At 37.3% G+C, this 72,089-nt stretch overlaps 1 protein-coding gene across 1 annotated transcript; it reads right to left on the bottom strand.

Moving 5' to 3' along the window:
* Nucleotides 1–28,968: 28,968 nt before the first annotated feature.
* On the bottom strand, nt 28,969–62,632 carry LOC113360432 (uncharacterized mitochondrial protein AtMg00810-like). The gene is made up of 3 exons (XM_026603940.1): nt 62,221–62,632; nt 29,578–29,618; nt 28,969–29,079 (listed from the first exon to the last, which is right to left on the bottom strand). Exons 1-3 carry the CDS (start codon nt 62,630–62,632, stop codon nt 28,969–28,971), a joined length of 564 nt encoding a protein of 187 aa, XP_026459725.1.
* Between the last annotated feature and the right edge of the window lie 9,457 nt (nt 62,633–72,089).

Genomic DNA, 72,089 nt, shown 5'->3' with positions numbered 1-72,089 from the left:
CAAACTTCAATATTTATAGACCAAGGAAGTTTGGACACCAAGGAATTTCTAAAACCGAAAATATTCTCAAGATATGCAATATATTTCCAAATTATGTTTCCATAATTCCTGGAAATGCTCTGTCCAAATATTGACCGAAATCTCAGTAGAAAATCTCCAATTAGTAAATGCATATTACCAATTTTTATTTTCTAAAGATATGCATTTAATTGCTGGAAATTAAAAGCATATAAAACTAAAAACCTTAATTAAAAGATTCTCAATTTATTTCGATCCGGGATTCTCCTTTAGTTATTAAGGAATATCTTTGAACAATAAAAGATAAGAATTACTGCACATGTTCAAAGTATGTCGACATCTTTACTTTGTAAATCTTTTTTCATATTTACAATCTTGGAAACGATTTGCCACACTTCCAAACGAGTTTAGAATTGGTTCATCTAACTTCCAAGAACTATGTGATTGATTATCCTATCAAATCACCATTAATGGGTTTCACGGTTCTACCAAAACACAAGGCTTCGGTTCCACCTCTATGTGGGTACTAGGATTGGTCACACTAGATTTCCAAAAATTGGTTGACTAGGTACTAGGATCGGTTACCACATAGTTATGGTATTTAACTTGTAATCGGTTGTACAAGTCATAGGGTCGGTTACCAATTACTAAGACTTGTTGTACCTCTTACAAGGATCCATTCCACATGCTTGTGATCTGTTGCACCTCTTGGAAAGACAAGGGTACCCAAATATACCTCAATCTAAAACTTTTCCACGTATAAGTCCTTTCTCCGAAAGTGATTGTTTATGGAATGAGTCGAGACAACACAACTAATCGGTTCACACTTCGTGTGATCTTCTATGGATACGAGATCGAGACAATACGAGAATAAGATAACTTGTGTGATTGACTATGGATACAAGATCGAGACAATACAACAACGAAGTATGTTTACTTGACAATAGGTTCAGACTTAACCAAACAATTGCTATCAAGTAAATAGGAATTAACGTTTGTGTATTTTACTTGTAATTATAATAAAACAATTATCATTGCGGAAACAGAAAAGTAAAAAACACAGCAAGATTTTGTTAACGAGGAAACTGCAAATGCAGAAAAACCCCGGGACCTTGTCCAGAATTGAATACTCTCAGGATTAAGCCGCTATTCAAAATCTAAACCAACTTCGTATAGTTGAGACCAAGCAACTAAACCTATATTTCACCTAATTCCTTATGTATCCGTGCGCCTCCAACTTGCAATAAGTCACGCACTTGGAACAATTCCTTTGATTCGTATTCCAAACAGTTGAGGAAAAAGAAATCTGTTCGGTAACAACTCTTTTCAAACAAGTGATATGAGTTTGACAAAAGGCTCTTCCGTTTATCTCAAATAAACTCCTTTGTCAGGTCCTTAGATCTATCTTTTCAACAACTACCAAAGTAATTGTTAAGATTATGCAATTAACACTTTTAATCACAAAGAAATGTATTGATGCCGATCTACTCAACTAATCAATCCAATCTATCACAAATATAATCCGATTATAGTTGAATCCCTTTCCAGCCGAAACAAGTTTTGTGCACACTAAATATTATGAACCCAAATATCTTCTTTGTCTTCAAATCTTCTTTGTCTTCAAATCTTCTTTGATCTTCAATAAACACCTGCACACAATCAACTTGAATCTCTTGTGATCAAACACACACAATCAACAAAGTCTGTTAACAATGGATTATCACAAGACGTCTTTAGATCTACAAACAGTCTAAAGATCCCCGTCGACACTTCGATCTAGTTTGAGTGAATCTTATATCAGAAGAGAAGATTCTCAAGCATAAACAAACTAGGTGCAATCAAAGTTCAACAACCGTTAGTCAATCAAATCAATCGAAAACTAATAATAAACTGCAATTATCTACTTTCCCTCCAACGGTACTCGTAGAGCTTCCCAATCTCAAAGAAGTCTTTAAAATGAGCGGCCGTAAGAGATTTCGCCTAATTAGGTTACTTTCCTCTCTGAATAGACGGCTCCACCAGTAACAACACAACTAGGTAGTTTTGCTGGCTTTGAGGATTAGTTTGCTTGAAATGCAAACTTCAGTATTTATAGAAAGGAAGTTTGGACACCAAGGAATTTCCAAAACCGAAAATATTCTCAAGATATGCAGTATATTTCCAATTCGGTTTTTATAATTCCTGGAAATGCTCTGTCCAAATATTGACCGAAATCTCAGTAGAAATCTCCAACTAGTATATGCACATTAGTAATTTTTATTTTCTAAAGATATGCATTTTAATTGCTGGAAATTAAAAGCATATAAAACTAAAAACTAAAAGATTCTCAATTTATTTCGATCCGGGATTCTCCTTTAGCTATTAAGGAATATCTTTGAACAATAAAAGATAAGAGTTACTGCACATGTTCAAAGTATGTCGACATCTTTACTTTGTAAACCCTTTTTCAAATTTACAATCTTGGAACCGATTTTCCACACTTCCAAACAAGTTTAGAATTGGTTCATCTGACTTCCAAGAACTATGTGATTGATTATCCTATCAAATCACCATTAATGGGTTTCACGGTTCTACCTCAACATAAAGTTTCGGTTCTACCTCCAAGTGGGTACTTGGATCGGTTACACTAGTTACCATAAAATGGCTAACTAAGTACTAGGATCGGTTACTACTTTTTATGGTAAAACTTGTGATCGGTTGACCAAGTTATAGGATCAGTTACACAAACTTACTAAAACTTGTTAAACCTCTTACAAGGATTAATTACACTCTCTCCTGTGATCGGTCACACCTCTTACTATGATCGGTTACCCAATGACTAGTATTTAGTCATACCAATTTCAAGATATCGATCTTACCATCTTAGGTGATTAATTAAGATCGGTTCACTAATAAAAGTCATACCAATACAAAAGTCAGGCCTTGTGAATAGTTTTACCAATATACACAAACAAGTTATGAACCGTTATACTAAACACACATATTGGTAATTCAAAAGATTTGTAATGAATAACAATACCAATAAGCATAGCGATTTCCCTTTCGATTCACAAAACAAGTTTATGAATTTACTTCCTTTGAACGAATGTGAAACATTGTTTCCTAGGACGAAATCTTCGTCCATACCTATACATAATCACAATATAATTAATACGATTATGTCAATTTCTTATATACGAAGTTCAAAAGATAGACGTTATACTTCGTATTGTAATTCCTTAATACTATGTCTAACTAGAGTATAATATTCACAGCTTCGCAGTTATGTTTTCAATATGCACGACTTGAAAGATACGTTAAGGAATGAAACAGTTCAAGTCAAATATTACTAACCTCAAGTGCAAGGATGATGTCGTCGTTTTAGTTCCTTACTTCTTCACATTCTTCAAGTCTTCACGTAGTACTTGTAATGTCTCATATCCTAATACTTTCAAGCTAACTTATACGAAGTTGACTCTAGTAAATAATCAAACGACTCTTTAAATAAGTTTTGGTTCACTAAAATATGACAACCAAACTTGACATACCAACGCTTGGTGGGTTCAACCGAGCTATGCTCTAACAGCCTCCCCCTTAGTCAATTTTAGTGACAAAACTCTTACATCATGTGGATAAACAAATTACAAGAATTCATTACTCATACGCTTGATTCCAAGTTTTAACAACACAATAACCTGTATACATTCAATCCGTTAAACGGCGTTGTTGACATTATAATAACAAAACTAATACTCCCCCTAAAGGTAAGATAGATACATTTTCAATCCACACGTCTTTGTTATTTCCTTTGTAGTCCATATAACTATAAGTATCAATATGATATGCTACTCCCCCTTAGTCTATGCTATACTCTTTCGTTAGATATAACGTTTAAGCACCATTGTCCTTTCCTTAGTGATACCAAATCAATACAAATCAATATCAATATCACTTGTTTACTCCATATATTTCTCCCCATTTTTTTCACAAAATGACAAAGGTACGAGCAAATAAAGGACAAACCGAAAGGATCTTACAAATCTTACAAAGAGAGTTGCAATCTATAAGAGTTAAGCACGAGGGTTCCACACACCATTTTTGATAACCAATATCAAAACCGAAACTACTAAGTAATTTTGTTTTGATATGTTACCAAGGAAACAATTGACCGAAACAATTTTCTCTAATAGTTTAGCAAACCAAAAATTGACTAAGCACCTTAGTTCCTTTGCTAATCCGATTGAAAAAATACAATCGCTTGTTCGTTAAGACCAAAATAAAGATCTAACTCTATTTTTCTCATCGGTTTCTAATTATTCAAATAATAACTTAGACCTTTCACTTTTAAACAAGACAAGTACTAGGTTAGTTAACTAGCATTTGTTGTTAAAGCATTCGATTAGACTTGAATAACCGAAACCTCCACTTTGATAAGTCTAACTAAGATCAGAATTAACTTAGTTTCTCTTATTCGGAATCGAATTGGACTAACAATTCATCCCGAAAACCTTTTCTTTTGTTAAGCCATAAACAATTCATACAAACCAAATAAATCAAATTGCATAATTATTTACCTCAACCGGAAGCAATTGAAACAACATAGACATTAAAGTACTGCAATTGCACCGAAATTTTGTAATCCTAAACAATTGATACCAAACAATAAAGCAAGATAATAACAATTTTTCTGAACCGGAAACAATTGAATCACAGACACATCCATACACAAATAATGGAATAAACATCAATTGTACCGATTTTTTTTTTAGCAAAAGCAATAAATATATGCAATAAAATATGTCTTTTCTTAAACAGGAAAACGATTAACTAAAAAATTCGTTACCTCAAGTTCCGTATCCTCTTCTCCTTTTTCTTCATATCTTTTCGGGGCGGATATTATCATGTTGTCATCCTCTCGCAAGAACAAAAGAACAACAACAACCAACCTTTACCAGAGAAAGGTTGAAAACCGGTTTTAACTAATGTAATGCAAAAGTTGAAACCCCGAAACACATATGCTTTTATGCTAAACAAAAGGATTCAACATATTGTGACTTTTTCACATATTATTTCAATTAGAACCCCTCATGATCCTTTGATAAAGCCTACCACATGGGCTAGAACTCAATCCCGCTAAATCAAAAAGTTACCCAAACCATAAGGGTTCACACCATATGAGATCGAATATTAAGGTCAAGAAAACCGAAATCAAGCATCCCATAAACATACATAGCAATAATATAAAGAATTCAAGTACATGCTATGTAATCAAAAACTATCACAAGAAAAGTCATAAAATAATAATTTTATTCATAAATAAGATAGTTTTATTCATAGTAGACTAATTTTAAATAAGAATTTAGTCTTATTCCTGCTCTGCATGCCTTACTGGAGAATTCCTTTGGAAGTAACTCGGTTTCGGTTAGATCCCTTTTACAGTATTCTAAATTTCTTTTAAATTCTCCAAGGTTTTCTGGCCATCTATGATTAGCAATAGATTGTTCATACCCAGAGATACTCATCTTTGCTGCAACAATATCATCTTCAAGAAGATCTTTTCTTGCAATAAGTTCCATTTTTCCCTCTAACATATTTTGAGCAAGAATGGTTGAGAGAGATATCTTGATAGGAAAGGAACAATATTCGGAACATAGTCCATATTTTTTTTCCGCATAATATGTGGAACTAGACTCAAGAGTTCTTTCAATCTTTTCCACAGAAAAGTTACAAACAACATCATTATATTCTTTTTCTTTCATAATGAAAGGAATCATATGTATACTTTTCGATCGAGGAAAGAAGCTACATGAATTAATTATCTTCAAAATTTCTTTTGTTAAGTCTTCCTTACTATCTTCATATGGAGAAAGAATTGTATCACAATATTGGGATATCGCAAGAGTATAATCGGTCCTTTTTATAGTCCATTCTTTTCTTTTTCCAAGACTGCAACTCAATTAGGAAAGTTTTCCTAAACAAATACCGAAACAAAAACTTACCCAAAACATTCAAGGAAATATCGTAATTTTTGAGAAGTCATAGAGTACTAGTTAACTCCCTTTTTGTTTTTCTACAGTGTAGCAGACAACGAAAGATGTTTGCACATTGATATCGTTGGATATCTTAGATACTTTTTGAGTCTAAGCAGTAGACATTCGTAGTCATCTTTGTCTAAGATTACAACATGATTGTTTTTCTTAGAATTTTTTTAGATGACTTCATTTTGGATACGTTTTCGGATTTTGGTATCCACTTGTAGGTGGACTTTGAATAAAGGTTCTTCATCTCTAGCGACATTGCATCTTTCCACTTTGAAACATCAGATCTCATATCCCCATTGATAAAGGTGCTACCCTTTATTTTGTTTTTCCTTTTAAAAATGTTTCTTTTAGGATATGATTTTGAATTCTTGTAATAATTCGTTTGTCTCACAGGACAATGATGATCTGAGAGGTTTTTGGAGATGAACCTGTTCAACTCTTTAGATACAAATGATAGAGCGTTTTGCATCTTTCGAATTTTACAATCCCTTTGCATATGACCTTTATCTCTACAATAATAACAATACTTATTGAAAGGAGTAAAGTTTTTAGTTTTACCTTTATGATACGTTCAGTTACTATGTTGATCCTTAGTTGGAGTCTTTCTCTGATTGCTTTCGGAGATGTTTTCTGTCAGAATCTCATTTGAGCACTTGGGTGACTCAGGCGTACAAGCTTGATTGGGTGGATTTTCTGGAGTGGAAGAGCCAACAACCTTTATGAGTTTTACTTCATTGTTAATTGACGAAGTAACAATTCCATCATATCCTAATCCACGTTTGTCTCCATGCCTTCTCCCTGCATCCAACATGGAAGATAAGTTGATTGTGCTGTCATTGAGTCTTCTTAGCCTTACAGCTTCCTATTTTAAGACCTTGATTCTTTAAAATGCTTCAGATAATTTATCCTCAAGAGTATTTTTCTTGTTGGAATCAGACTCATTTTGTCCCTTACTCGTTACTTGTTGAGAATTAATCATTGCTTCTGTCTCAACAACTTTTTTATTCAACAAGAAATGTTTCCTGTTGAGATTCTCGAACTCAAGGGTTTTTGAGTGTAGACTGTCTTTGTAGTCTTTAAGAAGATATATGGAATTATGATATCCATAGAAGAACCCCGAGAAAATTTTTCATAGTTTCTTATTTTCTCTACAGAAAGGAGCAATGAGCTCAATCACATCTGAGGTAGAAAGTTTTCTTGTAGAAATAACACTTAATATAAAAGTGAATTTTGACATATCTTCTTCTACATCTTGATCGATTTCTGAGTCACCATCTTCAGAAATTTCATCAAGTTGTTTTTCAAGGCAGGTTTGCCAATCACCAGAATCTACATTATAGGTGTCAGCCTGTTCAGTAGATTCACAGAAGATGTTATCCTCAAGTGATGATTTTTTATCTTGACTCGTTAACTGAATCACTCATTAGATTCATTTTCTTATAGGTTGGATCGCACCAAACATAGATTGTTAGATATTTTCGTGTTTGCCTACTCTGATACCAATTGAAAAGACGAGGGTACCCAAATATACCTCAATCTAAAACTTTTCCACCTATAAGTCCTTTCTACGAAAGTGATTGCCTATGGACTAAGTCGAGACAATACAACTAATCGGTTCACACTTCGTGTGATCGTCTATGGATACGAGATCGAGACAATACGACAACAAGATAACTTGTGTGATTGACTATGGATACAAGATCGAGACAATACAATAACGAAGTATGTTTACATGATAATAGGTTCAGACTTAACCAAACACAATAGGATTGGTATCAAGTAAATAGGAATTAACATTTGTGTCTTTTACTTCTAATTATAATAAAACAATTATAATTGCGGAAATACAAAAGTAAAGACACAACAATATTTTGTTAACGAGGGAACCGCAAATGCAGAAAAACCCCGGGACCTTGTCCAGAATTGAATACTCTCAGGATTAAGACGCTATACAAAATCTAAACCAACTTCGTATAGATGAGACCAAGCAACTAAACCAATAGTTCACCTAGTTCCGTCTGTATCCCTGCGCCTCCAACTTGCAATAGGTCACGCACTTGGAACAATTCCTTTGGTTCATATTCCAAACAGTAAAGGAACAACAAATATGTTTGGTAACAACTCCTTTTCAAACAAGTGATATGAGTTTGACAAAACGCTCTTCCGTTTATCCCAATAAACTCCTTTGTCAGGTCCTTAGATCTATCTTTTCAACTACTACCAAAGCAATTGTTAAGATTATGCAATCAATACTTTTAATCACAAAGAAAAGTATTGATGCCAATCTACTCAACTAATCAATCCAATCTATCACAAAGATAAACCGATTATAGTTGGATCCCTTTCCAGCCGAAACAAGTTTTATGCAGACCAAAGATTATGAGCCCAAATATCTTCTTTGTCTTCAAATCTTCTTTGATCTTCAATAAACAAATGCACACAATCAACTTAAATCTCTTGTGATCAATCACACACAGAATGGAGTCTGTTAACAATGGATTATCACAAGACGTATTTAGATCTATAAACAGTCTAAAGATCTCTGTCAATACTTCGATCTAGTTTGAGTGAATCTTATATCAGAAGAGAAGATTCTCAAGCATAAAAAAACTAGGTGCAAACAAAGTTCAACAACCGTTAGTCAATCAAATCAATCGAAAACTAATAATAAAATGCAATTATCTAGTTTCGCACCAGCGGTACTCGTAGAGCTTCCCAATCTCAAAGAAGGTTGGACACCAAGGAATTTCCAAAACCGAAAATATTCTCAAGATATGCAGTATATTTCCAAATTCGGTTTTTATAATTCCTGGAAATTCTCTATCCAAATATTGACCGAAATCTCAGTAGAAATCTCCAACTAGTATATGTACATTACTAATTTTTATTTTCTAAAGATATGCATTTTAATTGCTGGAACTTAAAAGCATATAAAACTAAAAACCTTAAATGAAAGATTCTCAATTTATTTCGATCCGGGATTCTCCTTTAGATATTCAGGAATATCTTTGAACAATAAAAGATAAGAGTTACTGCACATGTTCAAAGTATGTCGACATCTTTACTTTGTAAATCCTTTTTCAAATTTACAATCTTGGAACCGATTTGCCACACTTCCAAACAAGTTTAGAATTGGTTCATCTGACTTCCAAGAACTATGTGATTGATTATCCTATTAAATCACCATTAATGGGTGTTTTGGGGTAAAAACTGATTCTGCTATTTTTGGTAAATTTGGGTGTGTTGATGAGAAACGAATTCAAACCCTGAACAAATGTACTGCACATGAGTACTTTTAGATTCGAGAGATCAATCTGTAAGACTCTGGCCTAAACCAAGAAATAGGCGTTCCATATTCAATTCGGTCACAAAGTGAAGGAGAAGGGTTGATCTTAGGGAGGGAAGCGAAGAAGGTGTTTGAGATCAAAATGTTGAATTATGAAGGTATAAATGTTTATGACTTGTATCAGAATATGGTTTCTGGCTACTTGTGTTGATAACACTTGTGTTGTTTTGAAATAGGTTGAAATCCTATTGATATAAGTCATGTTTGAGCACACCCTGATCTCGTAGGAAGTGGAGGTGATTAAGTAGTGGGGTTGTGTAAAAAGTGGTGATCACCACGTTTCCATTACGAGGGAAAACTGGTCACACTTTAACCCGCTACTCTCATTGCAGTTAACCGTCCGCCCTTTCCTGACAGTTTCTCATAATGGGCGCGTTGCACGCCGCACACTGTAAACCGCCAGACCAATATCCAGTGAGCATCCCCGAGTTTGTGACATGTATGATGTCTCGAGTAAATGAGTCAAGTCGTGAGACTCGCCGCTAAAAGCAGCACATAGTGCTTTTAGATCAAATAATAAAATTATTTGTGAAATCAATATTTATAAAACATTGCTTATAATCGATATATATAAAGCACCGCTTTTAAACAAGGAGCTGAAAATAATCGATGTGCAGGAAATATCGTTGTTTTAGAGCTCGTTCAAATTAGTCGCGAATTGAACGTCTTAAAAAGTAGCATGATTGGCCATCTTTGGGTGATCATTTGAGAACCCTATGAGTGAGCTACCACTTGGTCGATCGCTCCTTGTTGAGGAGGGGTGGCCGGTGATCACAACGTTACCCTGTTGGCCTCCTCAAAATAAATCTAAACCATCCGACTAGGCTAGCGAAGTTGGATGGACGAGATGATTTGCGGCAGTTTCCTACTGCCGTTGATTTAAATTAAGGTTTAGAAGCCGTGTGGCCAACCCTATTTTGGCTGATCGATTGAAAGCGCTGGGCGCTAGTTTGAGCAAGCCGATCGGCCATGTGCAAAGGTGGGTTGCCAGTGAGCACACTAATATCTTCGGGGCCGCCTGAAATTGAATCTAAGCCACTTGATTTGGCCGGAGAAGATGGACGGTTTTGATCAATTTGCGACAGTTGCACGTTGCCGCATCACAAACTAAGGCTTCCAAAACAGCGCGTTCACCCTACTTGGGGCAAACGGTTTGGTGTCCTCTTGAATCGTCGCGGGTAGGTCGATCGACCATGGATAGAGTTGAGTTGCTGGTGAACACGTTAGCACTTCTGTAATTATTCGTAGGAATATCTAAGTCGTCCAACTAGGCTAGATAAGTTGGGCGGCTGTGATGTTTTTTGAGACCGTTTTTGCCGGTCTTAGCTCGTTTGAGCTCATTTTTTAATAGCATGATCACCCATGCTCTGGCTAACGTTTGAGGGTGTTGCGGTTGAACTAAATGGATTCCGACCGACTGGGATGTTAGTGGGCCCGCCGGTGGTGATCATGATGATGTCCTAGCTTCGCTAGGAGTAGGCTAGGCTTGTTGAATCGCGTGGCTGAATCGTGTGGCCTTGATCGTTTTTAAGACTTACATGGGAAGTCTAGATTGTCCTTAAGGAATTTAAGCGTGTCGATTGTGCTAACTTCCAATTAAAAGTGCATTGACACGAAAATCTCTTTATCAGAGAGTGGTGTAGCCTACGTGAGCGTTTTCATGCAAGTCTCAATACTGACACTTCGGGAGATTCATGTTACTCCGCTGCAAGTGAACATTAATCGTCATGTCATGCCAATATTGAGAGTTCGACTGGGAACATAGCATAGGAAAATACTAGGCAAGTCATGCATTAGTGAATAATACCGGTGAAGAATAAAATTCATAGAATATTTGGGATCATTGCTATATGCACCATTCTTAGTGAATTTTATATATCCAAATATATTGAATTGCTCAATACATCCGTGAGCGAAGAGATTTTTTGCATTCATCACTTTCAGATGGATTTTGTTCCTTTGCGGGATGACAGCGTATTAAATACATGGTTTTACAATTGTGACCCTGAACTGAAAACCATCATCAACATTAAGTCCCCTGCCTAGCACGTAACAGTGGCATTGTTCCGGGGTAGGCACTAGGTGGTGACAATCAAGGAAATTCACGAGAAAAGTTCAGCGTACATTACCAGGATAGAGGCTAGCTTTCTCTTTGAGCAGTTTTCTTTTAGTATACGTCAGTTATCTTCAGGTAAATTAGTGTCTACTCGATCATTATCCCGCATCTGAACCTTTATACACGGTAAGTAGAGACTCCGTTTCTTCTTGGGACCTTGATGATTTGTGGAATATAAAGAGAGGCGTTTGAACCTTCCTTCACACACCGATCATCACAGAATTACATTCTTCTTCGTCCCTGGTACTGCTCCATATGTCTCATGTAATTTGATTTTGATGATTTTTTTTACGTCGATTGTTGATGTAATCATGATGCCTCTTTGCAGTATATGATGGGAACTGCTGGTGATGATTATTCTTCAACTTTTCCAGAGAAAAGCTTTGAAGTCGACAAACCCAGGGTTTCTGAATTCGAGGAGGTATTAGCTAAGATAGAACCTCCGTTTCATGAAGCTGGTCGCTCCATACAGGGTATGTCTCTCGCACATTTGCATATCGTTCAAGAGCGTGTTTAAGCTTTCCTGACTTTGGTTAGCATGGAGGAAAAGTGGAGACGTGATGAAGCGTCTCAGCGTGATGAAACGTCTCATCCACCTAGTGCCAGGGATGAAATATTCGCGACTCGATTGAAGCAGCGGAAGATTGAGCATAAGCAATCTCCAGGTGGGAACAAGTATGATTACCCTATTCATAACGGGATCATAATTCTCGACTCTGATGTGGACGAACCGGAGCATCCTCAAAAAGCTGTTGGGGCAGTTTCTGAAAAGGATGTCGGCGCAGCTTCCAAGGAAAACGATGAAGTAGCTTCTGTATAGGATATCGAAGCGACTGCTGGAGGGAATGCAGAAGCGGCTTCTGAGGAGAACATGGAAGCGACATCTGGAGAAGATGTTGAAGCAACTTCGAAGGAATATGTTGGAGCGTCTCCTGGAAGGAATATTGAAGCAGCTGCTGAGACAGGTGTTGAAGCGGTGTCCGAAAGGGAAGTCGAGGCGGCTTCTAGAGAGGATGTGGGGGAGCCTTGTGAAAAAGATGTTGAAGCAGCTTCCAATGAAGACTCCAGTGAAGGAGACATTGATCCCTGTGTTAATACTGACAACTAGATTTCCCACTTTGTTATTTTTTTTCAGCACCTTTTCGTAGCTTGTAGACGTTTTGGTATTCAATGCTTTTCTGTTTATATGACTGGAGCCTGAACCTTATCAAATAATAGTTCTTCTATTCATGTTATCTTGAGACTCTAGTTTTATAGCTCTCCAGTAGGGTTTCGATAGAATCTCCCCATTCTAGCGAGGCGCGGCCGATGGAAATGAGACACACATAAGCCTTGATGTGTTTTCCTTTTAAGTGACCGGATACCGCCTCGATGATAAGTATATGTAACCTAATAATAATAACTTGAGGTAGGAGATGCAACGATGAAAATTAAGGATTGGTCACGAACTTGTAACTTCCCTTTAACATTTTCTTCGTACATCACATGTATTGTGCTTCAGTGAACAAGAAACTCAGGTGTCATCCGCGTGGTGATTGATAGACCGTTTTATCATTGAGGAAAGCTGCACTTCAGGGTATAAAAGACGCTTGCCCTAAAAAATCACATACTGGTCGCTTGACCATTTCCTTGCCCCTTCTCTTCCTCTATGTATTCCCTTCTTCAGTGCTTTTTGAAATACATGAGATGTTTCTTTCATGGTTTTGTTTTTCTCTGGTTTGAATCGATGGGTAATGATGAAGGTTCGGGTTTTTTTGAGACTTTGCCTCACAATTCAGGAGTAAAGAGATTTCTTAAAAGGAAATGATATTTTGATTAACTGACAAACTGAAAACCTAATTATGAATGCAAGCAGTACAATCATTTTGGAGGAATTACAAATATTGCATGAAAAGGGAGATGGCTAGGGAAAACATCAAAGGGAATGCTGGAGGAAAGAGGTAGCACATCGTTTTAGGTGTTGAAAGGTTTGAGCCATCGTCAGTGTATTACCACGCCTTATGTTTTTTCGGCGTTGATGAGCTTGCAGTAACCTCCTAAAATAACTTCTGCCACTAGGTATAGCTCATCTTTCCCTTCCGCAGGTGGAGCAGGCTGAGAAACAACTTTCACCACCGTATCTCCAACTTGAAATGGGTTTGGGTGTTGCACATCTACTTGATTCTTAGACTCGTTGTCTTTGAAAGAGACAACTTCTAAATATTTGATAAAGTATTTGAAAGGACCAACATCCCATTCACATCTCCTAGTGACGGATGGGTTGATGATCGGATCGAGTCCCCAAGCCCTGGCGAAAGGAGGAGTGACTGGTTGTAAAAAGGGTTGTTCAATAAGACTTACTTGGGTTCAGAATCTTCCAATGTACATCAATGAGATCTATCCAAGTAGTTGTATCACATTGGCAAGTTGTTGATACGACAACAAATGATCTTTGGGGTTGGACGGCTTGTTGGAAATCCTTTCAGGTATATACACTGGAAAAGGACGCACTCCTAGCTTTGCTTTGTTGTCATGCACCCACGAACGGCCCAGAATCATATCATAACTCGGTCATTCTTTAACAATATGAAACTTTCCGCGTGTTTTAAACAACCAGCTGAAAATAATCGATGTGCATGAAACATCGTTGTTTCAGAGCTCGTTCAAATTAATCGCGAATTGAACGTCTTAAAAAGTATCATGACCGGCCATCTTTGGGAGATCGTTTGAGAACCCTATGGGTGAGCTACCACTTGGTCGATCGTCCCCTGTGGAGGAGAGGTGGCCGGTGATCACAATATTACCCTGTTGGCGTCATGAAAATAAATCTAAACCATCCGGCTAGGCTAGCGAAGTTGGATGGACGAGATGATTTGCGGTAGTTGCCTACTGCCGCTGATTTAAATTAGGGATTAGAAGCCGTGTGGACAACCCTATTTTGGTTGATCTATTGAAAGTGTTGGGCGCTAGTTTAAGCAAGCCGATCGGCAATGTGCAAAAGTTGGTTGCCAGTGAGCACACTGATATCTTCGGGGCCGCCTGAAATTGAATCTAAGCCACTCGATTTGGCCGGCGAAGATGGATGGTTGTGATCAATTTGCGACAGTAGCACATTGCCGCAGCACAAACTAGGGCTTCCAAAACAGCACGTTCACCCTACTTTGGAGCAAACGGTTTGGTGTCCTCTTGACTTGCCGCGGGTAGGTCGATCGACCATGGATAGAGTTGAGTCGCCGGTGAACACGTTATCACTTCTTTAATTATTAGAAAGAATATCTAAGCCGTCCAACTAGGCTAGCTAAGTTGAGCGGTCGTGATGTTTTTTGAGACTGTTTTTGCCGGTCTTAGCCTGTTTGAGCTCATTTTTCAACAGCGCGATCACCCATGCTCTGGCTAACGTTTGAGGGTGTTGTGGTTGAACTAAATGGATTCCGACCGGCTGGGATGTTAGTGGGCCGTCGGTGGTCATCATGATGATCGCCTAGCTTCGCTAGGAGTAGCTAGGCTTGTTGAATCGCGTAGCCAAATCATGTGGTCGTGATCGTTTTTAAGACTGACATGGGCAGTCTAGATTTTCCTTAAGGAATTTAAGTGCGTCGATTGTGCTAACTTCCAATTAAAAGCGCATTGAAACGAAAATCTCTTTATCAGAGAGTGTTGTAGCCTACGTGAGTATTTTCATGCAAGTCTCAATACTGACAATTCAGGAGATTCATGCTACTCCGCCGCGAGTGAACATTAATCGTCATGTCATGCCAATATTGAGAGTTCGGCTGGGAACATAGCATAGAAAAATACTAGGCAGGTCATGCATTAGTAAATAATGCCGGTGGAGAATACTTGGGATCATTGTTATATGCACCTATATTGAATTACTCAATACATCCGTGAGCGAAGATATTTTTGCACTCATCACTTTCAGATGGCTTTTGTTCCTTTGCAGGATGACAACGTATTAAATACATGGTTTTACAATTTTGAACCTAAACTGAAAACCACCATCAACAATGGGTTTCACGGTTCTACCTCAACATAAAGTTTCGGTTCTACCTCCAAGTGGGTACTAGGATTGGTTACACTAGTTACCATAAAATGGCTAACTAAGTACTAGGATCGGTTACAACTTCTTATGGTAAAACTTGTGATCGGTTGACCAAGTTATAGGATCGGTTACACCAACTTACTAAAACTTGTTAAACCTCTTACAAGTTTCTATTACACTCTCTCTTGTGATCAGTCACACCTCTTACTAGGATCGACCCAATAACTAGTATTTAGTCACACCAATTTCAAGATATCGATCTTAACATCTTAGGTGATTAATTAAGATCGGTTTCACTAATAAAAGTCATACCAATACAAAAATCAGGCCTTGTGAATAGTTTTACCAAGATACATAAACAATTTATGAGCCGTTATACTAAACACACATATTGGTGATTCAAAAGATTTGCAATGAATAACAATACCAATAAGCTTAGCGATTTATCTTTCGATTCACAAAACAAGTTTATGAATTTACTTCCTTTAAAAGAATGTAAAACATTGTTTCCTCGGACGAAATCTTCACCCAAACCCATACATAATCACAATAGAATTTATACGATTATGTTGATGTCTTATATACGAAGTTCAAAAGATAGACGTTATACTTCATATTGTAATTCCTTAATACTGTGTCTAACTAGAGTATAATATTCACAGCTTCGCAGTTATGTTTGCAATATGCACGACTTGAAAAAGACGTTAGGGAATGAAACAGTTCAAGTCAAATATTACTAACCTCAAGTGAAAGGATAATGTCGTTGTTGTAGCTCCTTACTTCTTCACATTCTTCAAGTCTTCATGTAATACTTGTAACGTCTCATATCCTAATACTTTCAAGCTAACCTATACGAAGTTGACTCTAGTAAATAATCAAGCGACTTGTTGAGTGCATATTTTGCATATATTTAGTGTCGAATCCATTCTAGTAATTGCTATTTTCTTGTAAATTATTTGTATATTACGTTCGTTTTGTTTTATTTGTGTTTTAGTAGGTGAATCATCCAAAAGAAGTGAATTTGCACTTTATTGTGCAACAAAAGAAGTTAGCTACAAGTGGATAAGAGCCAAAGACCAAGTGGAACTCGTTCGAATCTAGGAGTTCTTACTATCACCTTGAAGAGGATGAAAAGGCGAAGCCAACGACGAAATAATGGAGTTATTCTGACATCGTATGAAGAAATTACAAGCAACTGAAGCGAGTTAAAGTTGCAAAAGGTGTCGACTACACAAAATTTATAAAGGCATCCACCTGAGTTACTCAAGGGAGCTACCTGCTATAAATTATTTAGCGGCAGACTTCAGAACTACCCTATCGTAAGTTTGGGTGCCTTAATATATCTTTATCTTCAACAACATGCATTCTCGGTGATTGGAATCTGTAATGAGCAGAAACGAGATCGATGGAGTTGATCGGGATGGATCACTTGGAGCTGTGAATTCAGGTCGATATGATCAACAACAGAGAAGATGATGGAGTTGGTTCGATTTCTTTCAGTGAAGTTGTGGCTGGTGATGATCATCATCGGTGGAATGAAAATGAATGAGTTTCGATCAAAACAGGGAGACGAGAACATGAAGGAGTTTGAAGCTGTTGTTGTTGGGTTGCAGCTAACGAAGGTGGATTGTTGGCTGGGAATGGAAGATTACTGCTGCTGATGGCAGTGAAGATGGAGAGAAGACATGGAATTATGATGTAGTTACGGTGGAGCTATAAACAGAGAGATGATGGTGATGTGGTGCTCGAGTTGGAGGATAGGGTCTCTGCCAGTTCGAGATGGACTTAGTCGTAGAAGCAGTAGATAATGAAGAAGTTACAGGAGAAGTTTCGTATGAAAAACCCAAACGTTATGGAAAAGAAGAATTTTAAGAAAAACATCCAGGACAAGTATCGTATGGGAAGTCCCAGCCGTAGTTGAAAATAAGAATTGTGAGAAAAGCTCCAGGAGAGTTTGCGTATGGAAAATCCAGCCGTGTTTGAAAAGAAGATTCTGAGGAAAAGTTACTGGAAAACTTACGTATGGAAAATCCTGTCAGTAATAGAGAATAAAGATACACTGTCAGTTCCAGCCAACTGACATGCCAATTTCAGTTTAAAAAAAGACATTTAGGCTGGGCATGTTACCTGCGCGAGCCCGTTTGAGCTGATTTCTCACGGCCAAACTTTGGCAGAGGTTTATATTTGGAATTTTGACGAGATTTTGGCAACTGATTTCGACCGGAATTCGAGCACGGGCTCACCTGCAACTTGGGTACTATATAAGAGGCTCTTGTAATGTTTTTGGGAAATATCTTTTAATCTTTTATCAAGATTTTGGGGAGAAGAACACAAGAGGAGAAACCTAGGGTTTTGGAGCTATTTTCATCACCGTAATTATTTCTCTTACTTTTATCATATGTATCTCATGGGTTTCACTAATCCCATGAGTAGCTAAACTTCTTAGTGATTGGGGATGAATTTCGAGTTCTAATATATGATTCAATTTAGCATATAAATCTATTTTAACTCTTCACATGATTATTGTTTGTTTTTACAATAATTAATTTTATGTCTGATTGATAAATTATTTAGGTGGCCAACTGAACTAGTTTATTAGTTAACCTAATGCTAGTAGAGAATTAGGATATCCATAACTGTTGAATAATTCTATACACGAATAGAAATTGTGAAACCTTGCAAAGGGATTTTGTGGATCAATCGCAAGTAGAAACAACACTACAAAGTGAACCTTGCGCTAAGAGTTCAACTACTAGGATTGACCTAAATTCACAAATAAAGCATTCGACCAAATTACACTTAGAGTGCGCTACTTCTAGGTGGTTTATATAATAAAATCTGGCATTCGAGTGCTTTGGTGTCCAGTGACTTAGGGAATTTTGAGGATAGCACTGTGCTAGCTGCTTTCCTACGGTTGATATTAATCTGTGAATGATAAAGAATAAATGAATATGCTACTTTGATATTTCTCCCTATTACTAATATGCTAATTTTGATATTAGTAACGAAGAAGGATTCCCTGATCATATTTCTCCCTATTGCTTGCAACTCAATTCAATTGCTTTATTTACTTTGTTTACAATCTAAAAACAGAACCCCCCAATTGTGAACTTTTTGACAACTAAACTCCATGCTCTTCATGGGAACGATCCTTGCTTCCATTATATTACCAGTTAATTGTGTGGAAATAAGTGATTTAACTTGATTGTACTCACGACACGCATCAAATTTTGGCGCCGCTGCCGGGGAGCAGTCGGTAGTTTTAGTTGTTTTTTTTTAGTTTAGTTTTGTTTTCAAATTTTGTTTTTAGTTTTTTACTGATTTTGATCAGACTTCTGTTGACTTTGTTGAAACATGGATATGCGCATGTCAATCTTAGATTCTTCAGCTGAAGGTTTTTGTTGTGGTTGGAATTGTTGTTGGAAACCACCTTGTCTCGCATATGGATTAGGAGCAGCAACTTGCTTATTCGCATAACTAAAATTGGGATGATCTTTCCAACCAGGATTATAAGTATTAGAATAGGGATCATACCTTGGCCTCTGATTAGGAAATATAACATTTACCTCGACATCCTCTTCATATGAAGGAACAACTGCAGATGTTATACATTGTACCATTTTTTCCACATTACTCATTTGTTTCTCCATGTGTGAAGAATCTCCTATCTCACTAACTCTTCTAACCACCGATGAATCTCTAGTATAAAATTGTTGCGTATTTGCAGCCATGCTCTCAATAAAACTAGTAACCTCCTCGATAGTTTTATTAGCCGTATCAATCAAGTGTCTCTCATGCGGTAGTAACCCCTCATAGAAGTGTATAATGATAATTTGTGGTGGTATCTGATGGTGTGGGAAACTCGCCAACAATATCTTGTACCTCTCCCAATAGTCGTACAAAGATTCTCCAGTAATCTGCATAATTCCACTGATTTCCTTACGAATAGTTGCAGCTTTAGAAGCAGGAAAATACTTCTCTTAAAATAGCTTTTTCATTCCGGTCCATGTGGTAATACTTCCGGAAGGGAGATAATATAACCATGATTCTTCTTGGTCCGTTAATGAAAACGGAAAAACTTGTAGAAAAGCTGTATCATCTTCATTATCGCTATTTTTCATACTTCTTACTGTATTCTGAAACTGCTGCAGGTGTCGATTAGGATCTTCACCCGGTAGTCCCTTGAACTTTGGAACCTAATGAACAAGATTTGACTTTGTTAGAGCATAGCTCGGTCAACCTCGCATGCGTTGCTATCTCAAGCATGTTTGTCAATGTTAGTGATCAAAACTATAAGTCTTGATTTCTAGCCTACATAGCTAAGTCTCGGACTAGGATAGAAAAGTGTACTTGAGCTCAAGGACTTCATGGCGATTCATCAAACAATGACGAAGATCTATACAAGGAACCGCGGAACTTCATCAACAAAAAGGTATGTGGAGACTTGAACTTATCTATCACTCAAAAGTCTATCTTTTCTATCCCCTACTTTTTATGAGACAAAAGTCGTATGCTATATATACTAGATCATACACATTTGACATTTCGAGCTGAGCATTCATTGCTTATCTTTTATCTCGAAATCGTGTGTTGGTAAAGCGTTTCGCTTTGATCAAGTTTATCTTCACCAAGTGACGAAAGTCATGAAAAGTTTCAATCACTTTGGGAATTTCTATGACGTGAACCGGTCTGTGAATAACGGCTACATAGCGTCCTCTGAGAATGTCTCAATGATTGAAATGAAAGTTTAGATTACATAACCACGTATTCCTTGAACCGAAGTTTTCGAACTTTATTGATCAAGAGAAATCGGGAGGATTGTGGAATTGGCTTGCCAAGTCCGCGAACTGTCGGAAATTCTCGACCGAGAATTTCTGCTGGGATTTTCCAAATACTCGTTTGTGTGAATAGTCCATGAACTCAGTCCGCGAACCCAGTCTGCGAACTAGCGGAAGTTCTCTTTCCGAGAATTTCTGCTGAGTTTGGAAAACATTAAATTGTTTGTGAACTTAAGAGGTTATGATCTAAAAATGTGCTCTGAACATGAAACATTAAATTACTTAGGAATGCTTTATGCAAACCGTGGATATAATGTTCATGAGCCGATTCAATCGAATCGAATCATCTTTGTTTCAATTGTGTCTTGTGTAGTTACATAAGATCTCATAGAAATTGAACAACTGTGTAACTAGTTCATTTGAGTCAATTAAACTAGTTATGGTGAAGAAGAACAAGGTTAATATGAAATGCTCATATGGTTAACCTTTTGGGTTACTATGTTGAACCAACATACACGTACACGTTTGGGCTTGGTTTTCACGAACTCAGTAAACGTCTACCCAAGTGTGTGTGACAAGCTAAGTTTTCGATCTAACGGTTGAGAAATATTAGCTTGAATCTAAATCAGGTTTTCATCTAACGGTAAATAAGGATTGCTTTGTAACTAAGGCAAAACCCTGATTTGAAGGCTATATAAAGGAGACATCTAGCATTGTGCAAAACTAATCCCCACACGTCTGCGTGCTACTAGTGCGCCCGGTAGAGTCGATATCCATTAACCTTTGATTTTCTTCTCTAAAATCAGGTTAACGACTTAAAGACTTCATTGGGATTGTGAAGCCAGACCGATACTACTTTATTGTAGTTGTGTGATTTGATCTTGCATCTTCTATCGTACGAGTACAATCGATTGATTGGCTTGAGATCGTGATAGTTCTCCGATACGAAAGATAAAGAAGTCAAAAACATCTTCGTCTCCCTGTTTGTGATTCCTCGACAATCCGCTTGTGTAGTCAGGAAGGATTGTAGAGAGGTGATTGATTAATGTAGGTTGTTCTTAGGGAATATAAGACCGGATTATCAATTGGTTCCTGTTACCTTGATTTTATATCTAAAGACGGAACAAAACCTAGGGTTTATCTGTGGGAGACAGATTTATCCTTTTATAGACTTTTCTGTGTGAGACTGATCTGTTTATTATCAAGTATGTGATTTTGGGTTACAACAACTCTTGGTTGTGGGTGAGATCAGCTAAGGAAATCAAGTGCGTAGTATCCTGCTGGGATCAGAGGCGTAAGAGTACAATTGTACCTTGGATCGGTGGGAGACTGATTGGGGTTCAACTATAGTCCAGTCCGAAGTTAGTTTGCAGTAGGCTAGTGTTTGTAGCGGCTTAATACAATGTGTATTCAATCTGGACTAGGTCCCGGGGTTTTTCTGCATTTGCGGTTTCCTCGTTAACAAAATTTCGGGTCTTGTGTTATTTATTTTCCGAATTATATTTTATATAATTGAAATAATACAGGTTGTGCGTTCGTGATCATCAATTGGAAATCCAACCTTTGGTTGTTGATTGATATTGATTGATCCTTGGACATTGGTCTTTAGTACCTTCCAAGTATTCCTTGTATTTGATAAAGACTCTCTATTGTTTTTAGCTTGAGTAAAAATCAAATCAAGAGAGAGATATTAACTCCTTGAGATACTTTTATCTAAATTGAGTCTGACTGTCTAGTTGATTCTCTAGCAAACTATTTCGGAGTTAGTCCATACAGATTGCTAATCGAAAAAGTGTTGACGCCTGTACGAGCATGAAATCTCGCACATTGGAGGACTACTGAAGGAAAATCCGAACCGAAGATATTCATGGCCACGACGATCATGCCTAAGACGTTCTCTTAAGGGATCTGATGCTTTTACCCTCAAGCATCTGAAGTTTGAAGCAAGATTTTCTTAATTTACTCGTGTTTTGATCAATATTTCCAAAACATATGCAATACTTGCATTCAGTAATTGAATCTCTTTCAGCAATCAATATCAGTCTATTTAAATGAAAATCTTTATCAAACCAAAAGAAAATCCCTACCACTGTCAATCACCTACTTTTCCAAGGACAACTGAAAATCAAAAACCGCTCATCTCTCTGTGCCTTATTCTTAGAAGCCTTCAAATTGTACTCCCAGTCAAAGAGTACACCTCCTATAACGGCGCATCTAGCTTCAACACAAATATCTCGACGATGACACACTGATTCAACACCAGCGCAATCAAAGTGTAACTAAATTACAATCGCTAATTCTTCATTATCCCATGATAAGACTTCTGAAGCAGATGCGACATCATTCATCCATTGATGGCACAAACTCCTTCAACATACACTGGGGACTTGATCTTATCGGAATTTGCAATCTGATGTGATTCCGTGAAACTTCATCAACGGAACCTCTCTACATCACAAGCCTTGCACGACCAAGGAACTTTTTCTCCTCACATCCAGAATGGAGACTGCCGTTGTTATCTGCCACAACATCATCGATTCCCTGGCGAAGCCACTGTGGAGAATTTGGGTTGAAATCCTAGTACACCTTCATCTTAGGAATGCTCAACTCACCAATCAGTTCGTGCATATAAAGGAGGATCAAATACTATGTCGATAATCTAACCTTTTCGGTATCTGGAGCAGCTTCAACCATAGTATCGACATCAACAAGGATATGTGGGGGAACTCCATTCATAGTCTCAGCATCAACAATAACATCTGGAGAAAATTCAGTCGTGATCTCAGCTTCAACAACGGTCTCAGGAGCAACATCCTCATGACAGGGCTTCATCAACTAACCATTCTCTGAAGTATTACACATGAAGCGGACTTCTCCAAGAACTAATGATTCATATAAAGATGTGTAGACATGATAACATGTTCACATGAAAGTCTTCCCAAATCTTACACGACTGGCGGGTACAATCCAAAGTCTTCTACAAGATGTTCTCATAATCTCTACAAATGAGATACAACAAATTTCAGGCTATGGGTTTACAAAAACGTACCAATGGGTGAGGAATGGGACAATTCTTCCTCAACGAAATATGTTCGTCTATATCTCTTCTACAACATACCAAAAGGGCGCATCAATCGGACATACAAGCTGAAAGATATGGCATTTACCGTCAGGTCTATGAAATCTGAAAAATTTGTACGGGATTACAAATTACAAATGTGCACACTTCATTGGCTGACCTCTACAACTCCAAATTGAGTGATTCTTGTCTCATGAGATAAATCAGTCTCTTATCTTCAAAATTTGGGGTCAAGCATCGAATTCCGACGTCGTATGAGGTTCCTACAGCTTCCAGAGCATACAACCTGCAAGCAGCAATTCTTAGAAGGGATTCATAACTTCCACAGTCGATCGGTGTCCACCAGGTCTTTCCACTAAGTCCTTCATCAAGGTACCTTCAACTTCGATCACCTAGGTCTTTACATCAATTTTCTGCCTGGGTCCTCTATCCAAGTCTTGCCAGAAGAAGAGAAAACGAAAAGAAGAGATTTAACAAAATATTGGGGACTGACGGTCCACTGATCATGATGATCAGTTTCACAGTCCAAGACCCGTGGCACCAGACTCTTATGTGCTAATCATTCATCATAAAATTAATGCTACCACCAATACATGCAACCATGGTCATTACATCATCCCCTCTTGAGAGCAACTTCAGTTATGGTCCCGTGACCAAGGTTTCAGAAGTAATGTTTCTACGGCTGACAGAAACAAGATGGCACTACAAGCACCATGCTCACGTATCAATCAAGGAGTCATGATCCCAAATGAATTAATAACATTAAAATCCTTCTCCAATCTTTGAAGACACAAGCGAATGGTCTAAAGACACAACGGGAGTGTTTTACAATAAGCTCGTCTAAGATGATTTTACATTGTCCTGCACAAAGCAGAAAATTGGGATAAATTGGTGAAGAATCTAGGGATCGGTCATATACCATTCTCTTCGTATGGATGTCATCTACAACATATCCAAAATTCACATCAATTGGAGAAACGAGCTAATAGATGTGGCCAAAACATTAGACTACATGCCAGCTGAAAATTTCCTGAAAACTTCCTGCAAGTTTACTGTTTCGTCAATTTCGGGCCTTAAACATGCTCAAAAGCCGAAAATATTCTTCTCTAAAGCTTGGAAATTTTCTGAGGATGAAGAAACATGGGTAGATCTTCAAGAACGGACATCGTATAAAGATTCTACAGCATTTTCAATGAAGACCTAATTTCTGAATTTTCTGATGAAGAAATTATTCATTCATCCACATTGGATCAGGAGCTACACCATCAACGCAAATCCTGACTTCATCTTCAGCCGATAGTCTCATTTGCTGAAGTCGGCGGTTCTTCTACTGATAAGGGACGACTCCTAGATGATCGAGAGACATACAAAGTACCAGCTTTCCAGCGTCTCTGTAAAGTTGACTCACCTCATCTGCAGAAGTCTTCATCTTTGACTTAGATATTTCTGGAGCGTTCGCCGGAAGAGCCAGAAGGGTGGTTGTAACCAGAAGTCACCACTATCTGAGGCGAAAGACATGGAATCATGGATATACCGATAACAAACACGCAACAAAAATGGTAACAATCCAAATCTTACCTATTTGCAATTTCACTAGTTGTAGTGATTATAACGTCAGAATTTCGAAAACTTGCTCGTTCGTTCAAACCTGCAAAGACGAGCAAAATTCATTATTCAAAATCATGACTTGATTTTCATAAAACCGTGAACAACCCACGTGAATTTTAATATCCACTGGTTTTTCAAAAATTGGACAAACGTCCATTCTACAATTGTGAAAACTTACATACAAACATTATTTCACCATGTATAATTGTCTACTTTCAACAGTTGTACAAAATCAAAACATTGGTTTTACAAAAATATATATATTTAACGTGAAACTCACGTAAGTTTGAAAAATAACATATATATATAGTTTTGCTCCCTCGCGCGAGCATCTGTCCTTGAAGCGAAAATATATTTTCAAAGATTTCTGAAAGCTCGAAGATAAAAAATTTCATGAAAGCTCATAAACAAAATTTTATTACTAACAGACGCAAGTCTTTTCAAAAATTTTTTTTCTCGTACGAGCATCCACCTTTTAAACGAGAGTTTATTCCACTTTCTGAAATCTCACGTATTTTAAAAATAAAATTTTGTTTTTCGTGAAAGCTCATAGACAAAATTTTTATCATTAGACTCAGGTCTATTTTGTTTGTTTCTTAAACTAACGAACGAACGTCCACGCTAAAACGGATTCCTTTATTGGGCCCGGATCCGTGAATCCTAAACCGACCAAGGTTCCATCACCAAATCAGCGGCGCTACACCACTTTACGCTCATTAGGCAATGCTCTATCGTGCCACTGGGATCTTCGTTCAAGCCATGGTTCGCTCGTACAATCGAAAATCCGGTAACATCTTATCTAACGACTAAGTTCAGTTACTTATTTCGTTTATGACTAGAAAATCACCATCCAGTGCTGACTGAGGAACATGACTGTCCCTCACTAAGCAGGGGACTTAATGTAGATGGTGGATTTTTGACAAAGGCTAAAATCGTAAAATCATAATTGTACATACTCCTGATCTAGCAATCAGCTGAGTATTGAGGCTCATGTCTCTCATTGAAGCATGAAAGTTCATGCCGCAAGAACCTCTGACCGAGAATACTGTCTCTTATAGCATATGCAGATGTGCAGTCTCTCAACTGAGACAATGGCATATCTCATGAATACTAAACAATTTCAGTAATCACTTTTATATAGAATCGAACGATTGGACGGCTCCTAGACAACTTGCCTGCTAGTATAGAGCGATAACGTCTTCAGGATGTAACAATGTTTTCCCTGACTATATAAAAGACATGTGTATAGAATCATTATGATTGGATGGCTCCTAGACAGCTTTCCTGCTAGTATAGAAGGATAGCGTCTTCAAGATGCAACAACGTGTTTTCCCTGACTATACTATACATAATAAATATGACGCTTCAACAAGCTCATATCGCTCAATCTTGAATAATTAATGCTCCTAGATAGCATGCCTGCTAGTATAGAGCTATCAATTAATTATCTCTAATCGTTAACTGAATATTCAGCAATATTCTACGATTCTTCGTAATATTTCGTCACTTCAATTTGTGGTTCTTCCCAGCAGAATTCCACGGGTTAGTGATAAATATTCAACGTGCGGGCATCTGAGCCGCTATCGAGTAAGCCCCGACCAAAATGGTGCAAGTGTACTCAGAAATAATGCACAAACAAGCACCTAAATGCACGAACGAGCATTCCAAAACACGAAGGAACGATGAACCTATGCAAAATAGGAAGAAAATAATAAATAATAAAATATTAATTGAGGTGCCAGGGGACTGGGCCCACCGGCCGGCCGGTCGTGCCATGGCCAGTCCCACGACCAATTTTATATTTTATCATATTTTTATTATTTTCCTTGATCTCATGAAAATCTCTTCATTTGAGCAAATATCATTCGTTTCATGAAAACTCCTTAAATTCATGAAATTTCCTTCAAGTCATGAAAAATAATATAAAATTAGGAAAACTCGTGAGACCGGGCCTTAGCCGGCCGGTCATGCCCTAGTCGGTCCCACACGCCCCTTACTTTATTATTAGTATTATTTTTTATGTTTCCCTCATCTCATAGAGACTCCATGATTTCAACAAATTCCTTGGTTTCAACAAACCTCTTGATTTTATGATGTTTCCCTGAAATCATGAAAATATTATTAAATTAGGAAAAATGCCTTGGGACGGGCTCTTTGACCGGCCGGCCATGCCTTGGCCATATCCAGTCCCACACTTCATTACTCCTTATTTTATTATTATTATTACAAGGGATGGGCATGCCCGTGCAAATGCACGGGCTAGTATCGTAATATAGCTCCCAGTTTTTTTTTGTATATTAAGAAGAAGAAAACTGGATCGATAAAAGAAAGAGATTATGTAGCCTTAATTAAGTCAGAGTTAAGACAGAATTATGATATATGGTTTACATAGTGTCCATGGTACCCTCATCATGGGTTATGGGATTATTTGGTGTTCGAGCAGTAAGTTTTTGTCTCTTGCTTCTTACAGCTCCTTCAATCGCGTGAGACTAAAAAAAAATATCACCATCATATTCCACCAAATCTTGTTTAAACCCTCATTTCTAGTCACGGAAGAAATCATGTGATCTTAACATATTTAAACAGGTACTTCACCGATGTTGTTCTTCTGCATAGGTCGAGACAAATTAGTGCTTCATATTTAAGAACCAATTCCCTGTTAGGTGGAACCACCCAAGTTTTGTCCAAAGCAACTCCATGAACCTTTTTTGTGTGGTAAAACATCTCTTCTAAAACCCTTCTCATCAATAGTTTTTTTCATTGGTGACCGTTTATGATAGTGCTTGGAACATTTATTTCTATCCATGCACTGTGAATCTGGATTTACAGTTCTGCACGGTTTGTGAATCATGTATTTGGCCAACAATCTCGAATTCCCATAAGATCTGTAACTCTGCTGTCAACTTGAAAGACCATGTTAGATCGTTTTCCTTCATGGATTTTAGTGTGAAATATCGATAGTTGGATGACGTAGCGCGTCCAGGATTGTAGGAAATTGTCATGCCTTTGTATCTTCCATGTCTGCGTCGGTACTTCCCTAATCATTACAGAAAAAACATTCGACAACACAACCATTTAATACAAAAATATATAATCTATGTTATGATTTACGATTTATTTTGAAGGGGTTCTCAAATTTTCTGCCTAGTATTTCTTTTGTTTATGTTCATCATTCTTTCATTTCCAGTTTTTATTTTCTTCGTTTTTATCTCTATTTGGATTACCGCCCCCTTTCATCACTCTCTTAACATGACATGCATCTTTCTCATTATTTTTAGTCATGGAGTTTGTCTTCCTCATCCCCATCACGATGGAATTAGATGTCGCTTTGATAGTATGAGGACATAGACCTGACTTATATTATCCCGTAAAGGATTTATCTTACTTTCGTATCCCTGTAAAACAAACAATAAAAAGAATCCCGCATCAGTTCGTTCTCTTTTTTTCAAATGCCAGTAGCATAAACGATAAACATTCAAATAGCAAATGAATGAAAAGGGTTAGTAATTAGGAATGCCGACAGACACTAATGTGCAACCGAAATAGTGAGAACATCATTTGCTAACCTAATGAGTTTTTACAAACAGGAACCGAAATCAAACGTTCACTTGGAAAACTATAGCATCGGCTACGTCTATATTTGCATAAATTCAGAAGTCCAAACAAAAAAATGGATTTGAAGATAGAGTTTTTGATTTACATACCTGTATTGTATTCGTACGTACTTGAGTATTTTTTTTCCCGATCCAGAAGTGTCACTAGAATATATATACTTGAACTTCATCTATACAAAAAATGCGTAGATTACGTATTTCCCCCAAAAATCTGTAATATAACAATGGAGTATCATTGCCAATGTACCGATAGAGATGCTTAAAGAAGTTATATCGTCAGAGAGAGATTAGCAAACATATACCGTGCAGCCTCCAAGATCCTATATGGGATGATCATCCATCTCAGTAAAAGAAGTTTCCCGAACAAACTATACTGTGCTTCTGGTGCAACCATTTCCATAGTAACTGTAACTATATGGGATCTTTACATTTTCCAGTCCCAAATGATTTTTATCCATTTGGCTTTGGAACACCTGAACCTGCATATACAAAGCAAAATCAAGAGAAAATCTTCATTAAATCAAATCTGAATTTGTTATTATTAGAAGGTGAGGGGACTGATTATCGTTTTACCTATTTATGATTGAACAGAAAATTATGATTGACTCTGGCCTCGACCGGATGTTATAGACTATGTCTATCCATGCAAGCTTATCGTAGTATGGCAACTTTCGTTCAGGTTGGACCATGTAACGTGAACATGGCTGGGGAATACCTTTTCTACGCATGTCGTTTCGCTGTGGCATGGAACGGGGACTGCTAGGTGAGTGCATCTATTGCAAGCCTTTTCTTGAATCTCGCCTCGACCGGATGAATGTAAGACGATTCTTCAGACCCAAAACAAACCGTACAGGAAGATAATTGTATCTCAATTATAATCTTACATGATCATTTGAAACTAATCAGAGTGCAAGTCGAGACTCTGAGAAAATATATTTGCAGTTTCAAACAGTCATGTCTTTTTATTTGAGACGTACCTGTTGGCCAGAAACTGTCCATCTCTTTCCAAAAGACACACCTGTTGGTGAATAAAAGAAGTTCCAAATGTTGAGATAAGAATCTCAAACGAAAAGACGCGTCTATTTTATTAGGTGAAAAACGATCCAGAACAATATCTGGTTCTTTTCGTACAGCATGTTAGGTGACACTGACAACTTTAGGCACAACCAAAAGACGTCTCTTGTGTCGAAAAAGGTTTTCTTAAATTTCTATGTGCCACGTGGCACTCTATTATTGTACCATTTGTGAAAATGAATGTAAGGACGCCAAATCAGCAAAATCATTCTCCTTTATATTATATTAAGAAGAATTGATTTCCATAATCTCATGGAAATTCCTTAACTTCATGAAATTCCTCAATTTCATGATATTTCCCTCACATCAGGGAAAACACATAAAATTGGGAAAGGTGATGCGGGACCGAGCTTGCTAGCTGGCCGACCATGCCCTAGCCGTGGCCGGTCCCACATCTTGCAATCTCCTATTTTATTAATTATTTTTCATCATCTCTTGAAGATTCCCTAGTTTCAGCGAAACCCTGAATCCTTCATATTTTCTCAAAATGTTGCTCAAACGCATATCAGAAAATATCGAAACTCTCAGGACTGAGACACGAACACTTTGGTGACGCGAGCATACTACCTTGACCGACCAAGGTTGGCTCTTTGGCTGGCAAGAGGCCGGTCCCACATATTTTCATCATTTGACCTAATTTATTCATATTAGCTTCAAACTCTTCCAAACAATTTGGAACTTCATAAAATGATCGTCAGTCGATCCCATGACCACCCAGGGTTGGTTTCATGACCTCTTGTCGGTTCCTCATCTCTTCATAATTTATTAGGTTTTATCACCTAAGGTTCAGACGAACATTGTTTGAATAAATGATTAAATCAGTATTTAATCATCTTTTCACCAACTGGTCTTCAAGAGACTTTGGTATTTTGTTCACTCGAGCATCTGAGAGCTACATGGTCGATCCATCATCCCATATAGCCGGTCCCTCCTTCACTCCATGGTTGATTTTCAATAAATCATCAATTGATCAGCAATTGATCAAAATTAGGATTTCAAATCCAAAGCTCTGCAAAAACATAATTCTGAGCATATTCAAACACTAATAATTTTACGATGATCCCATGATCAACATTTTATTAATTATACTCGGTTCAGTTGCCAGTATCTTAAAATAATATTTTATCTGGTCATGCTACCAATAATTCATCAAACGAGCAACACTTGCTCAAATGAGCAATATTTGCTCAGACTAAGGAGTATTGGTTCAACTATCAATATTCAATGATCCATGAGAAATATTTTCTCACCATAACTATCAACATTTATTCGACAATTATACTTCTGTCTCAACAAACACGTTCAATTCATGAGTCTCAGAACATTTTCAAATCACGTTCGACTCAGGACTCATCGTCCCATAAAGTCAGCAACTGACTAACTAAATATACGTCTGCCTTGCAGACTCCACAATCACGAGACATGAATCGTGTTACATGGGGGGATATTAACTAGGGTTTTGGTCTGGCGGTCTACGGAACGTGTGTTCATACACACGATGAGAATGTGAGCAAGTCGTGTAATCAGTTGAAGGAGTTAACAAAGTAGTGGGTAGAAAATTAACCAAGTCTCCGCACGATGAGCAACTGGTTTTAACACTATTTTCACTTCCCCACTCTTTGATTCCAGCAACTGTCACACTTCATGGGATCAAGGTGTTTACAATTCTAGCAATATAAATAAGTCTCTGAATCATGATTGAAAACATGACAATCTTACGTAAAAGCAGACAACACGAGATCAACAACTCAACGTCTGAGCAATTACTCTCAATAAAGCAAAATTCAATCATTCAGAACTTATCTTATTTTCAGAATACACAACACACCTACAATCTTCGATTACCATTGATCTCACACATTTTTCAGCTTTCCTCCTACAGATCGACCCATCCTCTCTTGTGACCGAATTTGCTCTGGAACGACCATTGTATTGGTTTAGGCCGGAGTACTACAGATTGATCTCTCGAATTCAAAGCACTCCCTTCTTGCAGTGCATATATATGAGGTTTAACAGTTCGCTCGGTTCAAGGAGTTTCCTCTGCACGGTCGTCTCCTCAATTCCTTCAAAACCAGTAACTCGTTTTTCCCCATCTACAGAGTTATTTTGGGTCAAAGAGTGGAAAAGCTGTCCCATGTGATTTATTATGCATCTAGGATCCTAAACGATGCTCAAATTAACTATTCTACCACCGAGAAAGAGTTGTTGGCTATAACTTTTGTACTAGAAAAATTTAGATCGTATTTGGTGGGTGCAAAAGTGGTTGTGTATTCCGATCATGCATCACTTAGGTACCTACTTAAGAAGAAAGAAGCTAAGCCGAGACTTATACGGTGGATATTGTTATTGCAAGAATTTGATTATGAAATCAAGGATAAGAGAGGTGTTGAGAATACTGTTGCGGATCATCTTAGTAGACTTGTTATATCTGAAGAAGAACTTCCTTTACACGATCGTTTTCCCGACGAACAACTTTTCTCAATTGAAGATTCAACACCTTGGTACGCTGATATAGTGAACTACTTGGTTACAAGGCAAGTACCTAGTACAATGTCTAATTTTCAAAAGCTTAAGCTTAAGAAGATAGCCAAGCAGTATGTTTGGGACGAGCCCTACTTTTGGAAATATGGTTCCGATCAAATAATCCGCAGGTGCGTACCTAACTCTGAATTCCAATCCATCCTTAATTTTTGCCATACTTATGCATGTGGTGGTCATTTTGGTTCTAAACGTAATGCTCTCAAAGTCCTTGACAGTGGATTTTATTGGCCCACTTTATTTGAGGATGCATACATTTTTTGTAAAGCTTGTGATAAATGTCAAGGAACGGGCAATCTAGGTGTTTGAAATCAAATGACACTCACACCAATTATTTCTGTGGAAGTATTTGATGTGTGTGGAATTGATTTTATCGGTCCTTTTGTCGATTCGGATGGAAAATTTTATATACTTCTTGCTGTGGATTATGTTTCAAAATGGGTGGAATGCTAATGATTCTCAAGTTGTTTATGAGTTTGGGAAGGAATATATTTTTTCTAGACATGGTACACCAAGAGTGGTTGATGGAGGTTCGCACTTCAAGAAATCCTTCCACGCTCTTCTCAAGAAGTACAACATAAATCACAAGGTCGGTACGCCATATCACCCACAAACTAGTGGGCAAGATGAAATTTCAAATCATGAGATTAAGTCCATATTAGAGAAAACCGTTAACACAACACGGAAAGATTGGAGTTATAGACTCAACGATGCACTTTGGGCATATAAAACACCGATTGGTATGTCTCCATATCGGTTGGTGTATGGAAAAGCTTGTCATCTTCCGGTTGAACTTGAACTTAAGGATTATAAGGCGATAAAGATGTGCAACATGGATTACGACAATGCGGGGAAACATAGAAAGTTACAACTTAATGAGCTAGAGGAGATACGTAATGATGCTTACGAGAGTGCTCGAACTTACAAAGAAAAGTCTAAACTTTTTCATGACAAGATGATTTCTAGAAAGAGTTTTGTTGTGGGCCAAAAGGTTCTTCTATTTAATTCTCGTCTTAAGTTGTTTCCCGGTAAGATAAGGTCACCTTGGAGTGGACCTTTTGTTGTTACTAATGTTTTTCCTTATGGTGCAGTTGAAGTTACTAGTCTCACGAAAGTGAAGATATTCAAAGTAAAGTGGACGTGATTGAGCTTCGTGATGTACTCCCTCTGGAGGAGTAGTTTGGAGAATGCCAAGTCGGGCTGAGGACGTAAAACTAAGCGCTAAATGGGAGGCAACCCATACGTTTTGTATCTTAATCCATTTTATTTTTGTTTTTATCGTTTTCATATCATATTTTCATCCCCATGTTTAATTTCATTGAGTCCGGAATCTATTTTAGAAGAAAATTATGACGAATACCTTTTCGTCAGAAAAATTCAGACTACGCGTAGTTCAGTCCAGAGACCATAACTATCATACCGTTTATCGAAACATTGTTCCCTTTTGACATTTTGTAAAAAACACATATATGAACAACTTTTGTGAAATGTAGTTTTTCCAAATTCCTTACCAATTTCTATAGTTCTTGCGTTTTATCTGTTGTTATGTAAGAATTCAGAACTTTCGATTTTACACATTGAGGACATTCTAAAGTTTAAGTGTGGGGGAGTGTTTGGATATTTTGCATATAGAGTTTTTCAAAATTTTTGCATAAAACCTCCAACTTGTAGAGATTTTAGAGTCACTAGCGTACTTCTAGGTATGTTTACATAGAGAATTCTGACCGACATAATTGAACTTAGAAGTGTTAGGGAACTACGTTGGATTTCTTGGTTGTTAGAGTGTTAAATAATGGATTTAATCATGCCGGTGATGCAAATGAGGAGCAGGGAGAAATGAAATATTAGAGTTGATGATCAATCATTAGTGGAGACTACCTATTTTCAATCAACAGAGGCACCAGACTGAATTTCCTTTGTAGCTGACTAAAGAGGTTTCTTTTGAGTGTGTGACACCGTATATTAATTCCGGGTAGAATGGTGAGCTACCCAACCTCCCACCAATAGAATCACTACTCTTTGATCTGTCGAGTGCTAATTTTGTCAATCATGAGGGTGGCGCCTATAGATGAAAACCACCTTCTTGTAGTTTGATTTGCAGTTAACATCATTCTCTCTGTCGCAAACAACAGATCCATAAAAACACCATCATCATCATCAACAAGTGGAGCAACATCAGAATCTACAAGGAAAGTTGAAGACGTTTAAGGTTTACAAGCAACAATTCATGGAAGAGCGAAATTTCATATTCAATTAAAGCAACATATACATGAGAAAAATTTTATATACATGTTGAAGACTTACATATAAGGAGAGGAATTTTATATCAAAGTATGAAGACTTATTTACAAGAGTGAAGAAAATCAAAAGATAAGAATTATTAAAGTTTATGATACGGAGACAATACAAGTTGTGAAGATGAAAGCGGTAAAATACTTCTTTCATGGCCATGTTAATTTTATTTCATTTTTATCGTTTTAGTTGCAATCTCTTTAAAAAAAAGCATAAAAAAAATTGAAAATAAAAAAAAATAATAATAATAATAATAAATTTGCATTTAGGTTGTTATTTGTTCAATAAGGCCATGGGATATATATATATATATATATATATATAAAGAAGTTCCAAGCAACAAGGAACTTGAGTGAAAGAGTACAAATTGTCGAAGTTCTACAAGACCAAGAGTTTATCATCAACAGTTGAAGACCGAGAAGATGAAGAAGACGAGCTGAAGACTACGTTTCTATTGGATGTTGTGAGAGTGGTGCTTTCGTCACTGCCGATCGGATGTGAAGGTGGTAAGTACTCTCACCCTTGCTATAATGGTTGATTTCCTTCCTTAGAGATCATCAGAAAAATATCTTTATTTCCCACGATCTTGTGGGGTCTCCAGAAATAATTCGGAAGGTTTCCTTCCCACCATTCAACGTGTGTAGGATTCTCTCTTTATTCCTACTTGCACACATGTGGTACACATAAAAAAGTCGTCTTATTGAGTGCAACTATCATAAAATCCTTTTAAGTGAGGCAGAAGTCGAGGCGAAATGCTTATTGATCGCTCTAAAACACGTGTTCTCTCATTATGGTGTAGTTATTTCTCACTCAACATTTAAGAATGAGAATATATTCTTTGGTAGTTCTAACTTCTTATTACTAGCATGCAGAAACTTTATGCCCTCATAGTTCTTTGGATGCTTAGGAAGCTGGAACGCTTTGAAGTTGGAGTAGGTTTTGTGGGTATATTTCTGATAAGCCCTCATGAGACTATAACTCGTCCACTAGGTACACCTAGGGGTTCAAAGTCCTATTGCACATGCTAAGTGCAACCATGTCCTCTACGACAAGGAGTTGTTGTATTTAAGTTAGATAGTTTGCTCGAGGACTAGCAATAGCCAAGTATGGGGGAATTTGTTGACTGCATATTTTGCATATATTTAGTGTCGAATCCATGTTAGTAATTGCTATTTTCTTGTAAATTATTTGTATATTACGTTCGTTTTGTTTTATTTGTGTTTTAGTAGGTGAGTCATCCAAAAGAAGTGAATTTGCAATTTATTGTGCAACAAAAGAAGTTAGCTACAAGCGGAGAAGGGCCAAAGACCAAGTGAAACTCGTTCGAATCTAGGAGTTCTTACTATCACCTTGAAGAGGACGAAAAGGCGAAGCCAACGGCGAAAGAATGGAGCTATGCCGACATTGTATGAAGAAATTACAAGCAATTGAAGCGAGTTAAAGTTGCAAAAGGTGTCGACTACACAGAATTTATAAAGGCATCCACCTGAGTTACTCAAGGGAGATACCTGCTAGAAACTATTTAGGGGCAGACTTCAGAACTGCCCTATCGTAAGTTCGGGTGCCTTAATATATCTTCATCTTCAACAACATGCATGCTCGGTGATTGGAATTTGTAATGAGCAGAGACGAGATCAATGGAGTTGATCGGGATGGATCACTTGGAGCTGTGAGTTCAGGTCGATATGATCAGCAACAGAGAAGATGATGGAGTTGGTTCGATTGCTTCCAGTGAAGTTGTGGCTGGTGATGATCATCATCGGTAGAATGAGAATGAATGAGTTTCGATCAAAACAGGGAGACGAGAACATGAAGGAGTTTTAATCTGTTGTTGTTGGGTTGCAGCTAACGAAGGTGGATTGTTGGCTGGGAATGGAAGATTACTGCTGCTGATGGCAGTGAAGATGGAGAGAAGACATGGAATTATGATGTAGTTACGGTGGAGCTATAAACAGAGAGATGATGGTGATGTGGTGCTCGAGTTGGAGGATAGGGTCTCTGCCAGTTCGAGATGGACTTAGTCGTAGAAGCAGTAGATAATGAAGAAGTTACAGGAGAAGTTTCGTATGAAAAACCCAAACGTTATGGAAAAGAAGAATTTTAAGAAAAACATCCAGGACAAGTATCGTATGGGAAGTCCCAGCCGTAGTTGAAAATAAGAATTGTGAGAAAAGCTCCAGGAGAGTTTGCGTATGGAAAATCCAGCCGTGTTTGAAAAGAAGATTCTGAGGAAAAGTTACTGGAAAACTTACGTATGGAAAATCCTGTCAGTAATAGAGAATAAAGATACACTGTCAGTTCCAGCCAACTGACATGCCAATTTCAGTTTAAAAAAAGACATTTAGGCTGGGCATGTTACCTGCGCGAGCCCGTTTGAGCTGATTTCTCACGGCCAAACTTTGGCAGAGGTTTATATTTGGAATTTTGACGAGATTTTGGCAACTGATTTCGACCGGAATTCGAGCACGGGCTCACCTGCAACTTGGGTACTATATAAGAGGCTCTTGTAATGTTTTTGGGAAATATCTTTTAATCTTTTATAAGATTTTGGGGAGAAGAACACAAGAGGAGAAACCTAGGGTTTTGGAGCTATTTTCATCACCGTAATTATTTCTCTTACTTTTATCACATGTATCTCATGGGTTTCACTAATCCCATGAGTAGCTAAACTTCTTAGTGATTGGGGATGAATTTTAAGTTCTAATATATGATTCAATTTAGCATATAAATCTATTTTAACTCTTCACATGATTATTGTTTGTTTTTACAATAATTAGTTTTATGTTTGATTGATAAATTGTTTAGGTGGCCAACTGAACTAGTTTATTAGTTAACTTAATGCTAGTAGAGAATTAGGATATCCGTAATTGTTGAATAATTCTCTACACGAGTAGAAATTGTGAAACCTTGAAGAGGGATTCTGTGGAGCCATCTCAAGTAGAAACAACACTAGAAAGTGAACCTTACGCAAAGAGTTCAACTACTAGGATTGACCTAAATTCACAAAATATAAAGCAATCAACCAAATTACACTTAGAGTGCGCTACTTCTAGGTGGTTTATAGAATAGAATCTGGCATTCGAGCGCTTCAGTGTCCAGTGACTTAAGGAATTTTGAGGATAGCACTGCGCTAGATGCTTTCCCACGGTTGATAATAATCTGTGAATGATATACAATACATGAATATGCTACTTTGATGACTATTTAGTAACGAAGAAGGATTCCCTGATCATATTTGTCCTTATTGCTTGCAACTCAATTCAATTGCTTTACTTACTTTGTTTATAATCTAAAAACAGAACCCCCCAATTGTGGCCTTTTTGCTAACTAAACTCCCTGCTCTTCGTGGGAACGATCTTTGCTTCCTTTATATTACCAGTTAATTGTGTGGAAATAAGTGATTTAATTTGATTGCACTCACGACATGCATCACGACTCTTTAAATGAGTTTTGGTTCACTAAAATATGACAACCAAACTTGACATACCAACGCTTGGTGGGTTCAACCGAGCTATACTTTAACACCTCTTACTAGGATCGGTTCCCCAATGTCTAGAGTTGGTCATACCAATTACAAAATATCGATCACACCATCTTAGGTGATTTCTTAAGATCGATTTCTAATTAAATTCATATCAATACAAAAGACAGGCATTTTGAATAGTTTTACCAAGTGTTGATGGTGGATTTTAGTTCAGGGCTAAAATTGTAAAGCCAGTATTTAATGCGCTGACATCCTGCAAAGGGTAAAGCCGTTTGATAAGTGATGAGCGCAGAAAACCTCTTCACTTTATTTATTCGAAGCAATTCAATAAATACACAAAAATTCACCCAGAATGGTGCATGCGACAGCAATCCCAAATATTCTGTGAATTCTTTAGCATTATTAATTAATGCATGATTTTCCTAGTATTTCCTGTGTTGTTACTAGCCGAACTCTCATTATTAGCATGACATGACGACTGAGTGTTCACTCTCAGCAGAGTAACATGAATCTCCAAGTGCCAGTTTTGAGATATGCACGAAATACCCGTACATGCTGCATCACTCTCTGACAAAGATAATTTCGAATCGACGCGAAACAGCTCGATCGAATGTATTTAATTTCCTTAAGGAATGGATTGTCCATATCAGTCTCAGAAACAATCACGGCCATGCAAGTTGACCGCATGATTTAACCAGCCTAGCCCAACCCTAGCAGGAGTAGGCGATCACTGTGATGACCACCGGCGGGCCCGCTTATTCCCTAGACGGTCGAACACAACACTACACTCCCAACGCCCGTCAAGATGATTAATTTAGTTCAAAAATGCTCAACATATAGCATCTCATGGAACAACCAACAAGGCCAATATTAATCGACATAGTTGTAAGGTGCTCAACATAAGATACACAATGGAGCCTTCACGGTAAAACATAACAAAATGGATCAATGAAGATCAATACCGTGGATAACATACAAGGATCTATTCTATTTCCCATCACTATATGCATAACGACATAATAGACTTTATCCTTGTCTTACAAAAGATTTCATCCTATTTTCCATCAAATAAATGACTGCATTGGGATAACTCTTGTATTTGTCAAAAGTCCATTCGTCCTTTCATCAATACGAATATCAATATTTGAACGACTTTACTTTTGACAACATATAGGACCTTCAAGTTCACGGACGCAAACAATACATATCCCATAAAATATTACAATACTTCAGAATCAAACAAATTAATACTGCAATGATATCATCCTTCAAATATTTTTAGAATTTAAAAACCAATAAACCTAAAAAAACATGAAGATGAAAAAAGTTGGACATAGCTATGTGTAATCACAATAATGGCTATTCCAAACTCTAGTAATCCTTCTCAAAAACAAGAATAAATTCTCATAAGAAGTTTCCTAGGCATCATGACAAACTCGTAATGCACATATAAGATGATTTGTCCTTAGAGGGTAGAATCATCTTTTTCGCCATGATTTACACCAAGAATAGCTACCAAAGGCGTATAAAAATATTTTCACAAAGAAGAACATACAAAGTCACGAACAACCATGCACCACAGTTCACAAAGGATGATTGTGAACATTCAAGAATTCCATAACAATGCGTACTAATTTCCATTCTTGAACTTCCATTTTTGTGATTCACCAAAAACATTCTAGTAAAAGCTACAAATTAGCTTAGAAGAGTATTACTCCAAGAATCCAAGTTCCCAAGTCCAAGAGAAGTGGAACAAGTGCGACGAAATGGAGCAAAACACTCAAAAACAAGAGACAGGACAAATACCAATCTTAACTCATCCAAAATCAATAATTCTCATCTCCATTTTGAAGAGAATTCAAAGAGGAAGAGAATTCAAAAAGAATGAGTTTATTCCGAGTTCGGACGAATAAGTTACGACCAAGACAAGTTTACTGAATATCGACGTCAAGTATGCAGACGGGTTTGCAGACGAATTTTCATGAGAAAAAAAAGTTTGCAGACTGGGTTTGCGAACTTAAACCCCTGGATTTTGATTTTAAATGATGGTATGCATCCCTGAAATGTGTACCATGAAGTCCAAACATCCCGAACAACTATTTTCAAACCTAAACATATAAGAACCTTAAACACGGATCAAGTTAGGTAGAAATGAACGATAAGCAAGGTACATGGATCATAATAAGTACTTAAGCAAGTAAAAACACAAACATTTCTCAAGTTTATAGACATAACTTTTTATAAGAATTCAATCGAATTCTACAGCCTTACTGAACACAATCTGTGTGCCCCAGTTCTCGTGCTTCTTTTACCGTAACAGGGAATTCCTTGGTGAGGGTGCACTTTCAACACAAACAAGTTGTGTTGAGATGAAAATTGTCTTGCTCACCATGGCACCAAGAGAGAGTTTCTTTCCAGCAACTCTTACATCTTGTAGTGTTGAGAAACACCCAAGGAACTGTTTTTATAAGTCTATCAAAGAAGTTCAAGAGAACCCAAAAGGATTTTTGTTTCTGATTTCTTGTTTTCCAACTTATAAAAAACAGTTTCTGCAGATAGTTTTTAGTACAGCGAGGGGAAACTCTTTTGATAAACAGAGACATCCTTGCTTCTTCATAAAAGAAGGCAATACTACTATCTTGATATGAAGTATCAGGAATTGAGCAACGAATCAATTGATGCTTTGAGGTGATACACTCAGATGACTGAGATTTAAACTCCTCTTGTAATTCGTTTAGTTTGTTACAACTAATTGGATTACGCAGAGGAGGAGCATTGCTTTCACTGATTAGTAAATCAATATCAACCTCAACATAAATATTATTCATCATAACTTGATTTAGCCTGTTGATAGACGCATTTATGTGTCTATTTTGATCTCTTTTATGTATTTTATTAGTACCCATTTGTTCTCATTATGGTGTTTTTTATGTTTGTTTAGGTGTTTTTGGAGAAAATACCCTTGTATGGAAAGAGTTGATCAAAAAGTGATGATTTACACCCCGGAGAAATGTCCTGGAGGCGCCCCAGAAATGTACCGGAAACGTCCCAGAAATGTCCCGGAGGAAACCAGAAAAATTACTATTTCAACCCAAGAATTACTATTTCAGCCCAAATTGCTAAAGGGACACCCGTACAGGATTAGGGGGAGGACATTTTGTTCTCAAAAAAATTCAAATTTTGAGAAATGGCGGGAAACCAAGAACATGTTCTGGCAGATTTTTGTTTCAATTTTTGAACGATCTACAAAGAGATTCAATGGCTGAAACTTGGTGGGATTGTTCCTGGGACATGTATAAATCTATTGGTTGCGCTCTGGTCGATCGAATTTGGCTAGGATTATCTAGGGAAGTCACGGGCAGAAAACAGAGTTGCACGTGCAGGAAAGGGATAATCGTGAGTTCTGGGAGGATCAATGTGTGTTCTGATGATGTGTGAGGGTTCGAGCAACATCTTGGGTGATGACTAGATGATTTGTAACGTACTGGGTGATATCTAACGCGTGAAGAATCTAATTCAGGAAACTTTTGCTCAAGAAAATAAAATAAAATATTCCGAGTTATGAAGATTTATACGAGTTAATGAGAGGGATTAAAGGCTTATGGAGGGTATAAAAGGACCCCTTGGGTCGAGTAGAAGGCTGTCGAGAGTTGGGAGGAGAGAAGGAACGCTGCAGAATCGAGAACCATGATTTCTCTCTGCTGCTGCTGCTGCCATTGATGAAGATGAAGAACACGAAGAACGGACTCGCAGAAGCAGTCGTTTATCAACAGTGTCTAAGACGCACACTCGTGGGTCGTAGTTCTTCGTACAACAGCAGTTATCATTTATCGTTCTTCTTGTAACAGCTGAACAGCGCCTTTGCAACAGTTATTTCTGTTGCGATTTTTCTGTTCAATTGTTTTACACCTTTTCATCATTTGTAAACCACTTTTTGAGCAATAAATAATTATTTTGAGAGCATTTTTACTATGATGAGCTAAAACCCAACACTGGGACGACGGAGGAGGCCAAACTTCATACTTGGGGTAATTTCATTAATTCTTTTTAAGACTTTTGCATAAATTTAAAATTGAAATATGATTTGAATTAATTGGTTGTTATTTAATTTGATGATGTATGCTTGGCTTAGGTGTTTTGATACATCATGCTTAGGACTTACAATCAATGTTTTGAAAATCTACTTTGGAAAAATAAGAGTCCATATAATTTATGTTTTGAGTGATTTTTGTTGAGAATAAATCATTGAGCCCTATGTTATGAAAATTGGCCGAATCATTAGTCCCAGTACCTCTCGCCCATTGTGACAAATATTGTGTACATATTTTTATTTTTAAATCTTTACAAGTCCGAGCAACGAACTTTTACTACCACTTTCAAAACTACAACAAAATGGCGCCGCCGACGCGGTCTTGTATATAGATTGATTTTTTTTTATTATTATTAGGTTTATTATTTTTTTTAGAATTGTTTGTTCCTTTTTACGTTTCTTTTTGTCTTTATTTTGCAGGTTCAAAGTGAAAACTAAGGACTTGGAGAGGAAAAAGCTTAAAGCGAAAAGCGAAAAGAGAAGAAAAAAAAGGACAATTTTAGGATTTAATTTTTAATTTTAATTTTTTTTAGAGTGTGTGAGGAAAACTGTAATTTTTTTATTTATTTATTTTGGACTTTGGACTTTAAACAATTGGACTTTATTTTTTTAACCCTACGGAAGGGTATTATTAAAAAAATATATATATATTATATAAACTGTGTGCAGGGCAGGACGACGATTACTATATCGTCTCGGCCGCTCGGGTTCGCACACGGCATAGGAGTCGTGGCCCGAGTCGACGACAACGGTTCATCGCCCGTCTGGTACGGGAGGTAAGTCCAATCGAAACACCCGCGAATCTCCTTCAAGCGGGTTACTGTCTGCCTTAAGGTGATAATTGTTTGAGGACGAACCGGACTGTCTTTATTTTCCTAGTAAAGGGCAAGGCCTGGCCTAAACAAGATAAGGGTTCGGATTTCATCACCGTTCCCTTCTTGCCCGCCTTAGGAAAACGAAACCTAACGCGAACCCAAGCTTAAAATTTGGAATAGAACAAGACCGATAGGGTAACGAGATTAATAGGAAACTTGTTCGAAAAATATTGGTTTCTCTTTAAGCACACTCCAAAGTTCATGATGGTTTCTGTGAGTTGAATGCGTGACTGCGCCGCCTTGTGATAGCGGTGAGGCCTTGGGTATCAAAGCTCCACTGAGCTTTCCTCGCCTCAATTCAACTTACTTTGACTCGGATTGATTCCAGAGGGGTTTGCTCAAATTGCAACGAATTCCCTTTCGAAAGATAGAAGCTGGTTTAGAAACAATCTAAGTGGAGCCATCATGCTTTTTGTTTGCTAGAAATCTTTAGGTTTGTTTTGGTGGAGTCGAGTCGGCCTTGTTTGTGGTTGTGTAGAATTCCCTTGCAATTAAGAATGTCGAGCTGGTATGATAGAAGCCAATACAATAAATATCGACCTGAATTTGAATATGGACATCATCCTTTTTATGACCATGTTGGGAATAGTGGTTGGGAACGCCATCCTTTGGAAGGATATGGGTCATACCCTGGTGAGCCCAATTACTATCCACACATGCATCAGTCTTACGAGCAAGAAGATTATAGTACTAGTTCTTCGTCTCTAGAGGAGACAATCAAACTATTGAAAACTAGTCCCTATTATGATCCTTCTGAACCTGTTCTTCCTCTAGAAGAGTCTCTCAAACAATTAACTGAGAATACAAATAGGTTTGTGTTAGAAATGAATAAACAAAATGCACCCATGAGTGAACCTTTTATATACAATACCATAAGGAAGCCATGTGAGTCGATTCAAAAGCTTTTATTAGAGGCCCAGAACAGAACTGCTCAAGATAGTCTTAATTTACAATATAGTGTTTCCAATAGTACCCTTGAAAATGAGGATAGTTGTTTGCCTAATTTAGAGGACGAGGTTAGAATTGGTAACACTACTTGTTTTGATAAGGTTCAATATTTTTCATGTTATTATAGTGATGATTATGATGAGGATAGTATTGATGAAGAACATGAAATATGTAGGCATAGTGATCAGGAATTTGTTACTCCGATTAAGCTTTATAATGATAGTGTTGTTTCTAATAAAAATCCAAATAATTTTAATAGTTATTCACCTATTCAAAAGGACGAGGATTTAACTAGGGATACCAGCGTTTTAGACGATGTAGTTCATGATCCTTTAGCCTGCAGTATGTTGGATAATCCATTATTTGATGTGCCTGTTAGTGAATCGGAGGAGGTAACTATGATTAAAACCTTAGTTTATGAGCCTTTCGCTGATAATCCTTTATATGATTGTGATGATGGTTTAGAGGAAAGAGTTTACCCTGAGAATACTGTTTTAGAATCTAGCGATTTAGAAACACTAGTCTTAGAAGATGATAAACTCGTAGAAATGAGCGAGGATGAACCCAACTTAGAAGAATCTATTGACCATTTCCAGGAATCTGATGACCTAGAAATTAGGGAAGTTGTGACTAATCTTTCTAGAGACACAGAAAACTCTAAGTTTGGGGGTGATTATCATTCTCCGTATGTTTTAACTCTTAGTAAGTACCCTCCTGTAGGACTTGACATTTTTGCCTCAACCATCTTACAAGATTATCTTCATACACGTTTTCCGAACCTAATGATGTCCAGAAAGAAGCTCAGTTGTTAGAAACCCATCCTCTGGTTGATGTGGTTAACCCAGGCTATGATACCAAGATTGACTTTGTTTTCCCACCAAAAACTTTTCAACCAATTATGGGAACTTTTGATTTTAAGATGTGTCGGTTATTAAGTTTTGAGACTAAACCTAATCACTTTAGGATATTAGGGTCGACACATTTTCTTCAGGAAGACCACCTCTTTCATTGTGATCAGCTGTGTGAGTCAAATATGATTGACTTAGAGGATCCCCAGTTATTCAGGTTGTTGTCATGTGCTTATAAGTTCTTAGTTGAGTTTTTCCAGACTCTAATACCTGAACCGGATCTTAGCTTTGAGGAAATCCAATCGATGAAAACCTGTTATCTAGACCCAGTTATAGAACCTGAACCTGAGCCACAACTAGATGTAGTTGTCTTAAACAAGGGTATGTTCGGCATCTTTTTGGTATGTTGCAGTTTCCTCTTCTTGTGGGTAATACTTTTTGATCCAGATGACCCACAGTTATTCCGACTACTTCTAAATGATTCTATGAGGTGACTAATTCCTTCCGATGTCTGGCTGAAGACTTTAAACTTAGCACTTCTTGGGAGGTAACCCAATCTCATGCAACCCGGTAATATCCTTCCTTCACTCTTTTGCTTCAAATAGTAACTGTCTCTCCTGGTTCATGCTTTTAATTTCATCTTTAGAACATTGAGGACAATGTTAATTTTAAGTTTGGGGGTATGGGAGAAACTTTTTAGTTGCAATAAATAAACTCCAGAGCCTAGAAATTTACGCCTATTAAGGATAGCACTAACCAATCTAAGTGGATGGAAACATTTTTGTTTTAGGAGTTGAGGAACCAATCTGACTAGATGGAAACATCTATAGAGTCTATTCATAAAAGCACAGAGCTCAGGTGTTAGAAATAACATGATTTTTTCGCCATATCTTGTCGAGTCCTTTTCACTTTCTATTTTTAGTTTTCTTTTGTTTCAAGTGATTTGGTGGGGCACACGATTCAAGTTGTTACCTTTGCTAGGGTGAAATAGAGTGACTGAGTTACCTTTTCCAAAAAAAAAAAAAAAAAAAAATATAATAATACCGGATCAGTTAGACCAATCGGAATAAGTATTAACACTTGGATAGAATATGCGTGTGTTCTCCTGTTTCCGTCGCCTAAGCAAGCGTAGAATGCAGGACCCGTGGGAACTATCGTGTAATCTGCTGACAAGAAGCATGCGCTTGGATCAAAAGATCTATTCATGCCGTTAAGTTAAAAAAAAAAATGGTTATTGTTATGTGTAGTCAACTGCTGGTTCCCTTGTATTTGCCAGTTTGTTGATCTAGATTTAAGTTATTGACCACTGGTTCCCTTGTATATGCCAGTGTGTTAATATTAGTCAGACCGGTATCTCAGTCATTTAGGTTAGGTTCATCTTGGCAGAGGCCTTCAGACAGATATGGGAAACACCGTTCGCTTTTCAACCATCTACATTTTTCTTTTTCTATCTTCTTAATCTTTTCATGTGATTAGTCTGACTCCGAGTATGATGTCCATCGTGAAACTATCTTAGTAGAGCTCTGTCACTTATATGAATTTTAGTATGCTTGAGTGCAAACTCGTATACAACAATTGGAATTTCGCATCAGGGTTCTTCCTCTTAGAGTCAATAATTGTATGCCAACCAAGGAGGTTCTTTAGTGCTTACCAAGGTTCTGCGTAGATAGCTAGGGTCTGGAGTATTGGTTTTTTGTGGGTACACCTCTGATAAACCCACCCGAGATTAACTCGGTCTCTTTTCAAGAATAAATTTTGCTCGAGGACTAGCAAATAATAAGTTTGGGGGTATTTGATAGACGCATTTATGTGTCTATTTTGATCTCTTTTATGTATTTTATTAGTACCCATTTGTTCTCATTATGGTGTTTTTTATGTTTGTTTAGGTGTTTTTGGAGAAAATACCCTTGTATGGAAAGAGTTGCTCAAAAAGTGATGATTTACACCCCGGAGAAATGTTCTGGAGGCGCCCCAGAAATGTACCGGAAACGTCCCAGAAATGTCCCGGAGGAAACCAGAAAAATTACTATTTCAACCCAAGAATTACTATTTCAGCCCAAATTGCTAAAGGGACACCCGTACAGGATTAGGGGGAGGACATTTTGTTCTCAAAAAAATTCAAATTTTGAGAAATGGCGGGAAACCAAGAACAGGTTCTGGCAGATTTTTGTTTCAATTTTTGAACGATCTACAAAGAGATTCAATGGCTGAAACTTGGTGGGATTGTTCCTGGGACATGTATAAATCTATTGGTTGCGCTCTGGTCGATCGAATTTGGCTAGGATTAGTTAGGGAAGTCACGGGCATAAAACAAAGCTGCACGTGCAGGAAAGGGATAATTGTGAGTTCTGGGAGGATCAATGTGTGTTCTGATGATGTGTGAGGGTTCGAGCAACATCTTGGGTGATGACTAGATGATTTGGAACGTACTGGGTGATATCTAACGCGTGAAGAATCTAATTCAGGAAACTTTTGCTCAAGAAAATAAAATAAAATATTCCGAGTTATGAAGATTTATACGAGTTAATGAGAGGGATTAAAGGCTTATGGAGGGTATAAAAGGACCCCTTGGGTCGAGTAGAAGGCTGTCGAGAGTTGGGAGGAGAGAAGGAACGTTGCAGAATCGAGAACCATGATTTCTCTCTGCTGCTGCTGCTGCCATTGATGAAGATGAAGAACACGAAGAACGGACTCGCAGAAGCAGTCGTTTATCAACAGTGTCTAAGACGCACACTCGTGGGTCGTAGTTCGTCGTACAACAGCAGTTATCATTTATCGTTCTTCTTGTAACAGCTGAACAGCGCCTTTGCAACAGTTATTTCTGTTGCGATTTTTCTGTTCAATTGTTTTACACCTTTTCATCATTTGTAAACCACTTTTTGAGCAATAAATAATTATTTTGAGAGCATTTTTACTATGATGAGCTAAAACCAAACACTGGGACGACGGAGGAGGCCAAACTTCATACTTGGGGTAATTTCATTAATTCTTTTTAAGACTTTTGCATTAATTTAAAATTGAAATATGATTTGAATTAATTGGTTGTTATTTAATTTGATGATGTATGCTTGGCTTAGGTGTTTTGATACATCATGCTTAGGACTTACAATCAATGTTTTGAAAATCTACTTTGGCAAAATAAGAGTCCATATAATTTATGTTTTGAGCGATTTTTGTTGAGAATAAATCATTGAGCCCTATGTTATGAAAATTGGCCGAATCATTAGTCCCAGTACCTCTCGCCCATTGTGACAAATATTGTTAACATATTTTTATTTTTAAATCTTTACCAGTCCGAGCAACGAACTTTTACTACCACTTTCAAAACTACAACAAAATGAAATTGGCGGAATCCTAGTCCCAATACCTCTCGCCCATTGTGACAAATATTGTGTATATATTTTTATTTTTAAATCTTTACGATTCCGAGCAACGAACTTTTACTACCACTTTCAAATCTATAACACCTGTCAAGAGATTCTTGCTCTTTCTGGAGGTATAACTCAACATAAAGATATAAGCTCTCAAGCTTCTTTTCAAACCCTGAAACAGTTCAAGGGATTTTAGACCTGGTGGAGGTTTAAATAGAATTTCTTCTACAGATTTAATTAAATCATTCATGAAGAGAATTCTGAAATCCCTGGATTTGGTGGTGCATTTATTGAGATAGCACTACTGTCCATTGAGTCAGATCGCTTACAAACACAGACTTATAAGGTCTTTAATGTGTTTTCCTGCTCTGATACCAATTGAAACAGCGGGGGTCTAACAACACCACCCAATAATTCGATTAGCAATCTGTATGGACTAACTCCGAAATACTTTGCTAGAGAATCAACTAGACATTCAGACTCAATCTTGATTAAAGTATCTCAAGGAGTTAATATCTCTCACTTGTTTTGATTTACTCAAGCTAAAACAATAGCGAGTCTTTAATCAAACACAAGGAATAACTTGGACGGTACCAAAGACCAATGTCCAAGAAAAATCAATATCAGTCAACAACCAAAGGTTGGATTTACAATTGATGATCTTAACGCACAACCTGTATTATTTCTATTATATAAAAAATATGATGCCGGAAAAGAAATAACACAGACACCAGAAGTTTTGTTAACGAGGAAACCGCAAATGCAGAAAAACCTCGGGACCTAGTCCAGATTGAATACACAATGTTTTAAGCCACTACAGACACTAGCCTACTGCAAACTAACTTCGGACTGGACTATAGTTGAACCCCAATCAGTCTCCCACCAATTAAAGGTACAGTTGTACTCCTACGCCTCTGATCTCAGCAGGATACTGCGCACTTGATTCCCTTAGCTGATCTCACCCACAACCAAGAGTTGCTGCAACCTAAAATCGCAGACTTGATAATAAACAAATCTGTCTCACACAGAAAAGTCTATCAAAGGATAAATTTGTCTCCCACAGAAAAACCCTAGTTTTGTTCCGTCTTTTGATAAATCAAGGTGAACAAGAACCAATTGATAATCCGGTGTCATATTCCCGAAGAACATCCTAGATTAATCAATCACCTCTCTACAATCCTTCCTGAGTACACAAGTGGATTGTCGAGGAATCACAAACAGTGAGACGAAGATGTTTGTGACTTCTTTATCTTGCCTATCGGAGAACTCTCACGATCTCAAGTCAATCAATCGATTGTACTCGGAAGATAGAAGATGCAAGATCAGATCACACAACTACGATAAAGTAGTATCGGTATGGCTTCACAATCCCAATGAAGTCTTTAAATCGCTAACCTGATTTTAGAGAAAAAAAACAAAGGTTAATGGAGATCGACTCTAGCGGGTGCACTAGTAGCACACAGACGTGTGGGGATTAGTTTTGCACAATGCTAGATGTCTCCTTTATATAGCCTTCAAATCAGGGTTTTGCCTTAGTTACAAAGCAATCCTTATTCACCGTTAGATGAAAACCTTATTTAGATTCAAGCTAATATTTCTTAACCGTTAGATCGAAAAACCTAGCTTGTCACACACATTTTGGTAAACGTTTACTGGGTTCGTGAAAACCATGCCCAAACGTGTACTTGTATGTTGGTTCAACATAGTAGAAAAAAGGTCAACCATATGAGCAATTCATATTAACCTTGTTCTTCTCCACCATAATTAGTTCAATTGACTCAAATGAACTAGTTAAAGAGTTGTTCAATTGCTATGAGATCTTATGTAACTACACAAGACACAATTGAAACAAAGATGATACGATTCGATTGAATTGGATCATGAACTTTATAGCCGCGGTTTGCGTAAAGCATTCCTTAGTAATTTAAGTTTCATGTTCAGAGCACATCTTTAGATCACAACCTCTTAAGTTCACAAACAAGTTCGCGGACTTAAGTTAATCAGTTGAGTTTTCCAAACTCAGCAGAAATTATCGGAAAGATAACTTCCGCCAGTTCGCGGACTTAGCACACAAACGAGTTTTGGAAAATCCAGCAGAAATTCTCGGTCGAGAACTTCCGTCAGTTCGCGGAATGAGTCTGCGGACTGGATTCGCGGACTTGGCAAGACAATTCCACAATCCTCCCAATTTCTCTTGATTAACGAAGTTCGAAAACTTCGGTTCAAGAAATACATGGTTATGTAATCTAAACTCTTATTTCAATCATTGAGACATTCTTAGAGGACGCTATGTAGCCGTTATTCACAGACCGATTCACGTCAGAGCAATTCTCAAGGTGATTGAAACTTTTCATGACTTTCGTCACTAGGTGAAGATAAACTTGATCAAAGCGAAACGCTTTACCAACACATGATTTCGAGATATAGATAGGAGAGATATACTCGGATCGAAATATCAAATGTGTATGATCTAGTCTATATAGCATACGACTTTTGTCTCATAAGAAGTAGGAGATAGAAGAGATAGACTTTTGAGTGATAGATAAGTTTAACTCTCCACATACCTTTTTGTTGATTAAGTTCCACGATTCCTTGTATAGATATTCGTCGTTGTATGATGAATCGCCATGAAGTCCTTGAGCTCAACTACACTTTTCTATCCTAGTCCGAGACTTAGCTATGTAGGCTAGAAATCAAGACTTATAGTTTTTATCACTAACATTGACAAACATGTTTGAGATAGCAACGCATGCGAGGTTGACCGAGCTATGCTCTAACAGTCACCAATGTTCGGAAACAGCGGCAGCAAGAGTTGCGAACAGGAGAGGCTGGTCGAGCGAAAAAAAGAAATATAAGAAAGAAGAAAAGGGGTCGGTCCCCTTTTATACATGAGTAATTGGAGAATCCTAGTAGAAAGAGGATTCCTTTCCTAGCTCAAACGCCCAAAGGAGGAAGCTGGTCCCACTAAATCCATGGTCATACATGGTGTACCCACATGGATGATTAACACAGCCGGTCAGAGTTCCTCCAGGTAAACTTCTTCTATCTTGTCTTCTTACATTGCATATGTCACCATATAATGCGTACCCCACAATAGTGCAACCATTATGTGCTAGGCAGGGGACTTAATGTTGATGGTGGATTTTAGTTCAGGGCTAAAATTGTAAAACCAGTATTTAATGCGCTGACATCCTGCAAAGGGTAAATCCGTTTGATAAGTGATGAGCGCAGAAAACCTCTTCACTTTATTTATTCGAAGCAATTCAATAAATACACAAAATTCACCCAGAATGGTGCATGCGACAGCAATCCCAAATATTCTGTGAATTCTTTAGCATTATTAATTAATGCATGATTTGCCTAGTATTTCCTGTGTTGTTCCTAGCCGAATTCTCATTATTAGCATGACATGACGACTGAGTGTTCACTCTCAGTAGAGTAACATGAATCTCCAAGTGCCAATATTGAGATATGCACGAAATACACGTACAGGCTGCATCATTCTCTGACAAAGAGAATTTTGAATCGACGCGAAACAGCTCGATCGAATATATTTAATTTCCTTAAGAAAAATCTGGATTGTCCATATCAGTCTCAGAAACAATCACGGCCACGCAAGTTGACCGCATGATTTAACCAGCCTAGCCCAACCCTAGCAGGAGTAGGCGATCATTGTGATGACCACCGGCAGGACTGCTTATGCCCTAGACGGTCGAACACCATACTACACTCCTAACGCCCGCCAAACGCCGGTCCGAAGAAGGATGGCCGCGTTGCTTTGGGAAAGGCTCGAATGAGCAAGACTGTTCAGGGCAGTCTTAAAACCATCACGACTGTCCAACTTCTCCAGCATGGTTGGACGGATTAGATCATCCCGAGAATGATCAAGGAAGCCCTAACACATACGTTAGCGGGCCCACTTGTCCCCTACCCGATAGGTTTTTTCACTGCAAAGCCATGGAGCAATGAAACGTTTGCTCAAAACATGGCTGGCGTGTTGCTTTAAAGGGTCGTGGAAATTCCACTAGTGTCTTAAATCGATCACAACCATCCAACTTAGCCAGCGTATTTGGATGGCTTAGATCGCACCTAGGACCATCAAGAAGGTGCACATATGTTCACCGTCAGCCCAACGTGGGCCCCACACGATCGGTCTTCCCAAAGGAAAATCACAGCTCACCAAATCGTTTGGCCAAAGTCACGTGTGCCTGACTGTTTCAAAACCCTAATTAGGGTTTGCAGCAGTGCACACCTGTCGTAGTTCGATCACGTCCATCCATCTTCGTCAGCCTAAACGGAGGGTGTAGATATAGACTCAAGAAGTCCCAAGGATGTTGATATGATCACTATGGGCCCACCTGTGCGTGTAATCGGCCGTCCTAGGCAGACTATGGCCAGGCGCCTCGAAACGCGCGTCTAAAGATGACATGTCGCGCGGCCTTTAATCCTTTGCGGCAATGGCTTTCTGTCGCAAATCGATCACGGCCACTCATCTTTGTCGGTCAAATTGAGTGGCATAGATCGAACCTTCATGGGACCAAGAGGTGTAGACATGCACAGCAATGGGCCGCCTCGATGCATGACTGGTCGGTCCCACCAAAACAAGCGCCATGCTTGAATTCGATCAAGCCAAAGGGGATGGTGCGCACCTCTTTAAAACCCTAAAATCTATCAACGGCAGCAAACATGCGCCGTAAATCATCTCATCCGTCCAACTTTGACAGCTTGGACGAATGGCTTAGATTTAAAGTAAAGCGACCAATGAAGCGTCTCAATGGTCATCGTCCGCCATTCTATTACAGTGAGTGACCGACCAGATGGTGGCCTGCCCATGCGGCCTCCAAACGATCAATCGAAGATGGTTGGACATGCTACCATTTTAAGACGCTTAAATCCGCGACTTATTCAGTTAATCTTTAAAACAGAGATGCTTCATGCATATTTATTGTTTTCGATGCGTTACATGCATCGAGCATACACGATATTTCATGAATATCAATTCTTTAAATAACTTAGTTATTTAACCTGATAGCAACTTATGTTATTTCTTGTGGTGGGTCCTACGACTCGACCCACTCATTCGAGACATCAAACATGTCACAAACTGGGGGATACTTACTGGGGTAATGGTCTGGCAGTTTACAGCGTGTGGCGTGCAACGCGCCCATTACGAGAACGTGTCATGAGGCATGGACGGTTAACGATGATGAGGGAAGTGGGAAAAGGCGTGATCATGTGACAATCACCTACACGACCCCACTACTCCATCACTCAACTTCCTCCACTTCCTACGAGATGAGGATTGCGCTCAATGACTTGTATAAATAGGTCGTTCACATATTTCCAAACAACACAGAAAAACCAAGTGTTGTCACAGTATCCAGAAAACATCCAGAACTGATTGCTTTCATTATGCAAGCCATTTCATCATTCTGATACAAGTCATAAACAGCCAACACCTTCACAATTTCAACACCTTCTTCGCTTCCCTCCCTAAGATCAACCCCATCTCCTTCACTTTGTGACCGAAGAAAGTATGGAACGACCATTTATTAGTCTAGGCCAAAATTGTATAAATTGATCTCTCGAAGCAAAAGCACTCCCGTGCAGTGCATTTGTTTAGGGTTTAGATTCATTTCTCATACACACACACCCAATATTACCAAAACCAGCAGAAATAGTTTTCACCCATAAACACCAAGATACATAAACAAGTTATGAGCGGTTATACTAAACACATATTGGTAATCCAAATATTTGCAACGAATAACAATACCAATAAGCCTGGCGATTTCCCTTTCGATTCATAAAACAAGTTTATGAATTGTACTTCCTTTAAACGAATGTAAAACATTGTTTCCTAGGACGAAATCTTCACCCATACCCATACTAATCACAATAGCATTCATACGATTATGTCGATGTCTTATATACGAAGTTCAAATGAGAGGCGTTATACTTTGTATTATAATTCCTTAATACTACGTATAACTAGAGTATAATCATTCACAGCTTTGCAGTTATGTTTTCAATATGCACGACTTGAAAGATATGTTAGTAATGAAACAGTTCAAGTCAAAATATTACTAACCTCAAGAGGAAGGATGATGTCGTTGATGTAGCTCTTTACTTCTTCACATTCTTCAAGTCTTCACGTAATACTTGTAAGTCTCATATCCTAGTAACTTTCTAGCTAACATATACGAAGTTGACTCTAGTAAATAATCAAGCGACTCTTTAAATGAGTTTTGGTTCACTAAAATATGACAACCAAATTTGACATACCAACGCTTGGTGGGTCCAACCGAGCAATGCTCTTACAATTTCCCCCTTTGTCAATTTTAGTGACAAAACTCTTGCATCATATGGATAAACAAATTACAAGAATTCATTACACATACGCTTGATTCCAAGTTTCAACAACACAATAACTTGTATACATTCAATCCATAAATGCGTTGTTGACATTATAATAACAAGACTAGTACTCCCCCTAAAGGTAAGATAGGTAGATTTTCAATCCGCACATCTTTTTTATTCCCTTTGTAGTCCATATAACTACAAGTATCAATATGATATGTTATTCCCCTTAGTTTATGCTTTACTCTTTCTTTAGGTATAACGTTTATGCACCATTGTCCTTTCGTTAGTGATACCAAATCACTTGTTTAATCTATATATTTCTCCCCCTTTTTGTCACAAAATGACAAAGGTACGAGCAAATAAAGGACAACCCGAAAGGATCTTACAAATCTTAAAAGACTTGCAACCTATAAGAGTTAAGCACGAGGGTTCCACAAACCATTTTAGATACCCAATATCAAAACCGAAACTACAAAGCAATTTTGTTTTGATATGTTACCAACGAAACAATTTCCTGAAGCAATTTTCCCTAATAGTTTAGCAAATCAAAAATTGACTAAGCACCTTAGTTCCTTTGCTAAACTGATTGTACATACACAATCGCTTGTTTGATAAGACCAAAATAAAGATCAGAATTAACTTTATTTTTCTCATCATCATCTGATTATTCGAACAATAACTTAGACCTTTCACTTTTAAACAAGACAAGTACTAGGTTAGTTAACTAGCATTTCTTGTTAAGGCATTCGATTAGACTTGAATAACCGAACCTCCACTTTGATAAGTCTAACTAAGATCAGAATTAAATTAGTTTCTCTTATCTGGAATTGAAATGGACTAAACAATTCATCCCGAAAACCTTTAATGTTAAGCCATACACAATTGATACAAACCAAATAAATCAACTTGCATAATTATTTACCTCAACCGGAAGCAATTGAAACAAACATGGACATTATAGTACCGCAATTGCACCGAAATTTCGTAAGGCTAAACTATTGATACCAAACAATAAAGCAAGATAACAATAGTTTTTCTTAACCGGAAACAATTGAATCACACACATATCTATACACAAATAATGGAATAAACATCAATTGTACCGAAATTTTGATAAGCAAAAGCAAAATATATGCAATAAAATCAGGCTTTTCTTAAACAGGAAAACGATTAACTATCAAATTCGTTACCTCAAATTCCGCATCCTCCTCACCCAGAAAGATAAGCGCAAGTTCAAGTTAGAACTCTCCCCCGTTGTGTTGTCATCCTCTCGCAAGACAAAAGAACAACAACAAAAACTAACCTTTACCATAGAAAGGTTGAAACCCGGTTTTAACTAATGCGATGCAAAAGTTGAAAACCTCGAAACACATATGCTTTTATGATAAACCAAATGATTCAACATAATGTGACTTTTTTCCCATATGAGTTCAATCGGAACCCCTTATGATACTTTGATAAAGCCTACCAACATGGGCTAGAAGTTAATCGTGCTAAACCAAAAAGTCACCCAAACCATAAGGGTTCACATCATATGAGATCGAATATTAAGGTTATAAAAACCGCAATCAAACATCCCATAACACAAATGCAATACACCACAAATATTCAACAAATAATTAAGTATTTAAATTACCTCTATCTTGTAGGGAATTGAATTTCAAAACCAACTCAAAAAGAATGAGGTCATTCCGAGTTCGGACGAAGAAGTTATGGACAAAACAGTTTTACGCTCCTTCGTATGGACCAATCACTAGGATCGGTTACAAAATCACTAGTAGTCACTAGGACCGGTTACTAGGATCGGTTACAAGAGTTACTTGTGACAGATCACAATACTAAACTGTTTTTGACATAACTTTTGCATACGATGTTCGAATTCAGTGATTTTTGGCTCGTTTTAACCGTAAAAACAAGAGATACACATATATGATCAGTAGATATCAACATCATAAACTCAAAATTACCGTTTCTATCAAAAGATCAAATATAGATAGAGAAAGTATGAGTATAGAAGAAAATAAATCTCCCTAAAGATGTTAATTAGTCATATAATAACCGAGAGATCATGTGCTCAGTTTTCATGTGTTTCCTCACCTTTCAAAAGATTGAGCACCAAGGTTAGCATGCACATTCTAACACAACTAGGTTGTGTTTATTTGAGCCTTGTCTTCTTTGTCACTAGGGACTAAGACAAAATCACTCTTGACCTCTAGATTGATTTGTTTTCTCGTGTTCCATATCCTTTTCTTCTTCTTTGACTTGTGATGAAGAGTGTCATTATCACAACGTTTACTAGTACAAGAGATTTCGGACATGATGTCTTTATTTAGTCTTTCAAGAAAACTTTTATAAATATTGTCACCAACAATTAACATCTGAGAGTCATTCTTGTAACTAACTGTTGGTTCCTTCTTGGCTATGGAGGACTTTGGGACCCATTTAGTGTTGGGTTTCGCAGGAGCAGCTTTCTCCTTCATACCATTAGGATCATTGTCCTTTTGGATATTTTGCGAAACACCCTTTCTCCAATTTGGAACATCAGATCTTGTCTTTGTATTTACAAAGTCATTTTTTTCTATATTCAGGTCTTTTATGAGATGACCTTGTCGAGCGATACGCAAAATTTGAATTATCGTTATAATAATTCTTTTTCCTAAACTTAGGACAATAATAATCTGAGTTCTTTCAGGGAGCAAACTTACCCAATTCGTTTGATACAAAAGAAAGTGCATCTTCCATCTTACGAACTTTGCATCCCCATTGCAAGTGCCCTTTATTACCACAATAATAACAATGCTTAGTAACATAAGGAGTATGAGTTTTAATGTTACCTTTTTGTGGATCCACTTGAATTGGAGCTCAATGATTTTGAAAAGGCGAGGGTACCCAAATATACCTCAAGCTAAAACTTTTCCTACCTATAAGTCCTTTCTCCGAAAGTGATTGTTTAAAGACAGAGTCGAGACAATACAACTAATCGGTTCACACTTCGTGTGATTGACTATGGATACGAGATCGAGACAATACAACAACGAAGTATGTTTACTTGATACAAAGGTTCGGACTTAACCAAACACAATAGGATTGCTTATCAATTAAATAGGAATTAACGTTTGTGTAATTTACTTTAATTATCATAAAAAAATTATAATGCGGAAAATAAAAGTAAATGGCATAGCAAGATTTTGTTAACGAGGAAACCGCAAATGCAGAAAAACCCCGGGACCTTGTCCATAATTGAATACTCTCAGGATTAAGCCGCTACACAAAATTACACCAACTTCGTATAGTTGAGACGAAGCAACTAAACCTATAGTTCACCTAGTTCCGTCTGTATTCCCATGCCTCCAACTTATAAATACGTCACGTACTTGGAAAAATTCCTTTGGTTCGTATTCCAAACAGTTTAGGAACAACAAATATGTTTGGTATCAACTCTATTCAACCAAGTGATATGAGTCGGACAAAGGCTCTTCCGTTTATCTTAACATAAACTCCTTCGTCGGGTACTTAGATCTATCTTATGTTCAATTACCGAAGTAATCGTTTAAGATTAAGCCAACAACACTCTTAATCCAAAGAATTGTGTTGATGCCGATCTACTAAATTAATCAATCCAATCTACCACAAGGATAAACCGATTATTAATTGGATCCTCTTTTACCAAAACAAGTATTGTGCACACCAAAGATTATAAAACCCAAGTCAGATCTTCAATATCTTCTTTGTCTTCAAGTCTTCTTAAATCTTTAATAAAAACCTGCACACAATCATTTGAATCTCTTGTGATCAATCAACACAGAACAGAGTCTGTTAACAATGGATTATCAGACGATCGTCTTTAGAACTCACAACAGTCTAAAGATCCCTGTCGAAACTCTGAACTAGTTTGAGTGAATGTTATATCAGAAGAGAAGATTCTCAAGAATAAACAAACTAGGTGCAATCATATTTCAACCACCGTTAGTCAATCAAATCAATCGAAAACAAAAGATAAACCGCAATTATCTAGTTTCCCACCAACTGTACACGCTATAGCTTCTCAATCCCAAAGAAGACTTTAAACTGAGCGGCCGTAAAAGATTTCGCCTAATTAGGTTACTCTCCTCTCCGAATAGGCGGATACACCAGTAACAACAAAAAAGGAAGTCTGTTGTTACGAAGGATTAGTTTGCTAGAAAGGCAAACTTCAAGTATTTATAGACAAGGAAGTTTGGACACCAAGGAATTTCCATCACCTAAAATATTCTCAAGATATTCATTAAAGCACAAATTCGGTTTTCATAATTCCTGGAAATGCTTTGTCCAAAAATAATGATCGAAATCTCTCGGAAAATCTAATTAGTAAATGCACATTACTAATTCTGGAATTTCCCTACAAAATGAAATTAATAACCTTAATTAAAAGATTCTTAAGTTACTTATGTTTCGATCCTGGGATTCTCTTCCCTTAGCCGTTAAGGAATATCTTTGAACAATTAAAGAAATAAACATTCACAGCACATGTTCCAAGTATGTCGACATCCTTACTTTGTTAGTTCTCTTTCACACTTACAACCTTGAAACCGATTTGCCACACTTCCAAACAAGTTTAGAATTGGTTCATCTGACTTTCAAGAACTATGTGATTGATCAAACCAACATTCAATCACAATCATGGGTTTAACGGTTCTACCAAAACAAGTTTCGGTTCTACCTCCATGTAAGTATTGCATAGTCACGCTAGCTTTCCAAAATTCGGTTGACTAGGTACTAGGATCGGTTCCCCACATATATATGGTATCTAACTTATATGTGTTGCACATGTCCATAGTATCGGTTCCCCTTTGCCTAAAAACATGTTGCACATGTCCATAGGATCGGTTCCCCTTTGCCTAAAAACGTGTTGCACATGTCCATAGGATCGGTTCCCCTTTCTGCTATAAACCTTGTTGCACCCCATACAAGGACCGGTTCCCCTTTGTGATGTACTGCACCTCTTACTAGAATCGTTCCCCTTTCCCATATTTGGTCAGACAAAACACAAACCCGATCATACCATCTCAGGTGATTACTTAAGATCAGTTTCACTAATAAAAGTCATACCAATACATAAGTCAGGCCTTTGCGAATAGTTCTACCAAGAAAACAAACAAGTTGTGAGCGGTTATACTCAATCACACATATTGGTTGTTCATAAGATATGCAATGAATAACAAAACCAATAACACCTGGCAATTTCCTTTTCGGTTCACAAACAAGTTTATGAACTTACTTCCTTAAAACATATGTAAACATTGTTCCCTAGGATGAAATCCTCACCTCATACCCATACATAATCACAATAGCATTCAAATTATTATGGCGATGTCTTATCTACAAAGTTTAATGGTTAAGCAATAAACCTCGTATTGTATTCCTTAATACTATGTCTATCTAGAGTTCAAATATGCTTCGCAGTTATGTTTTAAATATGCACGACTTGAAAGATATGTTAGGGAATGGAACAGTTCAAGTCAAATATCACTAACCTCAAGTGGAAGGATGATTGTTATCGTTGTAGCTCCTTGCTTCTTCACATCTTCAAGACTTCGCAATAATTGTAATGTCTCATATCCTAATACTTTCAAGCTAACCTATACGAAGTTGACTCTAGTACATAATCAAGCGACTCTTAACATGAGTTTTGATTCACTAAAATATGACAACCAAACTTGACATACCAACGCTTGGTGGGTTCAACCGAGCCATGCTCTAACAATCTCCCCCTTTGTAAATTTCAATGACAAAACTCTTACATCATATGGATAAACAAATTACAAGAATTCATTACACATCTGCTTGATTCCCGATTCAACAACACAGTAAAACTGCTTACATTCAATCCTTGAAAATGTCGTTGTTGATATTATAATAACAAAGCTAATACTCCCCCTAAGGAAGATAGGTATATATTCAATCCGCACGTCTTTGTTATACCAATTCATATGACATGTTACTCCCCCTTAGTCTGTGCTTTCACTCTTTCGTTAGATAAACGTTCAAGAACCATTGTTCTTTTCCTTTGCGATACCAATCAATATAAAATAAATGCCAGTATCACCTGTTTACTCCATATATTTCTCCCCCTTTTGTCACAAAAATGACAAAGAAACGAGAAAATAAAGGACAACACGAAAATAATCTTACAAATCTCAAAGTATACTTGCAAACCTGTAGAGTTAGGCACGAGGGTTCCATACATCATGTTCTGATAACCAATATCAAAACCGAAACTACAAGTAGTTTTATTTTGATATGTTATCAAGGAAACAATTGTCCGAAACAATTTTTCCAATTTAGCTTAGCAAGCCAAAAATCAACTAACCACATTAGTCCCTTTGCTAAACCGATTGTTCAAAAACAACCGCTTAATTCGATAAGACCAAAATAAAGATAAACTCTATTTTTCTCATCAGGTTCTAATTATCCATAAACTTAGACCTTTCAATTTTAAACAAGACAAGTACTAGGTTAGTCAACTAGCATTTCTTGTTAAGGAATTCGATTAGACTTGAATAACCGAAACCTCACTTCGATAAGTCTAACTAAGATCAGAATTAACTTAGTTTCTCTTATCCGGAATCGAATTGGACTAAACAACTCATCTCGTACACTTTTTATTTCGTTAAGCCATAAATAATTCATACAAACCAAAATAAATCAACTTGCATAATTATTCACCTCAACCGGAAGCAATTGAAACAACATAGACATTAAAAGCACCGCAATTGCACCGAAATTTTGTAAGCCTAAACAATTGATACCATACAAAAGCAAGATAACAATAGTTTTTCTTAACCAGAACCAATTGAATCACACACAACATCAATTGTACCGAAATTTTGTTAGCCTAAACAATTGATACCACACAATAAAGCAAGATAACAATAGTTTTTCTTAACCGGAACCAATTGAATCACACATCCACACACACATCATGGAATAAACATCAATCGTACCGAAATTTTGTTAAGCAAAAGCAACCAATATATATAATATAAATTCAGTCTTTTCTTAAACAGGAAAACAATTAACTAACAAGATTTTTACCTCAAATTTCGCATCCACTTCTCCAATATGTTTGCATCTTCGTCCAGAGATAATTGATATCGAAATATCATCACGTTTTCATCCTTATGCCCAAAACAAAAGAATAACAACAACCCGCAACCTTTACCAGAGAAAGGTTGAAACCCGGTTTTAACAATTGCAAGCAAGAGTTGAAAACCGTCGAAACACATATGCTTTTATGCTAAACCAAAACCGATTCAACATATTGTGACTTTTTCACATATTGTTTCTACCAGAATCCCTCATGATTCTTTGATAAAGCCTACCAACATGGGCTAAAACTTAATCCTGCTAAATCAAAAAGTCACTCAAACCATAAGGGTTACACACGGTACTAATGTACCTTGATAATTCCTATGGATTTCCTTAGATTTTTGAAAGTTGCTCTATCTAAGGGTTTAGTAATAATATCAGCTAGTTGACGCTCAGATGGAACATACTCTAATTTTATAACACCATTCTCATACAATTCTCTAATAAAGTGATATCTAATATCTATGTGTTTAGTACGAGAATGTTCAACTGGATTCTCAGTCAAGGGAATATCACTTGAGTTATCACAAAGAATGTTCATAGTTGAAATATTTATTCCATAGTCGATGAGCATATGTTTCATCCATAATAGTTGGGTACAGCATGTACCAGCAGCAATGTATTCTGCTTCACAGGTTGATAAAGACTGTGAATTCGGTTTCTTGTTGTGCCAAGCAACAAGATTTTGATCAACATAGAAGCAACCACCAGAGGTGCTTTTCCGATCTTCTACACACCCTGCCCAATCAGTATCTGAATAGGAAACTAGACTGTTGTTTGTATCCATAGAGTATGAAAGGCCATAATCTACGGTACCATTAACATATCTTATGATTCGTTTTACATCTTTAAGGTGTGATTCTTTAGGGTCTGCATGAAATCTGGCACAACATCCCACACTGAAGGAAATGTTTGTCCTTGTTGCACTTAAGTACAACAAGCTTCCAATCATGGATCTATATAGTTTTTGATCAACAGATTTTTCTCCTGGATTGGATTGGAGTTTCCCGGTAGTCGGCATTGGAGTTTTCATAGGTGTTGACTTGTTTAGTTCGAATTTCTCAACAAGGTTCCTTGCATATTTTTCTTGAGAAAGAAAAATATTGTCTTTTTGTTGTTGTATTTGCAAACCAAGAAATTATGACAATTCTTCGACATTACTCATTTTGAATTCTCCACTCATAAGATTTAGGAATTCATCTGTTAGAGTTTTTGAGGTGGGTCCATATATGATATCATCTACATATATTTGTGCTATAAGAAAATTTTTACCACACCCCTTGGTGAAAAGAGTTTTATCAGCACCACCTGTAGAGAATCCTTTTTGAAGTAGAAAGGATGTCAACTTGTCATACCAAGCTCTTGGGGCTTGTTTTAGACCATACAAGGCCTTCTTAAGTTTAAAGACATGGTCTGGGAACGATGGGTCTTTAAACCCTTTTGGTTGAGCTACGAAAACTTCTTCTTTTAAATCCCCATTTAAAAATGCAGACTTAATATCCATTTGAAATAATTTTATCTTAAGATAGCAGGCATAAGCAAGTAAAAGTCTAATAGATTCTAAACGAGAAACATGAGCAAAAGTTTCATGAAAATCAGTACCTTGAATTTGAGAATATCCTTGAGCAACAAGCCTGGCTTTGTTTCTGACAATTGTTCCGAATTCGTCCGATTTGTTCTTGTAGATCCACTTGGTTCCAACAATGTTTACTCATGTCGGTTTTGGAACAAGTTCCCACACTTCTTTCCTTTTAAACTGATTGAGTTCTCATGCATATAGTTTACCCAAGATGGTTCACTGAGTGCTTCCTCAATATTTTTTGGTTCTATTAAAGATAGATAGCATGAATAGTGACAGACATTCTGAAGTTCTCTTCGAGTCATAACTCTGGCACTGGCATCTCCGATAATATCTTCAGTAGAGTGTCTTTGATGTACCCACTTGGCAGGTTTTTGGAAAATATCTTCAGTATCATTGGGTTGTTCAACAATACTTTCACTATCATCTTTATCATCAATATCACTAATTAGAGGAACCACAGTTGGTTTTTCTACAGTCTGTTTTTCTTTAATAACAGTCTCAGAGGGAGGAAGCTATGTTGTAGTGTGGTTATCTTGACTAAAGTCACTAATGTCATTGATAACAACATTAATTGATTCCATCATGACTCTGGTTCTGAGGTTGTATACCCGGAAGGCACGTCTATCAGAGGCATAGCCAAGAAAAATTCCTTCATCACTTTTTGGTTTTCTATCCTTGAGAATATAGCATTTGCTTCTGAAAACCCTTAAGTATCTCAGATTAGGTTTTCTTCCATACCATAATTCATATGGAGTATTTAGAGTTTTGGATCTTAAGTAAACTCTGTTTATTAGATAACATGCTGTAAAAACAGCTTCCCCCCATAAATTTAATGGTAGGTTTTTATTGTGAAGCATTACTCTTGCCATTTATTGAATATTTCTATTCTTTCTATCAGCTACATCATTCGATTGAGGTATAATAGGAGCAAAAAATTGTTGGGTAATCCCAAGATCATTACAGTATTCATATATTTTCGTATCCTTGAATTCTGTACCATGATCGCTTCTTATCTTCTTAAGCTTGCGACCTTGTTCATTTTGAATCATGTTCACGATAATCTTGAATTCCTCAAGAGTGTCATTCTTGTTCTTGTGAACCGAGTATAGTCATCTACCATTACTAAAGCATACTTATTACCTCCAACCGATGCTTGTTGGATTGGACCAAACGGATCCATATGAATAAGATCGAGAGGAGCACGAGTGGCTATGTCTCGAGAAGATTTGTGTGGAAATTTTCCTTGCTCACCCTTTTGGCATGCTCCACAAACACCTTCTTGTAGATGGGGAAAAACGATTTACTGGTTTTTAAGGAATTGAGGAGACGACCGTACGGAGGAGACTCCTCGAACCGAGCGAAATTTTAAACCTCACACAGATACACCGCTGCAAAGGGGGTGCTTTAGATTCGAGAGATCAATCTGTAGTATTCCGGCCTAAATCAAGACAATGACCGTTCCAGAGTAAATTTGGTCACAAGAGAGGATGTGTTGATCTGTAGGAGGGAAGCTGGGAAATGTGTGGAATCAATGGTAATCAAAGATTGTGGGTGTGTGAATTCTGAATATGATAAGCTCTGAATGATTGAAATTGCTCAATTGAGAGTAGTTGCTCAATTGATGAGTTGATGATCTCGTGTTGTCGATGAGACGTGAGATTGATGATACTGTTGATGTTGATTCAATAATGATTCGGAGATTATTTATATTGCTGGAATTATAGACACCATGATTCCATGAAGTGTGACAGTTGATGGAATCAAGGAGTGGGGAAGTGGAGATCGTGTTTGAAACCAGTTGCTCAACGTGTGGAGACTTGGTCGATTTTCCACCCACTACCTCGTGAATTCCTTCAACTGATTGCACGACTTGCTCACATTCCATCGTGTGTTTGAACACACGTGCCGTAGACCGTCAGACCAAAACCCTAAGTGATATCCCCCCAAGTGACACGATTGACATCTCGTGGTTTGTTAGTCAATTGATGACTTCGTGGTTTAATGGGACGATGAGTCCATGTAGTCGTTGAGTTGAACATGATGGTCTGAAACTCATGAATTGAACATGTCATGAGACAGAGGTATAGTTCTTACGATGAAGTGAGCAAGTATTGCTCATTCGATGGATCGTTGAATATCGATTGTTGAACCAATATTCCTTGGTTTGAGCAAATATTCCTCATCTGAGCAAATGCTGCTCATGTGATGAATTGTTGAATATTTGATCGTCTGAGCATGTGTTGCTCATCTGATGGATTATTGGCAGCGTATCAAAAATATTAATTAAAGTACTAGTTGTTGAACCTAGCATAATTAATAAGATTAATGACCATGAGGTCGTCGTAAAATTATTAAGGTTGGAATCTGTAATGGTGATCCTTGGATTTAGAAACCCTAATTTGATCAATTGATGATCAATTCACGGTTCGTCAGAATTTTAACCATGGGACGAAGGAGGGAGCGACTACATGGGACTGTGGATCAACCATGTAGTGTCCATATGCTCACGTGAGAAAATACGAAGAACTCCTGAAGAGTTGACGATTTTTTGGTGGAAGAATGATTAAATGCTGGCTTAACCATTTATTAAAAAATGCTCGTCTGAGCCTTAGGTGAGAAAACCTAATTAATTATGACGAGGCGAGGGACCGACCATGGAGTCATGAAACCGGCCCTGGGTTATCCCGTAACCGCCTGACGATCACTTCATGAAAATCCAAAGTGTTTGGGAGAGTTTTGGACCTAATACGAGCAATTTCGCAAATTAGGTCAAAACTGTGAAAATTGATGGGACCGACTTCCGTGAGCCAAAGAGCCAATCTTAGTCGGTCAAGATAGCGTGCTCGTGTCCCCAAGGCGTCCGCGTCTCAGTCCTGAGAATTTTGATATTTTCTGGCGTGCAATTGAGCATCCATTCGAGAAAATATGCCAAAATTAGGGTTTCGACGAAACTGAGGAAAACGCCATGAGATGATGAAAAATTATTATAAAATAAGGAATGAGGAGGCGTGGGACCGACGTGGTCAAGGCATGGTCGGCCGGTCGTGACCACGGTCCCGTGGTGCCTTTTTCTTAATTTTATAATATTTTGATGATTTTATGAAATATTCATGAATTTTGAGAAATTTGATGAATTTAGGGAGTTTCCATGAATTAAAGGAGTTTTCATGAGTTCAGGGAAGCAAAAAATATTAAAATAATAAAACAAGGGCGTGTGGGACCGTGGAAGGCATGGTCGGCCGGCTTGGGCCCGGTCCCACGAGTTTCCCTAATTTTTTAATATTTTTAGGTATTTTGATGATTTGAGGGAATTTTTCCTAATTTGAGAGAAATACCATGAAATCAAGGAATTTGAAGAATTCAAGGAAAATTCATAATAAAATAATAAAACAAAGGGCGTGTGGGATCGGCTAGGGCATGGCCGGCCGGCCAAGGACCGGTCCCACAAGTTTTCATAATTTATTTTATTATTATTATTTGATGATTTGTGCAAAATACCATGAAATCAAGGAGTTTTTCATGAAATTAGAGAAATAATAATAAAAATAATAAAATAATAAGGAATCGTGGGTGTGGGGCCGGTTGGGACCAAGGCATGGCCGGTTGGCCAATGGTCACGCCCCACACTCATTTTCTTAATTTTATATTATTTTTTATGGAAGTACCATGAAACCGAGGAGTTTCCTCGAGACGAAGGAGATTTGATAAAATGAGAGAATTTTCATCAAATCATGGAAAATAATAAAAATGCATTAAAAATATAAAACTGGCGTGGGATTGACCACGACACGGTCGGTCGGTCGTGTGTCCGTGCTCCCAGCACCCTGGTCAATATTTTTAATTATTTATTATTTTCTTCCCTATTTTGCATAGGTTCATCGTTTCGTTGTATTTTGAAATACTCGTTCGTGCGGTGACTGTTAGTGTATCGTCGTTGAATACACTTTCACCATTTGAATCGAGGCTTACTTAGAGGTAGCTCAGACGCCCAGTAGTTGATTATTTATTACTAATTGTGGAATTCAGTGGAGAATAATTCACAAAACTGAGTAATAAGATGTTTATTATTAATTCATAGGATCAGCTGAGGATTCGACTACGAATTCAGAATAATAAAGTGAGCATTACCATTCCATAGGATCGTAGATTCGACCATAGAATCGGAGTAATTAAGGTTTATCTATTACCATTTATGAGACCAGTTGTGGATTCGATCATGAAATCGGAGTAATGAGATAATATAGTTATTGCTATTCTATGAGATCAAGTTGTGGATTCGATCATAGAATCAGAACAATTTTTTATTGTCATTCCATGGGACCAATCGTGGATTCGACCATGGAATAGGAGCAATTAGGAATAATTAACTTTGTGGCTCTATACTAGAAGAGAAAGTTGTCTAGGAGCATTAATTATCCCGATATGAGCTTGTTGGTAAGTCATATCCTTTATATAGTCAGGGTAAACTTGTTGTTTGTTCCTGAAGACATTATCGCTCTATACTAGCAAAGCAAGCTGTCTAGGAGCCGTCCATCTCGTGATACTATATAGAAATAATCACTGAAAGTATTTAGTATTCATGAGATATGTCGTTGTCCAGTCGTGAGACTACATATCTACATGTACTCTGAGAGAAAGTACTCTCCGTTGAGAATTCGATGAGAGACCCGTGTCTCGATACTCACGTCTGATTGCTGAATCAAAGCTTCGTATAATTATGAGTTTACGAATTTAGCCTTTGTCGAAAATCCACCATCTACACTTCTACTTTAGTGTTGATTTTTGGAACACCTTTGACAAGTTCACGATTAATGAGCTTTCCCAGCATTCGGTAGTTGATATGACCAAACCGTTCATGCCACAAATGGGTTGACTCAACCTTAGTCAAGTTACAATACAGATTGGACTGTATATCAAGAAGGTAACAATATTTATACTTCTAAGTCCTCGAAATATTATTTTCCCGGACTTGTCTTCAATATCACAACCTTTCATATTGAAGATAACTTTGTTACCTTTATCACAAATTTGACTTACAAATAGAAGATTTTCTTTCATACCTTTAACATAAATAACATCATGAATCTCGGGAATACCAGGAAGTTTGATAGTACCTTTCTTGCTAATAAGACAGCTGCTTCCATCTCCAAATGTTACAGATCCTCCCTTATAGTCTTTTGTCCTCGTAAACCAAGAGAGATCACCTGTCATATGTCTATTACAACCACTATCTAGAAACCACTGGAATGGTGAAGTTGTTTTTAATGCAAAATCTCTCAGATATTGTTCACCAGGTTTAGGAAGGATTGTTAAGTTCTATAAAGATTCATAACACGATTAATCAGAAGTTTTGCAAAACAAATTTTCTGACATAAATGACTTCATCCTTCTTGAAAGAAATTCCTGGACTGTTTCTTCTTAGTCTGTTTACAACATCTAGATGTCGAAATTGAACCATTTAGAGTTTACCAGTTTTTTGTCACTCATGATATTACTGATTTCATCAGCAAGTGACTGGTTTTGTTCAATCTCTTTGTCTAAGATCTTGACAAGACCTGGGGAATATTCATCAGAATCTTGTGGAAAATCTACTGAGGATCTTGAAAAGATAATTGAATCGAACATGAATTCAATCTCTTATAGGTTGGATCGCACCAAACACAGATTGTTAGATCTTTTCGTATTTCCCTGCTTTGATACCAATTGAAAAGGCGAGGGTACCCAAATATACCTCAAGCTAAAACTTTTACTACCTATAAATCCTTTCTCCGAAAGTGATTGTCTATAGACAGAGTCGAGGTAATACAACTAATCGGTTCACACTTCGTGTGATTGTCTATGGACACGAGATCGAGACAATACAACAACGAAGTATGTTTACTTGATACAAAGGTTCGGACTTAACCAAACACAAAAGGATTGGTTATCAAGTAAATAGGAATTATCGTTTGTGTAATTTACTTTAATTATAATAGAACAATTATTATGCGGAAAATAAAAGTAAATGACACAACAAGATTTTGTTAACGAGGAAACCGCAAATGCAGAAATACCCCGGGACCTTGTCCAGAATTGAACACTCTCAGGATTAAGCCGCTGCACAAAATTACACCAACTTCGTATATTTGATACCAAGCAACTAAACCTATAGTTCACCTAGTTCCGTCTGTATTCCCACGCCTCCAACTTATAAATAAGTCACGTACTTGGAACAATTCCTTTGGTTCGTATTCCAAACAGTAAAGGAACAACAAATCTGTTTGGTATCAACTCTATTCAACCAAGTGATATGAGTCGTACAAAGGCTCTTCCATTTAGCTTAACATAAACTCCTTCGTCATGTCCTTAAATCTATCTTATGTTCAATTACCGAAGTAATCATTTAAGATTAAGCCAATAACACTCTTAATCCAAAGAATTGTGTTGATGTCGACCTACTAAATTAAACAATCCAATCTACCACAAGGATAAACTGATTATTAATTGGATCCTATTTTACTAAAACAAGTATTGTGCACACCAAAGATTATAAAACCCAAGTCAGATCTTCAATATCTTCTTTGTCTCAAATCTTCTTAAATTTTCAATAAAAACCTGCACACAATCACTTGAATCTCTTGTGATCAATCACGCACAGAACGGAGTCTGTTAACAAAGGATTATCACAAGATCGTCTTTAGAACTCACAACAGTCTAAAGATCCATGTCGAAACTCTGAACCAATTTGAGTGAATCTTATATCAGAAGAGAAGATTCTCAAGAATAAACAAACTAGGTGCAATCAGATTTGAACAACCGTTAGTCAATCAAATCAATTGAAAACAAAAGATAAATCGCAATTATCTAGTTTCCCACCAACGGTACACGCTAGAGCTTCTCAATCCCAAAGAAGACTTTAAACTGAGCGGTCGTAAGAGATTTCGTCTAATTAGGTTACTCTCCTTTCCGAATAGGCGGCTACGCCAGTAACAACAAAAAAGGAAGTCTGTTGTTACGAAGGATTAGTTTGCTAGAAAGGCAAACTTCAAGTATTTATAGACAAGGAAGTTTGGACACCAACGAATTTCCATCACCGAAAATATTCTCAAGATATTCATTAAAGCACAAATTCGGTTTTCATAATTCCTGGAAATGCTCTGTCCAAAAATAATGATCGAAATCTCTCGGAAAATCTAATTAGTAAATGCACATTACTAATTATGGAATTTCCCTACAAAATGAAATTAATAACCTTAATTAAAAGATTCTTAACTTACTAATGTTTCGATCCTGGGATTCTCTTCCCTTAGCCGTTAAGGAATATCTTTGGTCAATTAAATAAATAAACATTCACAGCACATGTTCAAAGTATGTCGACATCTTTACTATGTAAGTTCTCTTTTACACTTACAACCTTGAAACCGATTTGCCACACTTCCAAACAAGTTTAGAATTGGTTCATCTGACTTTCAAGAACTATGTGATTGATCAAACCAACATTCAATCACAATCATGGGTTTAACGGTTCTACCAAAACAAGTTTCGGTTCTACCTCCATGTGAGTACTGTGCATAGTCGCGCTAGCTTTCCAAAATTCGGTTGACCAGGTACTCGGATCGGTTCCCCACATATATATGTGAAAAAGTGGGGGTACAACAACCACACCCAATATTTCGCTTAGCAATCTGTATGGACAAACTCCAATATACTTTCTAGAGAATCAACTAGATAGTCAGACTCAATCTAGATAAAAAAGTATATCAAAGAGTTTATATCTCAATCTCTCGATTTGATATATACTCAAGCAAATAGAAATCTTCGAGTCTTTATCAAATGCTAGAGAGATAACTTGGATGGTACCAAATACCAATATCCAAGTGTCAATCAATTTAAATCAACAACCAAAAGGTCGGATATTCTAATTGATTGAACAATGCACAACCTGTGATATTTCAATTATATAACAAAATATAACGCGGAAAAGAAATAACACAGACACCAGAATTTTGTTAACAAGGAAACCGCAAATGCATAAAAACCCTGGGACCTAGTCCAGATTGAACACACATTGTATTAAGCCGCTACAGACACTAGCCTACTCCAAATTAACTTCGGTCTGGACTGTAGTTGAACCCCGATCAATCTCACACTGATCCAAGGTACATTTATGCTCCTATGTCTCTGATCCCAACAGGATGCTACGTACTTGATTCCCTTAGCTGATCACACCCACAACTAAGAGTTGCTATGACCCAAAGTCGAAGACTTTAATAAACAAATATGTATCACACAAAAAAGTCTATGGTAATAGATAAATCCGTCTCCCACGAATATACCTACGAGTTTTGTTCTGTCTTTTGATAAATCAAGGTGAATATGAACCAATTGATAAAACGGACTTATATTCCCGAAGAACAGCCTAGTATTATCAATCACCTCACAATAATCTTAATCGACGCAGCGAAAAAAGATATTGCGGAATCACAAACGATGAGACGAAGTGTTTGTGATTATTTTTATATCTTGCCTATCAGAGATATCAATCTCAAACCAATTATTACAATTGTATTCGTACGATAGAAACAACAAGCTCAGATCACACAACTACAAGAAAGTAGTATCGGTATGGCTTCACAATCCCAATGAAGTCTTTAAGTCATTAACCTGGTTTAGAAGAAGAAACCAAAGGTTAAAGGAGAATCGACTCTGGCTTAGCACAACTAGTATCACACAGAAGGTGTGGGGATTAGGTTCCCAGTTGCTGGAGTTCTCTCTTATATAGTCTTTCAAATCAGGGTTTGCAATCAATGTTAGCTTGGTAACAAAGCATTCAATATTCACCGTTATATGAAAACCAGATTAGATTCAATCTAATATTTTTCAACCGTTAGATCGAAAACTAGCTTGTTACACACAA

The sequence above is a fragment of the Papaver somniferum genome, chromosome 3 (assembly GCF_003573695.1).
Source record: "Papaver somniferum cultivar HN1 chromosome 3, ASM357369v1, whole genome shotgun sequence".
Lineage (NCBI taxonomy): Eukaryota > Viridiplantae > Streptophyta > Magnoliopsida > Ranunculales > Papaveraceae > Papaver > Papaver somniferum.
The sequence above is the reverse complement of the archived record's forward strand: the minus strand, read 5'-3'. Positions and strand labels throughout refer to the sequence as shown.

Bases quoted from the DNA above. Each gene is read 5' to 3' on its own strand.
- LOC113360432 (XM_026603940.1), bottom strand. From the start codon at position 62,632: ATGCCGACTACCGGGAAACTCCAATCCAATCCAGGAGAAAAATCTGTT. The intron at 29,619-62,220 runs GTACATGCTGTA...ATTCACCAACAG, and splicing joins AGCAGAATACATTGCTGCTG to GTGTGTCTTTTGGAAAGAGA. The intron at 29,080-29,577 runs GTACGTCTCAAA...TTGTATATGCAG, and splicing joins GGACAGTTTCTGGCCAACAG to GTTCAGGTGTTCCAAAGCCA.